Genomic DNA, 72,089 nt, shown 5'->3' with positions numbered 1-72,089 from the left:
TATTCTCCTGCATATCCTCTTATTGCTGCGTAAAGATAATTGCAGGGCTTGGATTGCCCCTGGAAATAAAAGTCCCAGCCCCTATCCATTCATCTGTTCATGTCCCCAAGACTGACAGGAGACCAAAGGACAGTCCACTGCAAGCAGGAAAGAAAATTCGCTGGAGAGTCCTCCTCAGAGCTCCTCATAGCTCTGCCTGAGAGAGTTGGACTTACTGGACATCAAAATGCCATCTGTCCCCTCCTCCCCACGGCTCTCAAATCATAACCGGTCAATCAACTAAATCTGTCAATTTGTGCCTCCCAGGTGGTGCAAAGGGTTGAGACGCAACCAATGAAGCTATCCACAGCCTCTGCAGCATGAGTTCAATCCCCAGCTGGCCAGGGAGCTACCCACATTGTGCAGCAGACCTCTCCTGTCTCACCTGCTGCTCCCCTCAGCAGTGTATTTCAGTCGAGCTGCCTGTTCTGTTCCTGCTCTGTCTCTGGTGAATCCTCTCATCCCCACACCTCTGACCTATACTCCAGTTCTTGTATGCATAAATAAATAAATCTTTAAAAAAAAAATCTGTCAATTTAACAGACTATCTGCTTGTCTATCTTAGTTGAGCCCCTAATATATTTTTCTGTCGACCTTAACAAAGGAAAGTGGGCAGTGAAGATATCTAAGATATCTTTCCTTTTTTGGTGAAAATGTAAGAATATATTCTACAGCTTGGTTAGAAGAAGCAATGTTGGCTCCTAAACACTCTTTTATAACCAGAAAATATTACAGTGGAAGCTCAGAGGTTATGTGCCAGGTTATTCAATAGTTGAGACTACCATTTCTCACATGGCAGACACATGCTTTGTATGCCAAGGGACAGTAGGTATATGGTCAGCATTTTAATGCTTTGGGTGGCTATGTTGCTTCAACGTTTGGAGTAAAGTTTTCCTCAGGGGGAGTACAAGATGAAGCTTAGACATTGTAAAGTACTTTTCAGATAATTTTTTTAAGATGATTTATTTATTTATACAAGCACTGGGTACAGTCAGAAGCGCGGGAGGGTGAGAGAATTCACCAGAGCCAGAGTGGGGAGCAGAGCAGGCAGAAGGACCGAGGTACACTGCTGAGGGGAGCAGCAGGCGCAGCAGGAGAGATCTGCGCACCATGTGGGACCCTCACCCGGCGGGCCAGGGATCAAACCGGCGCTGCAGAGGCTGCGGGCAGCTTCGCAGCCCAGCGCTCAACCGCCTGCGCCACTGGGGAAGCCCTTTTCAGATAATATTTTAAAAGGAGTTTAAATTGAGAGTTTTATTAAAATATAATATATATTGGAAAGAATAGGGTGTGTGCTAATTCAGGTCCAAAGAGACCAACGCTTTACTCTGAGGAACTATCTCCAGTTTAGCATGGCTGCACTGGGAGGCCATGTTCTGGAAAGGCCCTGTACAGGCAACACTCTTATCTGGCTAATCAGTCATCAGCCATGTTCCCCAGAATCCTGGCATTGTCCCCAGGACCCTTCACTAAATCTTCCGTAGAGAAGGGCCTCAGAGCACATTTGTTGAAGAAAATTAAATGTCTCACCTGGCATAGCCAGTATTATCCCAAGATGCTGAAATCCCCAGCCCTGGGGACACTGCCCAAAATCCACTGCACTGACTCCTTTCTTGCCTATTTCATGTTCCAGAGAGAAATATATCCTTAACTGGAGTGGTTGACTCAGAATAGAAATGATGACAATAATCACACAGTAATGACCTAGACTGAGTGTTCACTATGCACCAGAGACGGTCAAGCACTATTATTTTCTGTGATCCTTACAGCAGCTGGAATAATAGCTATTACCATTTCTGTTTTACTATGGAGGAAACTGAGACTTAGAGACAGAATGGCTCAAAGTCATGGCACAGTTAAGAGGTGGAACTAGAGCTCCAAGTTCAGTTCTGTGGTCTGATTCTGAACAGTATGCTGTTAATCATCATTTGGACTCATCAGACTGGATCTTAAGATGCAGAAGGTTCTAGAAAGGAAAAGAGATGTCCCTGGGGCCTAGTGCATCCCGAGCAACCTTAGAGTGGCAAACTTCTCCTTGAGATTGATTCCGTCTTTCCTTTGTTCTTTATTTCCTTTTCCTCACGGCTGTGTTAAGTGGTACCAGGAAGGGACAGAGATGAATAAGGAATATCCTGGCGATTTCCATCCTCTGCCCTTTTCCTGTTTTCCTTCTGGCTCAGTTGAAGGGTCTTAAAACATAGAAGACACCGGCAGACCCAGTTGTCCTAGTGTTTAACTTTTCAAACCTACCTTGTTTTTCATTCCTCAGCTGGATTCTGCAGCCTGATGTCATATTTCACTTCTACATTATTCAAAAAAATATTTTGATCCAAATATGCCCTCAGTATGATGCTTTATTAATGCAATATGACTCACATTAGTAAGTTGCCTACTTATGAACCATATGCCCTAAAAAAGTTCTCAGGTTTCATTGTTTACCCTTAGTTTAAAAAAAATCTGTGTGCTCTGACCTCATGACAGCTAAACCCTGCACAGGCAGTTAAAACAGGAAAACTAGTCATCTGATACCGTGAAAGCAAATCAGTTGGTCGATGCTGTCAAATGTTTCTATTTTTTTCTGGTGTGTGGGCATTGTGGGGAACCATAGATTATTAATCAGGAAGACACAGAGAGAATGTCTTTTTTATGTGTTTGTTAATTTCCAAAATAAACCCGATGCAGAGAGATACAGCCACGGTGCATTTATTTTCCATTGTTAGCACATACCCTCATGTCATCATATAAGAATTGCCCAAAGAAACTAAAAAAAATATTAGCACATGGATTGCTTAATGGCCCTCCTCCCTCTGCCGCTGGTCTGTCGAGTTGTTCTGAAAAGGAAAATACAAGCATTAGTCAGGCCCTGGGGGTGAGGAGCCTGCTCATGAAGAGCGGGGTGCCAGGTTAGCGGGGTGGCTGTGGCGCAGTCTTTGGCAGGCCACCAGAGAGAGGGCATTTCATAACCCAGGACTCACCCCAGAGGATTTCAAACTTGCAAGTCATTAAGGGGAGCCAGCGGCGAGAGTGGAGTGAGGGAATTTATGGCAAAAACTCTGCCTAAAGACTTTCCTTCCTGGTTTTTCTTTATTTTCATTTAGCTGCTGAATGTATCTTCTCTCCGAATTTCACAAAGTATCAACGTGTTCTGTCTGTGGTGCTCTTGCATGAACAATTACATAAATTCATCACCAAAGAATGCACTAAGTGGGGCAGACTTTGGGTTTTGTTAAAAGACACAAAAATAGGGCCTCCCTGGTGGCACAAGGTGATATGCACCGCACTACAAAGCAATCTGCAGCCTCTACAGCACAAGTTTGATCCCTGGCCAGGGAGCTACCCACATGGCGCAGCAGACCTCTCCTGTCTCCCCACTGCTCCCCTCAGCAGTGGATTTCAGTCAGTCTGACTGTTCTGCTCCCCACTCTGTCTCTGGTGACTCCTCTCACCACCCCCACCTCTGGCCTGTGCCCCAGCTCTTGTATGCATAAATAAATAAATCTTAAAAAAAAAAAACCAGAAAAACAGTTAGCATTTAGAAAGCACTGAGCACTTTCTTGTACCGAGAGTTGTGCAAAGACCAGCATGCAGTATCTCAAGTCTTTCTCCACTGGGTGCTTTTACCAAGCCTATGTCCTTTGAGAACACTTAAAAGGTAACTTAAGTGTCTTGCTTGAGGTCACAGCCCAAGCATGTGGCAACAGCAAGTAGCAAACCTGGGTGGGCTGGTCTAAGTCCAGGCCCTGAACAGTGACCTTGTGTTCCTCCAGATGGTGGCAGCTTTTCCCCACGTCTTCCAGGAGCCTTTGGCAGGGCCTGGGTCTTCATCTTTGTTACGTACCTGGTGTGCTTACTAGGTACTTTATTTATTTATTTATTAAAGATTGATTTATTTATGCATATAAGAACTGGGGTACAGGCCAGAGGTGTGGGCGGTGAGAGGACTCACCAGAGACAGAGTGGGGAATAGAACAGGCAGACTGACTGAAATACACTGCTGAGGGAAACAGCAGGGGAGACAGGGGAGGTCTGCCGCGCCATGTGGGTCACCTCCCTGGCCCGCCAGAGATCAAACTCGTGCTGCAGAGGCTGCAGACAGCTTCATAGGTTGCATCTTAACCCCTTGTGCTACCAGGGAGGCCCCTTACTAGGTACTTTAAAATCACCAAAAAATGCACTGGGTTGGAAGACAGTTTGGCAGTTCCTTGTAAGACTAAATAATGCTCTTAGCATATGAACTACCAATCACATTACTTGATATTTATCCAAATGAGTTGAAGATGCATATTCATGCAGAACACCTGCAAAGTGTTTATAGCATCTTTGTTCATTTTTGCCCCAGTTTAGAACTAATCAAGATGGGCCTCCCTGGTGGCACAAGAGGTTAAGCACTGCACTACAAAGCAAACCGCAGCCTCTGCAGCACAAGTTCGATCCCTGGCCGGCCAAGGAGCAACACACATGGTGCAGCAGACCTCTCCTGTCTCGCCCGCTGCTCCCCTCAGCAGTGTACTTTGGTCAATCTGCCTGCTCTGTTCCCCACTCTGTCTCTGGTGAATCCTCTCACCCCTGCACTTCAGGCCTATACCCCAGCTCTTGTATGCATAAATAAATAAAAACAAATCCTTAATACATACATACATACATACATAAACATCTGTATGTTTGTCTCCAGAATTCTACTTTCATTCATCACAAAACATTATTTCCCCTCACCCTCATGACCCTTTCTAGTAACTACCATGTTGTTTTTACAGTCTATGAGTTTTTTGTTTGTTTTGTTCATTCATTGTTTTTTATGTCCACGAGTGAAATCATGCAGGGTTTGCTTTTTCATCTGACTTGTTTCACTAAGCACAGCACCCTCTAATTCCATCCATGTCACAGCTGATGACAAACTTCATCTTTCATATAGTTGAGTGTCTTGCATTCTTGGTGCTGAGGAAGGACCCACTTGATTAGACAGTCTAAGGTCTACTCGGATGGCACTGGCTAGGGGGTTGCTACAGACTTGGTGCCACTTGCTCTGATGTGTCTCCACACCTCTGCCTGTTCCATAAAGGCTTTTCAGGGAACCCACTCTGGTGGTCCAGGGTGCACCTCGGGTTGTTGAAATGGAGCACAGTTGGGGAGAAAGAGGGCAAGGCAAAAAGAGCAAAAGAAAGTGGGGAATGAACAAGGGAGGCGGGAGGAAAGAGGGGGTGATGGGCAACAGTGAATTTGGTCTGACATCCTGAGCAGGGGCTCGTCTTAGAAAGCCATTCTGAAGAAAGAATGTGGATGCCTACATATTTGTCTCACAAAGAATACAGTTAGGAATTTTCCTGATCACTCTCCACTTCAAAGCTTGGAAGGAGCACTAAACCAAAAAGGGGAGCAGCTCACGCCCCCCACCATTTCCTGTGTCCTCACCACTAGGCCTGGTGCAGGCCATTAATCACACACCCCGTCCATCTGTGTGCCTGTCATCTGAGCTGCTCCCTATGGTCAGAAAAGCCGTCGACAGGCAAATGCCAGACACTTGGCTATGTGGGTCTTCAGTGATGACTGGGAGGAGAAGTTACTTTACTTTGCCTACATTTTAATTTTCATGAAATCTAATTTACTCTTACAGAATGAGGCCGTTATGTTCAAAAAGAACGGAGCCAACCCAATTGTATTTGGCCTTCTTGCTGAACTAACACTTTAGAGGTTTTAAATATCACTGGGCAGTTGATACACAGTGAACACACACACACACACACACACACACACATGCATACACATCAAGTCTGATGCAATGCATCAGGAATAGGCTTATCAGAAAAAAACTGATTTTCTACCAAATTATTCAAGGAATACTTGTTTTTATATACAGGATCAGCCAAGACAGTATTTGTATTTACTTGTGTTACATATAAATGACTTAAGACAGGAAATTTCCAGTTCTTATCCACTCATCCTCTGCCACCATCGGAGATTATAGCCACAAAATCCTGATATATAAAAGTGGAATATTATATTTATTTATTTTTAAAAAGATTTATTTATTTATTTATACAAGCACTGGGTACAGTCAGACGTGCTGGAGGGTGAGAGAATCCACCAGAGCCAGAGCGGGGAACAGAACAGGCAGACAGACGAAGTACACTGCTGAGGGGAGCAGCGGGCGGCAGGACAGGTCTGCGCTCTATGTGGGACCCTCGTCCGGCGCCCAGGAATTGAACCGGTTCTGCAGAGGCTGCTTCACAGCCCAGCGCTCAACCGCTGCGCCACCAGGGGAGGCCCTAAAGTGGAATGTTATTTTAAACCTGAAATTTTATTCAGGGTCTATGGTTCTGAAACTCCCGAGAAAATTTACTTATTGGCTCAATTAAAGTTCCTGGAGAACCAGGCCTGATGGCTCCTTTCCAGGCAGAGTGAGTTTCTGAGAACAGCCTGGCATCCTGTAGGCCTGGAGGTGCCTGGCTTCAGGGTTCCTTTGAGTTCTTTCCAGATGAATCTTAGATTGTTCCCATGTCTTATCTTTCCATGCAAACTCCAAAAAGGAGCAATCCCAGTTCTAGAAGTGAATGAATAATGTCAAGAAGTAAATGCTCTATTTCAACCTCCTACATTCTCCTTCGGGTTCCCAGACAGATGTTTGCATCAATGAAACACACTCAGTGTTTTGTTTGCTGGGTTTCTTCAGGGGTGAAGTGGACTTAGGTGTCTACCCTCCCCCAAGCTTGCTGGATTTTCTCACCCCATCCAGTGGGTGGGATTCACGAGAAGGTGGGATATGAGTTATGTACATGGGACAAAGGAAGTTTACTGGGTATTGTTCTCAAGTTTGACTTCATTCGTGCTATTCTATACCAACTAAGCCTCTAGATCCTAACACAAAGAAGTACCAAGAGGAACTCTTGGAAAAGGGATTTCCTTCCCAAAATGATCATTCCACTGACTTCCACTGGCTCTCCAAATAAAGGAACACAAGACCAATATCCACTTACTGAGGGTCTGCTTGGGTTCAGCCACTTGGCCAAATGCTTGACACACTTGATCAAGTACCTTATTGGTATTATTATTTCTGCTCCACAGGTGAAGGTTCTGGCACTTACAGAGGTTACATCATTCTCTTCCTCATTCTCCTTCTCCCTCTTCCGCCCCTTTCCCTTCTCCTTCTGTTTCCTTTTCCTCTTCTTTTTTTTTTTTAAGATTTATTTATTTATACAAGCACTGGGTACAGTCAGAAGCGCGGGAGGATGAGAGAATTCACCAGAGCCAGAGCAGGGAGCAGAACAGACAGACTGACGAAGTACACTGCTGAGGGGAGCAGCGGGCGCTGCAGGAGAGGTCTGCCTCACCATGTGGGACCCTCGCCCGGTGGCCGGGGATTGCACTGGTACTGCAGAGGCTGCAGGCAGCTTTGCAGCCCAGCGCTCAACCGCTGTGCCACCAGGGGAGGCCCTCCTTTTCCTCTTCTTCATCAAAAGTTTAATGGTGCTTTACACTGATTGAGAACTCTTTTCCAGGAACACAGAAAGCATATTATTTCATGAATCCTAAAACAAGTTTGCAAATTAATGACTGTAAGTCCACACGACAGAGGAAGGAACAGAGAATTCACCGATGTGTCAAAGCGACAGAGTGACTCACACAGATGTGTAGGAGTTAGCCTCAGTCCAAATCTCTGATCTTCGTTGCTACAGTTTCTGGCACTGCAGTGGAAGAACAAACTACAAATTAATGTCTGGTTTGTGCAGACATTTCGTTAAGAAGGAAAAAGTTAGGACAAAGGAGACTATAAATTCTTGTGGCTGGCAGCTTAAACATGATCAGTTTTGAAAAGCTGAACATTCTTAATAACCACAGACATCAGGAAAAGTTACATAGTTAGAAAAATCTATTTTTTCCCCTTTCCTTTAAAAATAGTTTCCCAAAATGTAAAATAACTTTAATTTTTATGGAAGTAGAGGTCAGGACGCCAGATCCTGGGGTATAACAATTTTTTCCCAATAAGAATATGACTTATATGTTGCTTTAGAATAACTCTCAGGAGGCAAAAAATCATATTCATGAATAATAAGGTGGAAAAGTAGAATTATGAGCCACAGTATAAGGAGGGGCATATACTTCCACAGATCTGTTTGCTGGTCACCACTTTGGTAAGAGCTGATAGATGGGCTCTTGCTCCCTGAGGACCAGAGAGATGCTTCCTGTGATGGAGCAGGTGTTCCCAGGTGTGTCACCTCCTTCCCACGTTCAGTAAACACAGCCAGTGTTTACTGAGGAAGGAATGGTGATCAGGATCCTTTCTTTCAAAAGATGCAAGAGGAGCCTCCCTGGTGGTGCAAGGGGTTAAGCACAGCACTATGAAGTAATCCACAGCTTCTGCAGCATGGGTTTGATCCCCGGCCGGCCAGGGAGGTACCCACATGGCGCAGCAAACCTCTCCTGTCTCACCCACTGCTCCCTTCAGCAGTGTATTTCGGTCACTCTGCCTGTTCTGTTCCCCACTCTGTCTCTGGTGAATCCTCTCACCCCCCACTTCTCTGGCCTGCACCCCAGCTCTTGTATGCAAAAATAAATAAGTCTTTAAAAATAAAAACAAAAGATGCAAGAGAAGAATGCTTATTTACAAAATGTATGAAACTTTCCACTGAATTGATTATATTTGTTGGGACTAATAAGAGCATTGTAAGGAAATGAAGCACTTTTCATGGACTTTTATTTGCATGCTTGGTAACACACAGATGAGCTACAGGAGATTTATGGTCACATGTGCTGCCACTCGGAGCCTTCAGCCTGCTCAGGTTTTCTGGACCTCATCTTGCGCTAATCTTCCTACCCCCAGCATCCCCATTTTTGCCCCCTCCCACTTGCACAACAGCACTGCCGTCACAGGAGGGAGGGAAGTTTATTCTCCATAAACAATTCGCTCTTTGGCCACTCGTTGAGTGTGCCAACCAGGTTGCCAATTCTGATGTAGACACCTGTCCATTTGGAACAGGAATGAAAACAGCCACTCATTTCCTAGAAACCATCAAACACCCTGTCAGCACAGAACAGCTCTCTGCTAACGGCAATCTGGGCCAGGCATGAACAGGTCACATAGATCGCCAATTACCAATCCTCCAAGCCATTCCTCTTCCTTTTGATGATGGAAGTTTCTGATTCCTTCCATGGGATATAGTTTGAGCAGTTGATCTTTAGTCATGGTGACGATAAGCTACCCAAACTTTGATGCGTGTTATGCAATTGGGCTTTTAAAACAATGTTAATCAGAACTTGCTAATAGGAAGCAAATCCAAGGTTGGTCCATATTTTACGTTGGTTCTTGAATGATATTGTCACTGTTCGAACCACGACAGAAGTGATTTCCAACCACACTACTATTGGATTCTGGAAAATGTGCACACTTGCAAATAAAAGCAAGTATATTGTCCCCTGTATGTGTGTGTGTGTGTGTGTAGACTCTTGTTCTTTACCTTGTTCTTTGTTCTTTGTTTTGTGGGACGCTGACCTGTTTTTTCTGAGTATGACATGCTCTCCAATCTTGGGTGAAAAAGATATTTGAGGTTAGTACTGGCTACGACTTCCAGATGAAATGTCACCATCGAAGTGAACTTTTTGAGAAAACCAGGTCTCGTGTTTTGGAGCTTCTGCCTGCGGATGCTGGAGACTAATGCGGGTTTAATATTGTTACGAGCCAGGCGGCTGAGCGGGGTAACAATACGAGTCTGTTGGACATGTCTTCTGGGTTGTCACGTTCAATTTGCACATGACCTCCTGGCCAAAAAATAGGAAAGAAGCGGTAGAATGTGGGACTGAAAGCTCATATTATTGCTTTGACAGCTTCACTCATCTAGAAGTAATGCAAAATGCAATTTATATTTATACACTCTGACCTTCAGCGCAGAGAGGAAAGGTATCTAATGATGAGCTGGGATAGTGGAGAAAGAAACAGATCTCAATGCAGCTGGAATTTGTCTACATTTTTGCTTTTCAAGCATTCAATTACAGTCAAAAGATAAATGAAACAGGAGCAGCGCACCGGCGAGGTAGTGACACGATTATTTTATAGTGACTGGGTTCTGGCTTTGAGTCTTGGCAAAGGTGGCCGCAACACGGCTTATTTCACTGGAGACAGATAATCTGCCTGCTCCCACCGGACAGAGGCCCTCTGCTCGGAGGTGCGTCATTATGTCCGTCAGAGAGGAAGAAAGACACAGCGAGTCGGTGACACTCTGGATCTGCATGTGGACATTCTTGAGAGGGGCTGACATGTTAATCCTATTAACCAAGATAAATCAAGTCAGGCCTGGTGGTAACTGAGGCATTATTCACTTTTGAGTGGAAATAGACAGTGGGCATTAAGCACCGTTTGCGTGCGTGTATCAGGAAATTGACTGGCTTTTACGTGTCCCCGAAAAGCTTCATTCTGAATGGAGCTTCTGAGCTAACGGGGGAAGCTGGGACTATCATGTCAGGACCCTCAAATTTTCCCTGAGTATCTCTGAACAGTGTTTTAAATGAACACTGTGTCTAGTAGCTACAGCCTCTTCTTCCTCCAGCAGCAGGATACCTGGAGGAAGGATTTGGGTTTTGTCTGGAGATCGAAAGGGACAGTGACTGTCACCTTCCCAAAGGCCGCCGCAGCAGCAGCAGCAGCAACAGCGATGCACCATCCACTTTGAGATGTCCACGTCCAGAGCCTTGCTGGAGAACACAGCTCAACCTGGAGAAATCAAATAAAAAGCGAGATGGAGTTTGCAATAAGCCACGCACACACAGACGCCTAAAATGACTGCTCAGATGCAAGGACATTTGCTGATTCTTCTTCTTTGAGGAATAAAAAGTCTCCGCCACTTAAGTTCTTCTAGATTTATTAACTTCTCCCCACCACCCCTCAGCAGCGCCTTCTGATTCAGAAGACAGAATTGCATTTGTTTTTCTTAACCAGAGTGGACTTCTAGGTGGAGGAGTACCCAGTCACCCTCTGGCTCAAATCAAATCTCTCTCTTTTTTCTCTGTTCTTATCACAGTTTATGACATTCCCCTCCCCCAGGAAACAATCTGCAGGGTTCAGCTGGCCAATTTCTGCAGGTTTCCTTCAGGGAATCGAATGTGGTTTGGGTTTGAAAGTATGGTTTTTACTCGCTTCCCAGGCCACGCAGGAATGAGCAGAGTGTGTGAACTGAGAGAGGGCTGGGCACCAGGAGTCAGGGACTGCAGGCTCGTCCTGTCCTCAGAACCTCCTCTCCTCAGATCCTGAGAGGGCCGGGAGGCAGCCCGGCTGGCTGGGAGGCAGGGAGGCTTCTGCCCCTTCACAGCGGGTGGGAACAACTTCCTACCTCCTGCCCTGTGTGTCTGGTGTTGCGCAGAACACCCTGGGGCCCGGAAGGGGATGCTCTGACATCTTTCTTTAAACAAATAAACCAATGGGCAAAATAAGATGCCAGCGAGGCAACTGCAGGGGTCCTGGTGTGGCTCCCTTTTCCAGTCACAGCCCCCTTACCTGCTTTCCTAACACCTTCTCCAGTCAGCTGGCATCACACGCACCATTCACCTCTAGCCGGGAAGGTGAAGCCGCTTGAAAACTGTCTGGGAGACCCCCAACCCCTCTCAGGGCCCTCAGGGTCTTCTTGAGTGACATTTTCTGGGTAGTTTTAGGTAAGAAGAAATGGGGGTGGGTGATCTTTCTAAAGATGTGAGAAGGTGAAGACTGCCAGCGGATGGCTTCACTTGTCTGTGGAATATAAACCACCCAGATGGACACTTGCAGAGCCCAGCGGAATCCCTGCACCTAGGGAAAATGTAGTCGATAGCAGAGGGGAGGGCAGGGTGGGGAAGGAGAAGCCAGTGTGTGTGTGTGGGGGTGGCACAGGCCAGGCACTTGGTGGAGGGTGCGTGGGCATGGGCACATCTGGAGGGGTGGGCATGTCACCCCAAAGTTATATAGATGCATAAACGTCTGACTAAGAGTAATCAGGCAAATGGGAGAGGGATGTTCCAGAGAACCAGGCACCAAACTCAGGAGGATGGGGAGCCTGAGGTCACAGCAGTGACCACTCACCCGGCCAGGGGGCTGCGGGGCACCCCCACACCCTGCTCTTTGGGGTGGGAGCTGAACCCAACACAGGAAAGCCCTGACCCATGGGGAAATTGAGTCACAGACTTGTGGACTCCTGACACGCACAAAGGGATAGAAAATCTCCAATGAAGCTTCCTGTTTGGGGGCCTCCCTGGTGGCACAAGGGGTTAAGTCTCAGCACTGTGAAGCTATCCACAGCCTTTGCAGCAAGAGTTCTATCCCTGGCCAGGGGGCAACCCACACAGCGCAGCAGACCTCTCCTGTCTCCCCGCTGCTCCCCTCAGCAGTGTATTTCAGTACATCTGCCTGTTCTGTTCCCCACCCTTTCTGGTGAATCCTCTCACCCCCCACTTCTGGCCCGTACCCCAGTTCTTCTATTCATAAATAAATAAATCTTTAAAAAAAAATAGGCTTCCTGGCTGGGGTCCTGGAGGGGTCTGACTAATGACAGAAATGGGGCCAAACCCTGGAAATGCTGCCTGGATGCTGGAGGGGTGCCTGGGGTATCACCTTCTGTTTTTCCCCATCCCGTTCTGTTCCTCCGGCCAAATCTCGCTCCAATTACAAAGAGGAAAACAGAGAGATGTGCAAACAGGCCTCTCTTATTAGAGGACCCAGTCTTCGCAGCATGGAGTGCTCGCCCCAAGTCTGGAACTTTCTCCCGGAGCCACCTGCAGCGATCTCCCAGGGGCCCCCCAGGGGTGCTTTAGGGGGAGGGCGCCCCACCTCCATCTCGGAGGTCCTGGGCGGCCGGGAGGGAGCGGGTGTCCCCGGCCGACCCCGCTGGAGTTAAACCCCCAGGCAGACAAAAGGGGAGGCCGCCCGGCTCCTTTTCTCGGCTGTCAGTTGAAAATAGAAGCGCTGCCCTCTGGACGTTAACTCCCGCCAGAAAGGGCATTTGATTACAGGTTATGACAAGTTGCCGAGAGACGCGCAGAACTCAATAAGAAAGAGCAGCGAGTGGAATCAGAAATGCTCGAGATATTTGGAAGACAGCGAAGATGGCTTCAGATGATAGGTGTGAGCCGGGCAGGAGCCGGGCTCCGCGCAGGGCCGGCCGGGCGGGGGCGCGCGGCGCCGGCCGGGGCACCCGGGGGACCCGGGGGACCCGGGGCGGGGGGGCGGGGGGGGGTGGGAGGCGGCCCCCACCCACCCCCCACCCCCCACCCCCGTCGGCGCGGCCGGGCACCCATTCGCATCACCTTCACCTCCTCCCAGAGGCCAGCGCTGCTGCAGCCCTGCGACCCAGAACTTTCCTGCCCAAATGGGCTGCTTGGTAGCTGCGCCTCTGTGCAGGGGGAATTGAGCGCCCCTGGCTCAGTCCCCGCCTCTGGTTCTTCCCGGCCCTCTGTCAGAACAGGGGTGCTCCTGCTGCAGTCCCCGGCGTGCCCCCCACACGCCCAGTAGACGGATTTTTGTTTCCGCCCTGAATTGGCATCCTCTCACCTGGTGAACACAGGTGAAAAATGAAATCAAACCAGATAGGATTTTTTTTTTTCCCCCCCTGCCAGGAGGACCTGTCTCTTTCGGGGTGGTTGCTAAATCAGCACCTCAGTCTTAGCAGCTGCTCAGATTCCTCTGAGGAGCTGATGTTGCAGGGTGGGAACGCTCTCCTTCTCCCTGGCGGTTTTTCAGATGTTTTTCATCACCCAACGCCAGTGGAAAATAGTTCTGTCTGTGTGAGAGCGCTTAGACCTGCCGAGCCTTGTCCTGCCCTGAACTTGGGGTTGGTGGGAGACCCCCAAGCAACACAAAGCTAGCATCCCAATTACAAGTGGAGCTTGACAGATTTGGGTTGGTCTGAGGGTGTCAAATGAGTTCTAGGAAGGCAGTTGTTTGGGGAAATGGAGGGGGAACATTCCCGAGGAACAGCATGGCATTTTAAAATAAAAGTGATGTGTGGATAGGAATTCCACCCCCATGGCTCAAATCTGGAGAAGACTTGGTTAGTGGTTTCTAAAGCCAGCTCCACAACCGGGTTCCTTTCTTGGAGGGTTAGAGCTCAGCCAAAGGCAGAAACTGGAAACTTTCTATCAGCAGAACTCTGCAAATAAAATGTGGGCTTCCCTGCCTCCCTCCCTCCCTGAAGACCCAGAACTAGTTGAAAGTTCCAAATATGCAGCTGGTGTCAATCAGTCTTTCCTATTCCCTAAAGGGTCGCTGGCTCCTGCCCTGTTGGTGAAAAGTTGCTTCTGTCCTTACACGGCGGTTGAATCAGATAAAATAGAACAGCCAAGAAAAACTTTTTCAGCCTGTTTTCAAGTAGGCAGTTTCTGGAAGTGGGGTTCTTGGACCCACGTGCCCCCCACTTTTCCCTCTGTGCAATAAACCAGAGTGAAGGCAACTTTGTTTTCCCAACCTCAACCCAATCTTTTCCTGAAGTTCCTTCCAGAACTATTTGTTCTCCTCCTGTCAAAGTGAGTCTGACTTTTATAAACCTTAGTTATTTGTTCTCCCTCTGGAACTCTCAGCTAACCTGCCCCTCCCCCCCCCCAATTTATACCCAAGACAGACCCCATCACAAATCTGTGACAGAAGTTGGAGAAGGTTCCTATTAAAACAACTAAACCCCCCAAACAAGCCCTGGGTGCCGGCGTACGTACAGCAGCTGTTGTCAAAACTGACGTCAAGTTTAAAAGCCACCAAACGAAGTGAGTGGAAAAGGCTTTTGGAAAATAGATTTTTTAGCATTGAAGTCACAAAATGAGTGGGATGAGGAGTCCTATTTATTTTTCTGCTATAATGTGGCACCAGTGATAATCATTCCTTGCAGATAAAGCTGTATTTTCCCAGAGATCGATTTACTTGTTATTTTTGTTTTAACACGCTTCAGACCTCAAAAATATAACCGCACCATAGTTCTTCAAATGACTATCCATCAGCAACTAACCAGCTTAAAGGTTTGCAAAATTCTAAGGCTTCTTTCTATTAAATAAGTAACGTACGTAGAGAAAAAAAGTTTTAGCCCCAGGAAGAGACCTTCCTTTAATGTTTTGGTTTAGAAAAGATAGGCAGAGAGAAATTATAAACGAAAGCACTCCCTGGCTTGGTCTGGGTAAAGTGAGATTCCTAAGAGTCGGTGGGGAAACATGAGGAACAGGGAATTGCAAACTGGCTTGGACATAATGTTCATGTCTGCATTTGGGCAAAGTCTTAACAGGTAAGAATCCATCTTTATTTCTCTTGTTCTTCGCTTTTTCTTTCTGGAATCTGGCTATCAACTCATCCTCCAGAATCAAATTCAAATATGCTTAAAACTCCACTGATTGTGCATGTTGTTATTCCTTCTATACACTGGGTCCCTTCTTTCTTTCTGGAAAGTGCAAATTGTTGAGCCTGAAGAAAACGGCATATCTCAAATTCCCCTCCCCCTTTTCCAAAAAGAAAGAGAATAGAAAAACTTAAGCAGAAAGCTATGTGAAGCTGTCACTAGCAACACCATGGGGAAAAAGTTGTTGTAAAAATAAGAAAGGTCACCTGTAAGAAAGTTAAAACAGGAGGCATCATCTGTAAGGGAGATCGCCCTGACAGAGGTGTTCTGCCTTGTGGCAAAAAAAAAAAAAAAAGAAAAAAAAAAAAGAAAAAAAGAACAGAATCAACACTTGGGAGAGAATAAGAATGAAGATACTGGTAAGGGGAAAAGGGCACAAATTTGTAAGGAGAGGAAAATATAAATAGGCAAGAGTCCTCAGGAATGGTTTCTTGCTCCCTTATCTTTACAAATCCTCCAGGCGACTTGGAGAAGAGCTGGAAAGCAAGGCAGGGGAAGAGCAGACCAGGAACTCTGAACAAGAAGCTTGGGGCTGCTTTAGCCTCTTTTATAAGAGTGGGGGGCATGTCTTTTTTCTGGTGGATCTCCCTTCTAAGGCTTGGAATAATAAACTCAAGTGGCCGCCCATGAGCCCCTGTCCATCTTCTTTAGCAAACTTGACATAGTGGAAGAAATATGACACGTGAATTATTAAAGAGGAGCTAGTTGACTTTTAACCCTGATTGCTTTCCTCAGACTCCATTACCTGCAAATTTATCTAGCAATCTACTGCAAGAATTACAGGGCATAGAAGCTAGGTAGAAGAGGGAGAAAGCGAAGCTGGGCTTTTGTGAAAATATCAGGGAACAGCAGCGTGTTTTTCTCTCCCATTTGCTGCACTCAAGGGGATGAGTAATACATTACAGAAAACAAACCACTGCTCTAAGAAGGGGGTCAGTTTCCCTGTCCAAGAAGCAGAGACAGAATTTAAGGGCGCTCCAGCACCACCTCTTACATCTGTGATTCCCACTCCCTGACAGAGCTGCTCAGGATTGTCACTTTCTTTATCTTTAACCCATTTAAATGAATTCTTAAGTTTATGAACAATAACCATACAAAGACCCCATCTCTCCTCCTGCTCCTCCCACCTCCTCCTCCACAGCCCCCTTTTTGCTACAGCTCCTGTTCTCAGTCGGTCGCAAATCCTTTTCAAAAGGGAAGAAAATATTTTCTGTGGATTCAGAGCCAGCCTGGAGACCTTCCCGAAGTTGGACTCTCCCAAAACTTTAGCAAAAACCCAGAGACAACTCAACTTGGACAAGGGATAAGAGTCTAAAAATCAGCACCAACCACTCAGGCATTCAAACAAAAGTTTCTTTGTGCTAATTAAGCAGCCATTATCCCTGTGGGGTGGAGGGACTCAGCAGCTGTGGTTAGACTAAAACAGGAAGGGGTTTTTTGAAGATGGAGGGGTTTCTTCTTGGAAAATGAGCATGAAGAGAGGGGCAGTCAAAATAATAATAATAGGAATCATAACAGCAACAGCAACAGTTCAGTCCTTTGGGCAGATTCAGCTCTGGTGTTGCCAAGGTGAAGGTAATGATTGAATCTATCCCAAATCTGAGTGATGGAGAGTAGTCAGAAATGACTCCCTCTGACAGGGAGCCAGGAGGCAAGTGATGGATACTATTGTCCAAATGTGACCCTCCAATGACACCACCTATCAACATCTGGAGCCTGTCACTGGGTCCCATCCCAGAGCCAAGAGGGCTGCTGGCACATTACAGGCTTCCAAGGCTTTCTGGCTGCGCTCAGCCCACATCAACTAAATGGCTGGGGAGGCTGACCCAGTCCTTGCTCCCTCTCTCTCCTCTCGCCTCCTTAGCCCCTCTCCAGGCCATTTTCAGCAGGTGCTGGCAATTTGCTCCTTATTGCGCCTCTGTTTATGAGGGCTTTTTATTAATAACAAAGGGAGAAATGGTATTAATATTAATTAACACAATAAAATGAAACAGTTTTGGGAATCCACCCAATGAATCATCTCCTCATCTAATTGGAGCTGGAGAGAAAGGGAAAGTGGAGGGGGAGCGAGCGGGAAGGGGAGGAGACGAGAGGGGGACACAGATGACCTACTGGGTGACAGGCACAGGTTGGAAGGGTGACATTTTATTGTAAGCCTCCCAATGAAAGGAAGAAAAGGAAGAGACCAGTCAATTTAATGCAGGGACCAAGAGTGCAAGAGTGTTGCTAAGAGACAGAGATGGTGCTAAAGTTCTATCAGAAGCACTACTCTGACCTTATGCAAATAGAGGCGGCCAACTCTTTGTGAACGGCTGAAAATTCCACCCCGTGTCACCAATACCTGGCATAGAGCCTTTTATTCAAATGTTCTCTAAAAACACACACAGAGGATGTGACAAAGCATGACACATTTAGGGGCTGTAAAGAAAAAAAAAAACAGACAAAATGGGGGGGGAATAATAATAGTAATAGTCATAATTTTAAAACCTGAAAAAAAAATCCACAACCGATCTTGCAATGCAAATGTCATCCCTCTTTACCTTCTAGCACTGTCATTTTTCTGCGGCCGAAAAGTAACCTAAAGATTCAGAATTTGCCTTCTCATGGCAGAAATAGAAGCTTATTAAGACACTGCCTAGTGCTGTCATTAATTCACACCCCAGGCGAGAGGGGAGGGAATGGTGGGTGGGGAGGGGGTGGGTAAGCTGGCACAGTCTAGAAAAATTGCATCACATTCTCTCTTAACTCTCCACTCCAGGACAAGGTTAAGTGCAAAAGGCGACAGGGAGGTTTGGAGACCCTGGGAGCCTCCCCTGAGGTTGAAGTGCTTACAGTTATGTTCAGTGCAAAGGCCTGGTCCAGCTCCCCATGGGTGGGTGATGACCTGGCCCCAGGAGTGCGCTGGCGCTGGCGACTTTCTGAGGCCACCAGCTGGTGGGCACGCCTGCGGGGTGGGGGGCCTTGCTGGGGTGGGGACACTCTCCTGAGAAGGGTGGGTCCTGCCAAGGAAGCCCTGTGTCCGTGCGTCTGGCTGCCACAGGCCAGACCCAGGCTCCCCTGAGGACCCTTGAGAGGTGGCGCAGAAACTACCCCAGGAAGAGAAACGTCTCCGGGTTTGCCGCCCTCTGGACCACTGTTGACAGCAGGACTTAAGGGTGGGGTTTGTGCACTGGCGCTTCCAAAGGTGCAGGCCAAACCCCTCTCTCCCCTCCGCTCCCTTCCCTCCCGCTTTGCACTCCTCTGTGCACTCTCGCTGGCCGCTGTGACCTCCTGGACATGGAATCGCGTTTCCCCGCACAAATCTTTTTTCGTGAATCCTCACCCCCCCCCCGCCCCCATCACAACACACACACACACACACACACACACACACACACCCTTAGGGCGCCACTCCTGAAACAGGTGATTGCCTCAGATCTTGGCGGAGTTTGTTCCCTGAGGCCACCTCCAGGGCTGCAGCTTTGGGACCTTCTGGGGCTTCCTGCTGGGGGTGGCGGGCTGGGAAGATCCCCACCCCCAACACACCCCTGTCAACCCCAGCCCCAGGAGCCTCCCCCTCAGAACTAGCTGCAGCCAGAACCCTACACAACCAGCAAAACCGCTGCCGGCTTCTCGCTCCCCTTCCCTGGAGGACACTTGCTAAGTGCAAGCCCCGGGGCGTCGCCGAGGGAGGGCAGCGCAGCTTCCTGGCGCACAACTTTGCAAACTCAATTTAATCAGCGCGCTTTGTACCCACTCCACTCCCTCCCTCACTTTGGATTTCAATATTGATAACGCCTGTCGGTTCGCATCTTTATGGTAATACTTGCAAATGAATACATTTAGCCGGGGAGGGTGGGGGTTGGGGGGCATCTCCCGCTTTCCGAGGCGGGTAACTTCCCAGCGCAACTTCTCCCAAGGACCTCCGCCCACCCCGCCTCCCCCCTTAATGGCGGGACTTTTCATAATGTGCACAATACTATTAAAATTTCATATTAGCAGTGTGTATGGTGAACTTTGTAATGGGAAATTCAATAGCTGCTGTAAATATTAATGGAATATGAAATGAGCCACAGCCGCGACCAGCCCTGACAGTAAAACGGAGTGAGCATGTGGCGGCCCCGGGGCGAGGGAGGCCCTTCCTCTTGTCGCTCTCGCTTTATTACATTAGCGCGGGCCTCGGCGCGCCAGCGTGGGCTCAGAAGCCGAGGCGCCGGGTCACCCATGACAAATGTCCCCGTGTCTCGCCAACAGGCCCCGCCTGGCCCTGCCACTCCATCTGCCCAACAGGCCCCGGGAGAGTGCTTGCGGGTGTCAGTTGCAGGTAAAGAGCTCTTGAGAGCCCACGTGTCCAAAAAAGGGACGCGGATTCCAGCGCCGCCTCCAGTCCCCGCCGCCCCGGGCGCCGCCACCCCTGGAGGGGTGCGCCCCCCCGGGGAGGGGCGAACCCCGGAGCCAGTTTCTGGGATCGAAGGCGGCATCGGGGCAGGCAGGTCCCCACTGGCCCCTTCCCCGGCTCCAGCGGAGAGGCCCGGCCCCCGAAGTGGACGTGGGGCCGGGGCGCGCGCTGGGGAGCGGACTCGAGGCGCGCGGGCCACGCGGGGTGGCCCCGGCCCCTGGGCTGTCGGGTCGGAATCTGCTCCCGAGCGGCCGCGAGGGGCTGCTGAGGCCGCCCCGGGCGGGAAGGGTGGTTTTCGGGGATCCGCGGTCTCCTGACCTCGGGCCGCGCAGCCTCTCCGCGAGGGTGGGTTTGGCACGGGCTGGCGGAGGGTGGCTCGCTGCGCCTTCCCAGCCCCGATCGCCCCCGGGGAAGGTCTGGAGGCGCGACACGCTGGCACACGTGGCCGTCAACACCTCCGACAGCCCCGGCGAGGTATTTCAACAGGCTGGGAAAGATCGGTATTTTGAGTGGCAGGAGACGCCTTTCCTCGCTCCCGGTATTTATGCTGCACGGGCGGCACTCAGGACAGCTTAGGTTGAGATGGGACATTAATCTGCACTTGTTAAGAGAAGGCTTGTCAGCAGGGACTCGGGGGCTTTCCTGCTCGGTCTCCGAGGCCCTCCCCGACGCTCCCTGGCGCTCCACTCCCCACCCGGCCCTGCAGCCCCGCTAAGCGCAGCGGCCCGAGGAGGCCCCGGGGGCGCAGAGTCTGCGCAGCCTGTGCGAGACCGCGGGGCCCCGCGCAAGGTTCAAGTTAAAACCGGCTAATATTACAGCTCCACCCCGCTCCCCACCCCCCAGCTCCGGAAGGTCTGAGCAGGAACCCCTGTAGCTTCTCCTTGCTCTCAAGTGGGGTGAATGGGGCACTTAATGATAGCAGGGAGCCTTTTCTTGAGCCCGAAAGCCCACGGGCTGTGAACGCAGAGCCATCTGGCCCCTTATTTCCCTCTTTCTGACCCCAAGTTTCACCCAGACGAGCCCCCTCCTCTTAACCACAGCCTTTTCTCTTAAATTCACCGGGGCGCCCCCCTTTCGAATGATTTCGTGCGCAGTTATTCGCGCCCTCGATTCATCCAGCATAGTCCCCTCCACTGCTCCCGACGCACGCAAGCTGCAGAGCTGAAATGGGAACCGAATGGAAATAACCCGGGCGCGCTCTGCACCCCGGCTTCCCTGCAGGGACAGTTTCAACAAGGTATCCGCTTCTGGAGATCCGGTGACAAGCGTCAGGTGGGGTTTGCTTTCCCACTGACCTCCCGGGTCAGTTCCTCCGCCCCCAGCTTGCTGGTATGTGGACCCTCTCCACGCCCCAGTCAAGTCGCTGCGCCTCCGGGTTTCTTGGGAGCCAGAAAATCTTCCTTACCCCGGGATCGTGCAGTATTATACCCTTGGCCTTTAAAAGAGTTACACTTTCCAAGAAGACTTAAAAAAAAAAAATGGACACGAAATGGATATAGGTTTTGTAAGTGTTAAATAACTTTCTCAGCGTGTATTAAAGGAAGATTGTATTTTATCAACAGCTGATTGATGCAGCCGTGTGATCCTGTCGGTGTGTCTATAGTATCATATTTATTTAACCTGCTGGGGACAGTGTTCAGGGCCAGCCTGCTCACGCTGACAAGAGCATGCACATTACACACTACCCCAGGTATTTTGATTGATTGTTCCCACCCCAAAGCCTTTGGTTCATAATTTAGCACAGCAGGTTCTGCATCACAGACTCGGTTTCAAAAAAAAAAAAAAAAAATCTTGTAAGAGATTTCAATGAACAACTACCGCCTAGAAACCTTTCTCCACCTGCAACCCCCAAATATTTTAAATACCTCCTAAGAGGGTTCGTTTGTATAATTACAGGGCTCCTAACCTTTCCGTACCCTCGCCTCCCCAGTGCGATCAGATTCTTCGTTTTTATTTGTGGCTGGACAAGCATTACCTTAAGTGGGGGTGGAACGGAATGGGTGGGGCGGTGCAAAAGTCAAAGAGCGTGAGCTTCTCTGTTCCTCTCCTTTGCTCTCTTTCTAGAACAGGTTTGGGATGTGGCAGCAGCAGAAAGGCAGACAAAACGGTCCTTTTCCACCACAGTCGCCTGAGTTCGCTTTGACTGCAGACCGGATTTTCCCTATTTTTTTACTCGGTCCCCATCTCTGCCCCTGTGGGTAAAGCAAGTTTTATTTTTTACAAGTGACAAGCTGTCCAGTGTGCAGAAGAAACTTGCATAATTTGTGTCTTTTGGAGTAAAAGAATCTGAAGGATCTGAGCACATTGCAGTGGTCCTAAAATCCGTGACCTGAGGTTAATGTTACCTGCTGAACAACCAATAAAGAATTACATCTCTGATTTTTCTATAAAGAATGTGCCTTGTCCTTGACTTTTCTTAACAGCCACAGAGAATACATGTGAATGTGTAGTAACTAATGAATGCTTGATATTTTCACTATCATAAAAATGGGACACATTTCCCTGTGCATCTTCATAGATGACTATTATTCTGATTAGCAATATGTGTGTGTGTGTGTAAAAATGAAGTTTCAAAGGTGTGCTATTTTTTTCAGTTGTACAGATGCTGTTTATTGTGCTTGCTATTTTTACATTGGTCCTTTCGAAATTCCTGAAGCCTGGAAAGACAGTCTTTCAAGGAGACCATTGCATGTCTCTTTTGTCCATCTGTTTTATTTTGTCATGCAAGGTCAGATGGGAAGGTCATTATGAAGATGGCTAATTGGATATGTGTATGATGCAGCACTGGAGGGCAGGCATTCATAGTAGTTTAAAAAAATGTTAAGTTCATCATTGCTCTCCAAGTTGTCAGCACATCAAAAGTATTTTTTCCCCTTCAGCTCTTAGGTGAATATTAGGAGAAACAAGTTTTTGGCTAGCCAGTGATGGCAATGAAGACAATACTTTCAAGTAAAAATTTCCTCCTCACTCATTTATTCATCCTTGTTTTAAAATATGACTCACACAAATACATCTTTTGTCCTGAGTGTGTGCTTTATACTAGTGGTAAAGAAATTAACGCAGGTGATCGACATCCCCTATTCCAGCAAATATTTGCTGTTATCAAATGTCCTTTATATTTGGGTCAGGTGTGCAAGACCTTGTGGTATTTTTTCTTTGCTGATAATATTATACTCAGCAACTTTTTTTAAATCCCTAGATGTTGCTATTTATCCTTAGATGATGTTCCATGACAAAACCTAGAATATTTACCAAATTCCAGGAGATGCATATTTCTGTGGAAAAAAAAAAACAACACAACAAAACCCACGCCATTATCAAAAGTCAGAACAGATATACTATCCAGAGAGAAAGAGAAAGGGCAGGCTGGCAAACAAAATATTTACCTGTGACTCATAGGCAGCCAGGGGGTACTAAGACAGATAAAACAAGGTGAAGGAAAGGCCAGTTTGTTTGTGATGAACAAAAGCTATACATTTTATTCACCTGAGCTGAGGAATTTTGAGTTACTATGTACCTAGCTTTGTAGCCATTTTTCCAAAAATAATTTAGAAATCACTGGTTTGCATTAAAGAAAAGCCCTTTCAAACCATTCCTTATCAGGTTTCTTTAATAGAATACAATATACATTATGCTTAATAATGATACATTATCCTTCATAGTAAAATACTTTCCTATGTTGTTTCCTGGGAAATAAATACATTAGGTGGTTTTTTTTTTTTCCTTTCAAGGGACATTTTTACTATATTTAATACATGCTCACAGGCAGATATCCAGATAAACTTCTTTGAAGTTTGGCCACTTTTGAGCTGTGCGTTGCTGGGTAAGTTACTTCATTCCTCTGTCCTCAATCCCTTCATATAGTGATGTCAGAATAGCTCCTACTTTGGTGGCTGCTGTAAGGAGCAGCTGGAAATTTCTTAAAATATGACCAACCGTCAACTTGATTCTAGAATTGCATCTGCTATCATTCTAGCCCATAGGATGCATATGTGTCTTATTAATATTTTTGTTGTCAATAATGGCTTAAATTATGGTCACTCAGAATGCTGTGATCTCACTCCAAAATTTAAAACTTAAGCTCTAAGTTGAAACAGTTCAAACATGACAGGTGCTCAGATCTGTCCTGCAGAAAAGCACAAAATACCCCACAGGGGCCAAGTGATTACTGTCTTTCTCCCTGTCTTCCGAGGCTTCTACATACCAAGGAGACTTCTGTGTAAATGCCAAGGTAAAATGCAGCCCCAGAAAATGACGTGCATGCTATAGAAACGTAGGTTCAACACATCATGGGGAGACTCCAGGAAGAACCCACAAAAAAGGTAAACAAGCACATGACTTGATCTCCAAGCATATGACTTGTTCTCCTGCCATTCCTCTTGGGCAGTAGATCAGCCTGCTTCTTTCTCATTTTTCTTATATAGCTCAGTCCTTTACAGTTTATTCTAACAGCATCTGGTTTTTAAGGCATGATTTTCACAGGTGCCAGGTCCGCTTGTTCAAAGTTTACATTTCTTTTTAATGGAAACAGACATTTCTTGATAATACATTAGAACATTAATTACTTACAAGGATGGAATAAATTAACAAAATTATCTGATGTTTGATTTTTCCACATGTCCGTTTTTGAAACGAGGACAAAACCATATTTAGTTGGAAACTGTATCAGTGTTACCTGGACTATGGAATACCTCTCCTTAGTTTTTGAGCTGATCTACTTTCACTTCAGTTAGTAATTTGAGGTCAGAGTTAAGGAGAGCCAGCTGAAGTGGGACTTACAGCATGTTTCCCCTCAGTTCTCGGTCACCCTACGCAGATGAAGAATAGACATGCTTTTGTTCCAAGCAGATCACAGAACCTCAGGTAGGAATAGTTCTCAATTTTATGTCACTTCTCCAACCAAATCATGCAAACAAGTATAGACAGGAGCCGGTGTTTTCTTACATGTGCTAACCTTAACCTTGCCACTTTGAAGCACACCTCTCCTCTCTTTAAACAAGCAGACTGTATCCTACTCACTTCTTTTCAAGTTGCTCCATGGCATAAGACAGTCACTTCACACTCGGAAATATGCCCCAAATTTCCAAGAAACTGGGCTTGGCATGAGGGTAAGTTTCTGAAAAACAGACATATGCATTTTGCTCCTAGATATCTGCTGTCATTGCTGCACTTGCTAAGCAAAGTGACTCTCAGGTATTTCAACTCAACTTCAATGTTAGGTAATTTCTCATGTTTTACTTAATTCACTCTTTTAGATCAGGAACATTAACTTTAGTGAAATACACATACCTTCTCAGATAATGTCATTCCACGATTATGTCTTGGACCTGGAACTAACCTTTGAATTTTTCATATCTCGACTAATAATAGCTTCAAAGTTGCCCAAAAGGTACTGAACAAAGATATTAGAATATCCTCAGGTAGGAAAATACACAGAGGTGGTCTGATGTTTCCTGTTTGTGAATGCTAAGATTTAAAGGCTTTTCATGGTTCTCCTTTAACTCACATATAAATTCCTTTTTCAAACCTTGCTCCCTTTGTGTTTTGCAAATAGTTAAACGAGTTTACACAGTTCTTTTTTGCCCCTTGCTTTTAAGTACAGCTCTTAAGTAAGCAGACACTCTACCTCGCTTTCCTATTAGACAGCTTTTTGTTTATTACTTTTTCATAGCACAGCTATCAAAAATAAGATAATGCCCAAAGATCTGGAAACTAATCGGCTTTCTAGCTGACTTTAAAGAGGCTACGGGGTGTTTAAAGGTAGCTCTGGTCATGTGTGCCCATACCAGTGTTTACCCTGCCATATTTTGATAGAGAGAGTAATGTGTTTGCTAGATAAGACGAAAGGAACCAGCCAAAAAAGCCAGGCTCTGTTTGATAAACCCTGACATAGTTAACCATTTTTCACACACATGAAAGGAAGCTTTAAAGCCCCAAGGAAAATAGAGGTGTCCATTCAAGCACATTAATGTTTATCAAGACAAAAAACGGTAAATAAAGAAAATTGACATCTCTTAGTCTATTAAATTAATTAGCTCTAGAGCTTATCATCAAATTGAAAGCTGGATAAAATACAAGACTGTTTCTTCTTGTTGTTTGATGTGAAAGTTAAGTTTGAATTTAAGTCAGGGTACATTGGAAAGACAGTTATTATATTTGACTTGTCTTGCCTCAGTGGGCGATGTCAGCCTTGTATGAAGGAGCCAGTGAATTGGAGTTAAACTTTTATAAAGCAGATCTGCATGGACTTGGTATCAGACTTCAATTTGAAATTAGTGTTAACACACATAATGATAGATTTTGTTGAGTGAACTCTAGCCTAAAAATAGACTGATAAGGTGAAGATAAAAATATGCCACTGGACATCTATTATAATTAGAGGTCAGTCCTCAAGGTTCAATTAAAAGAAGTTCACACATTAAGTGTTTTATGATAAAATAGATTTGCAAATTAGAATGATTTAAAAATGCTGGAGGTGAACAGTTGGTTGCTCTGTAACAATTTCCCTTTTCTGGAAAAAGTAAAGGAAAAAATATTAGAAATTTCACAAAATAGAACTGTCGTTCAAAATATGAATTTAAATGACGTAAGTATAAAGATGACCAGGGGCTCAAATTTTATACTGTGATCAATTTAAGTGTATTCTGAAGGAAATATAGACTCTAAAGCAATATGTTTGTAAAATTTTCTGATGTTTTCTTTAGGAAAGATGCTTTTTTTGATCTATTTTTCTAAATCAAAAGTATTCAATAAGCTGATGGATTGGTCTCAAAAGAATAGTTCATCTACAGAACACTTAAAAATATAATCACTTCAATGTCTAGAAATGTGCTTCTTCTATATATTAATCATTTTAAACATTTCTATGCCTCAGTGTTAATAATCTATATGAGTGTAGATTTTTAGATGAATTTAATGTCAACTAGGGATTAATGTGAATTAATTAAATTGACTGTATCTTCTTTAATGAGAAAAAAAGGATTTAGTTTTAATACTGATGATCTTAATAAAGCTTCTCTCTACTTATCTGTATTTTCTCAACATTAGGAATTATTTTTATTAGAAGGTGAATTAATTTAATAATGGCAGAGTGGCAAAACATTAAATAAATCAAGAGATTGCAAACTGACTTTGTTATTGTTATTGAGGTCGTATAATCAAACCAAGTAACTTTCAATTAAAAAGGAATCAATTTGTATAAGCTGCTTAAACATAAAAACATAAATTAGCGTTTACATTTAATTTACTTTTGAGATAGCCATTCAACAGAATTTGAAATAGTATCCTCCAGGTAAGGTAATTGTTTCAACTCTCCTAACTCCATTCTCTAACCAGTGAAAAAACACATCTTACAAATGCAGTTCTGGTAAAATTATTGCTCCATGGGCCTCCCTGGTGGAGCAAGGGGTTAAGCACCGTACTATGAAGCAATCCACAGCCTCTGCAGCACGAGTTTGATCCCCTGGCTGGCCAGGGAGAAACCCACATGGCAAGGCAGACCTCTCCTGTCTCACCTGCTGCTCCCCTCAGCAGTATATTTCAGTCAGTCTGCCTGTTCTGTTCCCCACTCTGTCTTGGGTGAATCCTCTCAACCCCCACATCTCTGGCCTGTACCCCAGCTCTTGTATGCATAAATAAATAAATCTTTAAAAAAATTATTGCCTCAAAAGATGCCACCATAAAATTAAAGATAATATGTGATCTCTGAAATTAACTCATCACTATTTGACAGAGATACATGAGGTCCCAAGCACATGTATTGATTGTACACAGATTCATGGCACCTCCTGTAGAAGATGAGATGCAAAAAGATGAACATTCATTGAATATGTCAGACCACCTTATAGTTCTTATTCTTAATTTTGGGCTTATTCACTGGAATTATGTACTATAGTTCTTTTTTTAAATTAGAATTTATTTGTTATAATTATTCTTAAATGCAAGGTGGGGGAGAATGTAGGGACAATAGGGACTTGTAAAAATAAAATATCACATTCCATCTTGCCTTAAATAATTTACAAATTCAATGCAATCCCTATCAAACTCCCAATGGCATTTTTCAAAGAAATAGAACAAAGTATTCTAAAATTTATATCAAAGCACAAAAGACCTTGAATATTTAAAGCAATCCTGAGAAAAAATGGAAGGTATCATATGCCCTGATTTCATACTATGCCACAAAACAATACTAATCCAAACAATATGGTATTAGAATAAAAACAGACACAAAGACAAAGGGAATAGAATTGAGATCCCAGAAAAAGCCCACACATATGGACAGTTAATTTATGATAAGGAAATCAAGATCATACAATAGAGAAAGAAAGGCTCTTCAGCAAAGCTTTGGGATATTTGGTTAGCCCTATGGAAAATTATCATTATTTAGATCATTGTTTAACACCATACACCAAAATTAATTCAAAATGGATTAAAGGTTTGGGGATAAACCTTGAAACTGCAGAATACATAGGAAAAAACATAGGTCATGCACTCCAAAACCTTGACCTCAGAAACATTTTGGGGGACTCAACTCCAAAGGCAAGGTAAGGGAAACAAAACAAAAATAAAGAAATGTGACTACAAAGAAATCACTACAAAAACAGAAAGGCAACACACTGAATGGGGAAAGACATTTGCACAGCATACGTTTGATGAAACATTGCTCTCTAAAATCTATAAAGAACTCATACAACTGATCAACAAAACCAAACAAACCAATCAAAATGAGTAGAAGATTTGAATAGAGACTTCTTCAAAGAAGACATTTACATGGCCACTGGGCACATCTAATAATGTTCATCATCACTTATCATTAGGGAAATGCAAATCAAAACCCCATCTGTGAAAAAACAAAAACAAAAAAAACCAAAAAGGAACCAAAAAAAAAAACAAAAAACAAAAACAAACCATCTGTGAGAATCACCTATAATAAAAAGATTGGAAACAGCAAATATTGGCAAGCATGTAGAGAAAAAGCAACAGTTGTTCACTGTTGCTGGGAATGTAAATTGGTGTAGCCTCCATGGACAATAGTATGGTGATTCCTTGAAAAAATTAAAAGCAGACATACCAGGTGACCCAGCAATTCTACTCCTAGGTATTTTTCTGAGGAATATGAAAAATATAATCCAAAAGGATATCTCTATTTCCATATTCACTGAAGAAATAGTCACAGTAGCCAAGACATGGAAACAACCTAAATGTCAATCGGTGGCTAGGTAAAATGTGGCACATAGACTCAGTAGAAGGCTACTCAGCTTTACATCAAGTTGAAATCTTGCCTTTCCTGACAACATGGATGGACTTTGAGGGGATTCAGCTAAGTGAAATAGCCAGAAAGTGAAAGACAACTACCATATGGTCCTACTCATGTGGAATATAAATAAACCAAGCAAATCAACTACCAATACCCAACAAAAATGACTTTTAGACTATGGAAAAATATGGTGGTTACTGGAGGAGAAGGAGAAGACCAACTCAATAATGATGAATTGCACTGAAACTATGGTGGTGGGTGCAACGTGGTAATAAGCACACAAAGGTAAGAAACTGTACTCCCCAAATTTATATAGTGTTGTAAACCAGTGGGAAATCAGTGAAAATATTAGTACGAAAACAACAAAACAAAATCAAAACCAAAATACCAAAACGAACAAGTACCCAATCTCTTTTCATCTTTCTTTTTTTCATCTTCCCACATACAATTCACACATTAATGGTCGAAACTCAAGCTCAGTGTAATGGTCAAAACCCAAGCTCAATGTATGTCTCACAGCCCCTCATGAAAGCACCCTAAAAATGAATGCTGAGCTGTCCTTCCCAGGTCTCCTCCTGTCTTGTGTTCAGGGACCTAACAACCTAATTTCCCAATGCTTTGCATTTCCAAGTGGATGCAAAGGGTTAAGTGTTTGGCTGGTCATACCTGACATCCTCCCAAATTGGTGGATACAACACTCAGATGACACTGGGTCAACTTAAACCTCAAAGTATGGTGTTCTAGACCAGGAAGCTCCCAATTTAGAATAAATTGAGATCTGGTCACCAAATGGTACCAGCCCAGCTTTCCCTACTGCAGTTGGCTTAGTCCCCACTTGTGGATCATCAAATCTACCACTATGGTCTCATAGGAATGTAAGAAAATAGATCTGAAGTTCCCAGCTCTAATCCTGAAGCAGGTAAGTTTTCCAGAAAGGACAAATATCATTATCCTTTGAGGATGGTGACTACAGTGGATCTCAGTTCATAATTTAAAGAGGACTAACCACATATTTATTTATTTTTAAAGATTTATTTATATAGTATACAAGAACTGGGGTATAGGCCAGAGGTGTGGGGGGTAAGAGGATTCACCAGAGGCAGAGTTGGGAACAGAACACGCAGACTGACTGAAATACACTGCTGAGGGGAGCAGCGTGCAAGACAGGAGAGGTCTGCTGCACCACGTGGGTATCTCCTTGGCTGGGGATCGAACTCGTGCTGCAGTGGTTAAGGATAGCTTCATAGGTTGCTCTTAACCCCTTGCATCACCAGGGAGGCCCAATAACCACATATTAAAAGAGCAGTTGAGAGACTATGCCCTCTAAGGGATTTCAAAGGGAAGCAGGTGGAAGACAGGCCTTTCAGGTAACGGATTTCAGCTTAATAGAAGGAAGAACTTTCCAACAACTCATCAGCTTAAAAACATTAAAAAGAAATGATCACGTCATCTGTCAGAGGTGGCAGAGAGGATAATTGGATTATGTCAGGGATGCACAAATCAGTTGCATAAAATGCCACCACTTGGGAACCTAAATATCCATGTTACAAGTGCTTGAGAAACGTCTTCTTGCACAGACACATCTTGCCATTCGCAAGTGTAATTTCTGGTATTTGTTAGAAATGTAACACTTCAGCTATGCAATACCACGACAAGATGCAGTGCATCAGAGAGCAAAATTGTTTGGGTTTTCCTGTTTGTTTATTTTTGTATTGTACCCTGTGAAACTCAGCAAATTGCACTATGTCTCCCTTCTCCAAATAACACTCTGATAGGGGAGGAATCTGATGAAAATGAACATCAAGGACAGTCACAAGGGAAAAGATGCAAAGCAACAGTACAGAAAGTCTCACAAAGCTATGGTCCTGCTTCAAATTGGTTTCCTTTTAGTAAACGTTATTGTACTAGTAGCTATCATATATACATGCATACATCCTGTTCCTAAATTGCTGAATGAATTTACTTAAACTCTCTGACATCGGATTTACCCTTCTGAATGGGGTGTGTGTGTGTGTGTGTGTGTGTGTGTGTAATGAATTGAACTTGATGAGATTAAACCAAATGCTCCTAGGGGCCTGATAGGAACTGTAGGTGGGTAAGATTGACCAGGGGTTATAACTGGGAGCAGTGGGGACTATGGCAAACTGGAGGATCAGACTTGTTCTAGAAAGGGGCATAGCTATGTGACTCTTATTAAATGTGGCCTTGAGGAAATGCTGATTCACATTTACCATTGTTTAATTTTCAAAATAACCTGGAAATATAATTTTCACAATGTAAAAGCAGCCATTATTATTTTGCAGTTCCAAACCGATACCCAGGGACTTGATGTGACCTGTGTGTCACTGACTTCTTCCATCTACACTGGCTGATAGCTAGAGTATTTTCTAGTATTCCTAACAGTGCTTCATAAACATCACCTGCAGTGCTTGTTAAAAAAAAAACTAGGCTCCTGGGGCCTCCCCTAGTGGAGCTGTGGTTGAGTGCTGGGCTGCGAAGCTGCCCGCAGCCTCTGCAGCGCCAGTTCAATCCCTGGCCACCGGGCAAGGGTCCCACATGGCGCGGCAGACCTCTCCTGCTGTGCCTGCTGCTCCCCTCAGTGGTGCATTTCATCAGTCTGCCTGTTCTGTTCCCTGCTCTGTCTCTGGTGAATTCTCTCACCCTCCCGTGCATCTGACTGTACCCAGTGCTTGTATAAATAAATAAATAAATCTTAAAAAAAATCTAGACTCTGATTGACTTTTTTGCAAGTTTCTAGTTGATGGGGAGACTGATGTGGGGCAATGAACACGCAAGTGGGGGCCAGTTATCTGGCCGCATTGACTTGGTCATAATTTGGGATCCACAGGATTAATTCAGGTCTCTCTGCCCTCTCTTCCTCTGCTTCTATTTCCTACCTTCCCTGTGTCATTGTGATGCTTCAGGGTGGTTGTCACTGGCATTCTTGGGAGAGCGAAGCTGTATAGTCTAACATTCTTGGATTCAGCCTTCTTAGTTTGGCACGAAATAGCCAATCATGTTTATTTGATTTTTTTTTAAAGGTTTAATGTGCCTTTTTAAAAAAAAAAATTATTTATTTATTTATACAAGCACTGGGTACAGTCAGAAGCGTGGGCGGGTGAGAGAATTCACCAGAGCCAGAGCGGGGAGCAGAGCAGGCAGAAGGACTGAAGCACACTGCTGAGGGGAGCAGCGGGCGGCAGGAGAGGTCTGAGCACCATGCGGGACCCTCCTCCCATGGCCAGGGAGCAGCTGGGGATCGAACCAGCGCTGCAGAGGTGGCGGGCAACTTCGCAACCCAGTGCTCAACTGCTGCGCCACCGGGGAGGCCCTTATTTGATATTTTTATTGAGATAGAGTTGACATAACATTGTGTAAGTTTAAGTTGTAAAATGGATTGCTTTGATATATTTCTCTGTTGCAATATGATTACCACCACAGCTTTTGCTAACAACTCCATTGCCTCACATAATTACCATTTCTTTTTTTGCGGTGAGAACATTGAAGATCTAGTCTCTTAGCAACTTTGAAGTATAAAATACAGTATTGTTAACTGTAATCACCACACTGCGCATTAGCTCTCCAGAGCTTGTTCATCTTCTAACTGAAATTTTGGCCAACATCTCCCTCACCCCCCACCCCACCCCTGGCAGCCACCTGTTCACCTTCTGTCTCTGTGAATTTGGCTTTTTTCGATGCCACATATCAGTGACATCAAACTATATTTGTTCTTCTCCATTTGATTCATCTTACCTTAGCACAGAGCCCTCAAAGCTCATCTACATTATCACAGGATTTCTTTTCCTTCCTTCCTTCCATTTATGCATATAAGAATTGTGGTACAGGCCAGAGGTTCTTGGGGTGAGGGGATTCACCAGAGACAGAGTGGGGAACAGAACAGGCAGATTGACTGAAATACACTGCTGAGGGGAGCAGCGGGCGAGACAGGAGAGGTCTCCTGTGCTGTGTGGGTTACCTCCTTGGTCAGGGATCCAACTCATGCTGCAGTGGCTGATGATAGCTTCGTAGGCTGCATCTTAACCTCTTGCACCACCAGGGAGGCCCTTCCTTCTTTCTTTAAAATTTTTATTTTTTTTTGCATGGAAGAACTGGGCTGTGCAGGTCAGAGGTTTGGGGTGAAGGGTAGGTGAGAGGATTCACCAGAGACAGAATGGGGGAGCAGAACAGATGGATTGACTGAAATACACTTCTGAGGGGACCAGCGGGCAAGACAGGAGAGGTCTGCTGTGCCACATGTGGGTCAGCTCCCTGCCTGGGGATTGAACTCAGGCTGCAGTAGTGATAGTGCTGAGACTTAACCCCTAGACCACTAGGGAGGCCACAGTGTTTCCTTCCTTCTAAAGGTTGTATAACCTTCATCCATCCCCCCCGACATGGACACTTAAGCTGTTCATATCAAGGACATGGTAAGTTATGACACCACAGACAGGGAATGCAGACATCTCTTTGAGATTCTTTTATTTCCTTTGGAAATAAAATAAATACTTAGCCAGAAATGGAAATGTCGTTGGTTCTATTTTTAATTTTTTGAGGAACCTCCATACTGTTTTCACACTTGATGCATCAATTTACTTTCTCATCAACAGTGCATAAGGGTTTGTGTCTCTCCATACCTCACCACAGTCGTCTCTTGTCTTTCTAATGACATTCTAACAGGTGTGAGGTTATAGCTCATCATGGTTTTGATTTGATTTCCCTAATGATTAGTGATGTTAGGCCTCTTCTCATGTACCTTTAAAATGTTTTCTTTGGACCTCACTGGTGGCTAAGGGGGTTGAGTGCAGCACTGTGAAGCTGTCCACAGCCTCTGCAGCATGGGTTCGGTCCAGGCCAGCCAGGGAGATACCCCTATGGCAAGTGCAGACCTCGCCTGTCTCGCCCACTGTTCCCCCTAGCAGTGTATTTAGGTCAGTCTGCCTGTTCAGAGTCAGAGCAGGGAGCAGAACAGGCAGAAGGACTGAAGTACACTGCTGAGGGGAGCAGCGGGCGGCAGGAGAGGTCTGTGCGCCATGTGGGACCCTCCTCTGGTGGCCGGGGAGCAGCCGGGAATCGAACCGGTGCTTCTCTGCCTATTTTTAAATTTGATTTAGTTTTTTTGTTATTGGTTTGTATGAGTTCCTTATAGATGTTGAATATTTACCCCTCATCAGATATATAGTTTGCAAATAATTTTTTGCCAGTCCACAGGTTATGTTTTCACTTTTTTAAAAAAAAAGATTTGTTTATTTATGCATACAAGAACTGAGGTACAGGCCAGAGGTGTGTGTGTGGGGTGAGAGGATTCACCAGAGACACAGTGGGGAGCAGAACAGGCAGATCTATTGAAATACACTACTGAGGGGAGCAGCGGGTGAGATAGGAGAGGTCTGCTGTGCCATGTGGGTTTTCTCCCTGGGCAGGGATCAAACTTGTGCTGCAGAGGTCGTGATCAGCTTCACAGTGTTGGGCTTAACTCCTTGCACCACCAGAGAGGTCCATGGTTGCTTTAATTTAAATATAAGATCACATCCTTCATAAATGTCAACACTTGAAAGCCTTCTTTGGTCTTTCATTTGTTCTAAGTTTCAATATATTTGGTTGTTGGAAACCTAGGGAGGGCTTTAGGATTGAGAATTTCAGAAGAAGGAACCATAACAGCCATGGGAAAGAAACAAGATAAAAGCAAAATAAGAATTCTTCCTCAAAGACAAGGAAGTTATCTCACACTTGCAAAAATTTCCAGTGAGCCTAGTTTACAATTTTCCTTGCCTGAAAATCTGAAAATGGGAAAGGGTGGGCTGATGTTCTACTACTGATCTCTACAGTCCTTTTGGGCTCTAGCACTTGGAAGATTTTAAGTGTTGGACTGTGGTTTGATGGAATGAGAGACAGGCAAATGAGGAAGGGCATTGTGGTGGGGGATCCTCAGAACAACAGAGCCATGTGTCCACCCTAGATGGTCCAAGCATCTTTCAAAGCAACTGTTCTGCTTGGTATGTTGTGCTCACTCTCAGCCCCAGCACACAGTGCAGGTTGGCTGGCCAGCTCAGAGGACGGTGTTCAACCCAGGCTGAGAGACATTTCCAGGTAACTTAGAACTTCTGCCAACGGAATGACTTGAGTCATCTCGCTCAATATCACATTCCACCGGTCATGCTCATGCGTGTCACTGGCCTTTGATTGAGAGACTGGTCTGGATTTGCATGGGCGTTGATATCTCCCACATCCAGGCATCCCAATTTCTTCTGGGTTTTCAAAAAATATTTAGTAGATTTCATCTCATCACTACTTGCCTTTTACATTAAGTTCTCAATAGGGACTCCCCTATCTGAAAATGTCTTTTCTTACTTTTTATTCAAATTTGTTCGGTTAATGCAAGTCAAGTGCAAACAAGCCAGGAAATAAAGTAGCCTTTGAGGTTTCCTCATTTGGCAGGTGCCGTAGTTTATCCTCACAACCTTGGCTTCAGGCTTTTCTGGCCCAATTCTCCAGCGAACCAGGCTCAAAGGATGTCTGGGGTCACAATGCAGTTCTGTCTTTTTCATATATTTGCTGTGGCTGCCATAGTTTTTCTTTCAGGTTGTCTAAGAAACTTGAGAGATAGAAGCATATTTTAAAGCACATTTTTTTTTTTCCAAATTAGATAGTATCAACCACAATACCAATCAATACTGTGTAATGTCCTGCCTGTTAAGTTTCGGGGCTATGTTGGTGGGGTGTAGATATATGCTGTTTTACCTGCTTTCCATCCTTTCAACTTCTGGTTCTAGTGCCAGCTCTGATTTTTGTGGGGAGCAGCACTTCTCCCCAATCGACCCTTGGGGTTCTGGTGGAGCTGTCTCTATTGTCCTTTCTGGATGCACAACTGGTCCAGGGCTGAGCAAGGTATCCTCAGAGCCAATCAAAATTGTGTCAATTAGGGCTATGTTTGGTTTTCATCAAACAGATCCAAAATGAAAGGGACGTACATAAGATAATATTTTATTTCTACCCCTTAGAAAAGTCCAGAAGTAGCCTGTTTAGGGCTGATATGCTAGCTCTGTTCCAGACTTAAACAAAACAAAAAATTTTGATGTGCTAATTCTAAAATTAATATGAAAATGCCAAGACTATGAAATAGGCAAGAGCTTATTGTAGGAAAGGAATGAAGTTGAAAGTTTGATTTCCAGACTTATTGATTATCTTTAAGAATATGGGTAGACAAATAGTTTTCAGAAAATAAAACCATTTTCTAAAAAAGGTAAAAATTAAATATTAAAAGATAAATGACTGTCAAAATATGAATATCCTATATATCAAGAGACATTAAGAAAGTGAGCAGGAATCGCTTTTGTCTCCATTTTAAGAGACTTGTATTATTCAAACTCTAATACTTAGCAAAATGTATAGTTTTTAAAAACCCTGCTTAGAATAGGTATTGTTTAAACTCCGTTTCCTCCCTAAAACCTCTACTTTCTTTTTCCCTATTAAGCTCACTCTACCTAGCTCTGCCTGTTAACCCCCAGATTTGCTAACTTTAGGGCTATCAGAATATTGCTTGCTTTCCACGTGTTTGAAGATTTAGAGCCAATTCATTCCATCTATGCAATTACCTCTCCATCTATAAAGATCTCCACTGGGATTTCCTTGGAAATATTTCAGTGATAGCTTCATTTTTCAGACAAAGGAAACTGAGAGAATAAAACATTTCCTGGAAATTTGACAGCCTCAGCACGGAAAAGTTTAGCACAGTGAATTTAACAGATGCAAACAAGCTAGGCTTCCAAGTACTAATGCCAGTACCTCTTACCCCACCCCCTTACTTCCACCCAGCTCCCGAATTCCTATTTTGTTGTTGATCCAAAGACAAACCTCATTGAAAAACATTGTCCATTCTTATGTTCTTCTTTGGCAATACCTCAATGCTGCAAATTAAACTTGTGAAAGAACTTATTACTTTCTAATAAAGTCCAAAAATAGGACTTATTATTAAATAATGTTATTATTATTAAATATTACTATTAAATAGTAATATTCATTAATTATAAATAAGTTATTATTACTTTCTAATAAAGTGCAAAAAATAGGGTGCATGTGTGTGCATAGCAGATCCTGAGGATGTGTATATTGTCTCTAAAATTTCTTATAATTCTTCAAGAAATTTTTAAGAGTCCACATTTTCTGCGATGAAAAGATGATATTGTTAATGATCAAGTGTAATAATATCATGTGTAAATTTAGTGTCTTTTCCAATAGACCCCTGATACTAATAGCGCTTTGTGTTCACATGGGTACTGTATTTTGTGAAGGATTTTCACAGACATGGTGTTATCTAGTCCTAAAAATTGTTAGAACTCTGCTAGCTTATAATCGTCTGGTTTTATACACCCTTTTCCCATCTGAGTTCTTCAAAGTTGGGTGATTGCTACAGCACCCAGGTCTGGAAGCTTATACCCCTAATCTCCCCTCTCCTCCCCTCTTGTAACAGTGACACAATTCTATCGAAACTTCCGTGGAATCTTGAATTCCCATGGATTCATCATTTGCTTGACTGTGACCACTGCACGTTCTGAGGTTGTCCAGAGACCACTCATGCTCTCCAAGCTCCCAACCTGTGCAGTGTTCTGGGACTGGTCTCCTGCCAGGCCCAGAAATTTCTTTTCTCTTTTCTCCCCTTGAAGCCAGGTCTGCGCAAGTGTCCTGAGCCTGGTGAACAGATGGAGAATGGGTAAGACTTTATTCTCCCCAGAGATTGCCTCTGGCGGGTGATTCCTAGAGTGAGGATGGTATGGTCCCCTCCTTCCTTCAGAATTGCCTCCCCTCCGACCTGGCTCTATACCCCTCCCCCAAATAGCTGGTGTTCCTAATATCCCTCTGACAGATTTTCTTCCCTTGACATTAGCCAGAGTAATTTTTTTTTTGTTTCCTCTTAAAAGACCCTCCTACATAAATCTTCTTTTGGAAATGTGAGCCCTGGTTGCTGAAATAGTTTGCAAGGGGGACCAAGAAAAACTCTGATTTCTTTGAACAAAAAGAAGTAACTTTTGAGAGGAAAAGAACTCTAGAACTTCTACCAAAAGAATATTCTTCCCTGGCCTCCTTGGTGGTGCAAGGGGTCAAGCACCACACTATGAAGCTATCTGCAGCCTCTGCAGCACAAGTTCCATCCCTGGCCGGCCAGGGAGCAACCCATATGGCTGAGCAGACCTCCCCTGTCTTGCACGTTCCTCCCCTCAGCAGTGTATTTCTGTAGATCCGCATGTTCTGTTCCCCACTCTGTCTCTGGTGAATCCTCTCACCCCCCCATCTCTGGCCTGTACCCCAGCTCTTGTATGCATAAATAATTTTATTTTTAAAAAAGAGTATTCTTCCTGCTTCCATCCTTATAATGTCCCTACCGATCAAAGAGATAAGCTAGGTTATATGAATAGATGATATCACAGAGTTTACTATCAGATGGTGCATGAAGCTGATCATTCTCCTAATGAGCTGTATAGCAATCATTCCTGGGGTTTCCCAGGTTTTAAAGGTTATAGTGAGTATATCCATGTGTTAAGGCATTTAATTCTGACAATAACACAACAAAGTATACACTATCATTATCTTCATTTTACTGATGAAGAAATAAACTTTGAGAGATTAAGTAAGTTGCTGGTATGTGGCAGAGCCAGTACCCAAACGAAGGTACCCATCATACATCATACGCTATGCTATCTACTCTGCTCTAATGTCATAATTATACACTGGATCAGAAGATCTGTTTTCTGATTACACAGGTTGTGGCAATAGATAATTTTTATTCTTAATGTTTATTCCTCGTTCCAACCACATATTTAATTAATAGATTTCATATTTATTTCATTTGTTTATAAATTATACTTTGCTTTTATGATTAAATGACTAAGTGGTAGGGAACTATTACTTAATCACACATTGCTTAATTGGTGTATTAGTTAATTATATGGAATTAATCTTTAAAATTAAGTAATGGTATTTTATAATATGTTGCTATTTTGATGTCAGTCATATTTCTCTGTTAATTTTGAAACTTTGACCCCAGCATTATTGAATTTATAAATAGTTAATACTAAATTAGTAAAGGTTATCTGTAAGATTATGCATACATATATAAAACACACAGCTCAAATCCCTTAAACTCATTCCCTTACAAAAATGCAAAATACATTAAATAGTAAGAAACTCCCCAAGTAACTTCTAAAAATAAGGCTCAATTTTGAGATTACTTTGGAAACTTGTAATTTAATCTTTGCATCCTTTGGTCTTAATATTTTCTCCTATTTCTTAGGTAGAAATGATTCTTTATATTGAAAACCTACTGTGAGAAAATGACTTAACTATGTTTTCACTTCTTCAGGACAGGGTCATTGTTTTATATTCTTCACATGGAATAGCTCCCGGCACAATAAATGTTTGTTGAATTTGAATTTTGAATTTAAGTGAAATGATGCTGAAAATTTTACATTAGCAACAGCCATCCATCTGAACTTAAGCCAGCAGTTTCTGTCTTGCATAGGGAACTCATTAATAATGAGGCTTCGAGTGACAATATTTTGTGGCAGTGCAAAATGAAACAGTTTTTTCCTTTGAGTTTTCTACTTCAATCATTGAGGCTAGTGTCTTTGACTCAACTGAAAATCATAATATTCATTAGCATATCACTATTTTGAGAGATAAGGAATTAATAAATTTAGCTCTATCTCTTACTTTTATAAGGACAAAGACATGTAAGTCCAGAGAGGTTGAGGGATTTGTCACTGCAACACAGTCAGCTGTTGCCAGAAGGGGCTATTGAGTGCAGGGATGCAGGGCATCAGCTCAGGATTCCTCCCACTGTCTCTATCACATAACATCTTTTTTAAGCACTAATAAATGAATTATTACTCATAATAAATGAAATATTACTCACTAGGAGGGAAGCTTAATACTTCCCTCCTAGTTTCCCAACCAGACTCTTATTCTATGTATATGATGCATAATGAAAACAAAATGCTCTAGTGGACTATTTTAGGGTAAGAAATTCCTGTTAAATATTTAAGTGATTGGGGCCTCCTTGGTGGTGCAATGGGTTAAGATGTAGCACTATGAAGCTATCTGCAGCCACTGGGAGTTACCCACATGGCACAGCAGATGTCTCCTGACTTGCCTGCTGCTCCCCTCAGCAGTATATTTCAGTCAATCTTCCTGTTCTGCTCCCTACTGTCTCTGATGAATCCTCTCACCCCCCACACCTCTGACCTGTACCCCAGTTCTTGTATGCATAAATAAATAAATCTTTAAAAAATATATATTTAAGTGATTTCTAATACTTAAGATGGGGAGAGCTTAATTCTGAATATATTTGGTACATCCGTACAGGAGAGCTATCACAATCTTTTAAACATGTGCTTCCCTGTATCTAGCAGTTATATTTCCAGGATGTTATTCAAAGGGAAAAATTGATGAATGCACTGACACACACACTCATCATAACGTTGTTTAAAGCAACATTAATTTCAAAACATCAAATGGGGATTAGTTCTAATACATATTTCACAAAAATGCACAAAGAAAATGCAGCCTTTCTATTTCTTGGCATCTGACAGGATGTTTTCATGAGGTCCTAACTTATTGCAGGGACAAGGATAGTGGTGGACTTAGTGATGTGTCATTTAACTTTCCGTGTGCCCATGTATGGAATTAAAGTCTTATCTCCCTGGACCATCTGGAACACTCTGCCTCTTTTGGACCATTGCAGCCTTTTGGGTTTATTTCTTTCCCTTCTGCAACTTTTCTCTTTTTTTTTTTTTTTTTGTGGGTCCCTCGCTGGCAGCCGGGGAACGAACCGGCACTGCAGAGGCTGCGGGCAGCCTTGCAGCCCAGCGCTCAACCGCTGCTCCACCAGGGGAGGCCCCTTCTGCTCCTTTTCAATGTAATATGTAGTGGCCACTACATAATGGTCACGGATGAGGGAAAATTGACTTTACATGACCTTCTCTGTGTTCTTACTGGTTCTTTGCTCCCATCTGGTATTTTTGGAGTAATATTTTTGTATTTGCTCTTAGTAGAAACAGTTAGACATATGCTCTTTGTCTCTAAATGTGACCAAATCTATTCTACCTTTCTTCATGGGTAAGCATGCTAGACCTGAGGCTGCCCAGCTGGAGACTAGGATTCCCAGTGGTTCTTTAGATACGTTCAAGTGAGTAACAGGGTGGGGTCAGTGTGATGTATGCCTCTTCCGTGCTGGGGTCTTAAAACATAGGACGTTACTCCCCTGAGTCTTTCTTTTTTTAAAGATTTATTTATGCATACAAAAACTGGGGCATAGGCCAGAGGTGCTGGGGGTGAGAGGATTCACCAGAGAGAGTGGGGAGCAGAACAGGCAGACTGACCGAAATACACTGCTGAGGGGAGCAGTGGGCGAGGCAGGAGAGGTCTGCTGCACCATGTGGGTAGCTCCCTGGCCGAGGATCGAACTTGTGCTGCAGAGATTGTGGATTGCTTCACAGTGCGGTGCTTACCCCTTGCATCACCAGGGAGGCCCAGAAAAATCTTCATTTTTAAAGTCACTGCATTTGGGGAGGTATCTTGCTTCTTTGCACCCACATTTTCTTTCTAATTTGTTTCTGACTTCATTTGGTGGTACATGCATTCTGATATTTTTCTTATAAAGAGTGCATGGGAGGAAAATAGAGACATATCTAAAAATATCTTTATTTTAGCTTTTAGTTTTATACTTAGTTTGGCTGGGTATAGATGTATAAGTTAGAAATCATTTGTTATTGAAGTTTTGAAAATTTTAGAGAATAAGCTTCCAGTTCCCCCTAGAGTGAGTCTTCCAAATTTTTTTCTAAACCAAACATTTCTTCATTGTGTGATCTGAGAAACTCTAGAGATTCGACATATTACTTTCTTAACTAAAAAGAACTTTCCTCACCTATTTTTATTGAGCTATAATTGATATGTAACATTGTTCTTGTTTTAAGTGTGCAACCTAATGTTTGGATATATGTGTGTGTCACATAATAGTTACCAGAATAAGTTTAGAATTGACTTATTCTTAGGCAGATTTTTATTCAAGCTTCTCTTGTCTTACTGTCCTAATCTCACTCCTTCCGAATATTACCTTCAGAAATACTTGTTCCCACCCATTTTTGCATCCTTGGGGATCATCCCACATAATTCACATTGGTTCACAGTTTCTTCCATGGTTTTATACAATTATAATTTCATTATAATTCAGTTTTCTGGGATCTGCTAATTCAGTTATGAGTCTTCATGTACTTTCTTGCTTCAAAAATTTTACTCCGTTCTTCCTGTTTCTTGTAGGCTTATGTCTTAAATGTTTTTCTAGCATCTGTGGGTTGGGGAAGTGTATGAAAATATATGTGTAAGTTCGTGTGATAACATTTGTTCAAGAATTTAGAATGATTCCTTATTTTCTTACTGTTAGATTTTGCTGTATTATAATTGTCAATATTTTACCATTTGATGGTTGAATAAAAGCATACTCAGAAACTATTTTTGAAATGAAAAAATCAAAACCACTAGAAAATATGAATTTTCAGGTCATGTTTTATTTTCCTCTTTTACTTTCTGATGAGACCAAAAAACCTGTTGTTATCACTGAGATCGGGGGTCTTGAACATTTTATGAAGAACAATATTTTATTCTGATATTCCTGGAGAGTGGTTTTTGGTCATGTGATGCATTTGAACAGCACACTTCAAATTAGATGACATTGAGGTTGCTACCCTGGATTGTGGCACCAAGTAAAATGAGACTTGGGAGTACTGTAGTGTGATTTCAGAAGAAATTTCAACTTCTTGATAGAACTAGAACGTCAATAACACTCGGCATTTTTCTTTAGGAGCTGATACGTACTGGTGCTTCTCCAGAGATAACACTGTGTTTGGAAAATTATGAGGCACAGATTCTTAGTGGTTTTGCTAGTAGTTGGGATGTTGTTCATCATTCCTCTTTGTGACAAAATACTTTGCGAGATGGTTTAGGGAATCTATAATTTCAGGGTGGAGGAGTGTTTTGAGTGTATCCAAATTAGCTGCCATCAAATGCTGATGTGATACCTACCATATGAATGCAAGGAATTTTATGGGTGGAGATTTATGACTTCCTGTACAAATACATTTCTGAGCACAGTCATGTGGAAGCTGTTTGGAAGCTTTTGTGGAGGCTACAGATTCCCCTATTCCAGGATGTCATCCTCTTTCTGATTTCTGGGTGCCCAACCCAGAGGCACCTGCTCTTTGGGTGTCCATCGAGCCTTGTCCATAAAAGTTAAGTGTGTCAGTTGTGAGTTATATACATTTAAATTAGGGCATTTGGATCTCTGTATCTTCATCTTCTCATCTGTCAAATGGAACCGATCCTGCTTACATTGAAAAGGTGTTTAAAAAGTTATTTTTTTTTAAAGATTTGCTTATTTATACAAGCACTGGGGTACAGGCCAGAGGCGCGGGAGGGTAAGAGAATCTACAAGAGACAGAGCAGGGAGCAGAACAGGCAGAAGGACTGAAATACACTGCTGAGGGTAGCAGCGGGTGAGACAGAAGAGGTCTGCCTTGCCATGTGGGTATCTCCCTTGGCCGGCCGGGAATTGAACTGGCACCACGGAGGCTGCAGACAGCTTCACAGCACTGTGCTCAACCCGCTGCACCACCGGGAGGGCCCTGTTAAAAAAGTTAGAGAAAATAAATAGGAACTGCCTAACAGTGGCTGAAGCTACCGTTAAGAGAGGGAATTTGGGGCAGAGATCTTGCCTGTATTCTCATGAGCGTGCAACACAATGGAATACTGCTCAGCTGTAAACAAGATGATATCTTGCCATTTGTGATAATGTGGATGGACCTAGAAGATATGCTAAGTGACATAAGTCAGATGGAGAAAGACAAACATCTAATGATATCACTCATGTGTGGAAGATGAAGAACCTGAACAAAGGAACAAATAAAACAAAACAAGAGCAAACAGACTATGAGAACAAAGTGGAACTTTCCAGAGGGGAAGGTGTTTGTGGAGTAGGTAGATAAATTGGGTCATAGGTGTCAATTGTATGATGGTGGATAGAAACTGGGCATTTGGTGGGGATCATAATGTGGTATAAACAGATGTTGAGTTAGCAGGCTGTGTAATGTCACACACGAATGCTACTTCAATGAAATTTTAAAAAATAGAGGGGAATTCTCTTTCTTTAACAATGTTTTCTTTCTATTAAATGTAAGTAAATACAAACATGTCCTCACTGGCTGGGTACCGAAGCTTTGGAGACTTGCAGCGTCTCAACCCGTTTGGAAGGAGGTATTTATTTATCATCAGCTTTGAGTGTGGTAGTTCAAAGTCAGTGTTTTTAATTCTAAAAATCAGTTCTTTAATAACCTAAATGCTGTTTCATCCTTTTTTTTTTGGACTTACTCTTCTGCAAGGATCTCTGATTCTATCTTCAAAAGACCTGGGTTTGGGTCCAGTTTCCCCATGTTATCACACCATGGCCTTGTTCAACTTGTTTAACTTCACTGATTACCCCTGATCAAAGGCTAAATAGCCACAGGTATTTCTTTATAAAGCGTTTTATTTTAAATTTGTCATTTTCAGATGGATCTCCCAATTAAACCGAGCAGAGCAAAGTACTATGCTTCCAAAGCAGAAGATTCAAAAGTCTTGCTTCTCTCTCTACCGACTCAGCTGACAGACACCGCACCCTTCTCCTTTTGTTATGAACAGTTAACTCCAGGGTGACATTTACGAGAGGCACAGGTTTCGTGCAAGGATGAACATCTTGAAGAACCAGATGGAAACTCAGTTGGAAAAGCACAGGAACCACCTAAATGAGAGACAGCCGCGTCAGGGCAAGGACACAGGCTGAAAGCTAGACCGTGCTTGTGCCAGGTGCGAGAGGATGGACTCAACTCTCATCATCAACCCGCTTTCTTGGCTTGTGCAGCTGTCAAGTCTGCCTCTGAGGATGGTGCACCAGGGTGCACCAGAGAGTGTGGAGGGAGACTTCCTGTGGCCGTGCTGGCTCCCAGAGCTCACACTGTCCTCATTGGTACAAAGGTATCAGATGCACGATAGGTAGAGCTCACTTGGATGTCAGCAGAAATACTGTGAGTTAATAATGAGTCACGGATGACTTGATTTTCTATTGCTGGAGATATCTATATTATAAAAGGCATTTAGGTTAGATCCAGGAGGGTGGGGGGCGGTGTCTAGAGGGTTTGAAAGAGAAGGCTTTGTATTATCTCCTAAGATAATTCTAGATCAGTGATGAAGTACTCATGAGACTTCTATTAGACCAAGGAGTTATGGTGACAACAGACTTCTATGAGACCAAGGAGTTACAGTGACAAAATTCCAACTGCCTTCATCGTCCATGTTTGCTTAATGACAGACTAAATGTTGAAACAATAGAGTAACCCATATGGACAATTTTTGTATATAAAGACTGAGATTCGGTGGCTCTGAAATATCATGAGAAATAGATAAAATATAAAGCAAATGAAAAACAAATGAATACTGCATCTCAGTTGGCTTTGATGAGTGGGGTTTGGAAGGGCTTCCTCCTTACTACGGTGCTAATATCATTGCAACTGTCCCTGGGTCCAGGTTCTATCTGCCTCCAATCTTTAAAAAGTCCTTGATAGACTGTAGTGAGGAAGCAGGCAAAATAAGGTCAAATAAAAGTCAGAGTAAGGTGAACTGCAATTCTTCTCCTCATGCATTCCAAATTAGAGGGAATGTAAGGGTTAACTATAAAGCGTTCCACCTTGAACCCCCGCTCTCTCTTTATCTAGCACACCATAATAAAAGATCAAGAGTTCCTGCTTATTATCTTATTTTTCCTGCTTGCTCCACCAGGCTAAGGCCCGGTCTGGTTATGGATTAACACGGTGATCAATAGCAAGCCTGCTGTCTCTCTCTCGGCAGGGGAAAATGAACTCAAAATGCAGTCAAACTCTTATTGATCAAGGATATAGGTCTCACTTTCATTACTTCTGTCTCCTGATAACCCACAAATAATGTGATGAGTTGCTAATCTCTCTGATTTTCAATGGACCCTTCACCCCTCCTGTCTGCACGGCATAGCTTTTATTTTCATCTTGATACACACTGTGTAATTCATGGAGCACTAACTCTCACTCTCTTACCGTCAGACCTGGTCAATCAGAGCTAATAATATCACTCTTCACTGGGGCCGGCGGCTCCGGCAGTTTAAAATACAGTCTCCCAACAGGGAGAGGAACTGCATCGTGCAGCCCACTTTTTCTGCAGACATAGAGAAGTGAAGTCTTCTTGGTGAAGCAAAACTCAAATTGGGAGTAACCAACTTAGGGTCTGCCCCTGATGTCACTGACGTAGCTGTTCTAGTCTCTGCAAGGAGTCCACACTTGGCTTCTGCTTCAGGACCTGAATTGGTGTGGAACCCTAGGCGGGTTCCTTACCTCTGTGGATAGTGGCTTCCATGGTAAGTATGGGCTGTGGGGCCAAGAGGAGGGTTCCCTTAACCCTTAGTGTCTAAATGAGCTCTCTTAAGGTCTCCCTGGTGGTGCAGGGGTTAAAGACAGTGGTATTAAGCTATCGCCAGCCACAAGAACATGAGTTTGATCTAGGCCGGCCAGGGAGCTACCCACATGGCACAGCAGACCTCTCTTGTATTGCCCACTGCTCCCCTTAACAGTGTATTTCAGTCAATCCACCTGTTCTGCTCCCCACTCTGTCTCTGGTGAATCCTCTCACCCCCCACACTTCTGGCCTGCACCCCAGCTTTTATATGTATAAATAAATAAATAAATCTTTAAATGAATGCTCTTAAATAGTTGTAGATAAATCATGAAAAACTAGCGAATTTGAAACATGATATTGTGTTGATATTTTAATTAAAGAAATGGTATCGTAAAACAACGATAGAGCAACAATAAACTTTCAGACTCTAAGATGGATTAATGCTTACTAGAAGGGAGAGGGCAGGCAGGAGGGCAAATTTGTGAAAGGGGTCATTTATAGGGTGAGGATAGGATAAGACTTTTAGGGATGAACTTAATGTAGTTTCCACACATGTTCATTTTCAGTGATGCACACCAAGAACTTATAGAATATTACAGTGCAATGTCCCATCAATAAAAATTAAAAAAATAAAATGAATTTTAAAAGAAATGGTATTAGGCCTCCCTGGTGGTGCAGCGGGTTGAACTCAGCGCTGTGAAGCTGTCCACAGCCTCTGCAGAACCAGTTCGATCCCCAGCTAGCCAGGGAGATACCCACATGGCGTGGCAGACCTCTCCTGTCTTTTTTTTTTTTTAAAGATTTTTATTAATTTATACAAGAACCGGGGTACAGGCTAGATGTGTGGGAGTGTGAGAGGATTCACCAGAGAGAGAGCAGGGAACTGAACAGGCAGACTGACGAAATACACTGCTGAGGGGAGCAGCGGGCGAGACAGGAGAGGTCTGCTTGCCATGTGGGTTGCTCTGAGGCCGGCAGGGATCAAACCGGCACTGCAGAGGCTGCGAACAGCTTCACAGCGCTGCGCTCAACAACCTGTGCCACCAGGGAGGCCCCAGACCTCTCCTATCTTGCCCACTGCTCCCCTCAGCAGTGTATTTCAGTCAGTCTGCCTGTTCTGCTCCCTACTCTGTCTCTGGTGAATTCTCTCACCCACCCATGCCTCTGGCCTGTACCCCAGCTCTTGTATAAATAAAGAATAAATCTTTAAAGAAATTTTATTATGGAAACGAGGCTTTGAATCAATAGTTCTCCCTTCTGAATCTTGTATGTCCTATTTACTCAGATAGGGAAATGGTGATGTTGTGCTTGGGGGGTGAGGGCGGAAAGAACCCACATACCTTTGCTTTTGCCTAGAAAATTCTCACTTGCTTTAATTTATGAGATGAAAATGGAAGCATAACAGAGTTTTAGGAAAGTAATTACTTTCAGAAGTGTAGTTACTTTTCACTTTGTTAATAATTTATCATGACTTTATTATCTTCTTCTTTTTTTTTTTTTTGCCTGCAACTTATTTTGTAAACAGCCAAGGAAAAACAGAGAAACCCAATATCCACACTATGACTTGTCCTTAGGCATTCGTGTTTAAAAGATCCTCAAGTACAAAACGGCATCGGATGCAGCTATAAGAAAGGCTGTCCTGAAATTCGTTATTTTCCTCAGTCGGAGTGTTAGAATTGAATTCAAACCAGTGACTGTTGCTTGACCACTTTGATATCAAATTAGGGAGTGCTCACCTCATTGAATCACTTCTGTGAGGAAAGTTGTAATATTCCCTCCTGCCAATCTCATTAAGACAAATCACAATGACGCAAATAAAGTCTTCCTTCGTGGAGAAAAAATAACAGATGACCAAGAGCAATTCAGCTAATAAAATAATCTGCTTCGTTCAGCCCATGGGGCCTGAAGGGTGTTTTCCAGCTCCCGTCCAAACAATTTGTACACCTGTTGAAGAGAAAAGAAAATATGACAGTGGTACAAAGTCCGGGGATTAAAGTGATTTGCACTGAGCTCTTAAAGCTCAGGTAATTGTAGGGTTCATTTTCCTCTTTTGTTCTGCAGAACTGCAATTGAAATTTGACGAGGAAGTCCTCTTCCCTCTTTTTTTTTTTTTTTTTTTTGTAAGACACTAGGTGGAAATTTCTCCAGATTCCCCCTTTACTCTCTGCTGTGTCTCCTTTGTAAACACTCTGCTTTTATTTGGCTTCACAGATAAGATAAAGGGAGAATCATACCAGGGTTGACTTTTACTTGGCAGGTGCTGGGACTACCTGTGGCGGCATGCTCTTTTACCAGTTGTTTTAAATGCTGACATCAGAAATCTGGGAGAAGGCTAAGAGCGAGTGCTTGGTGTAGGCTGGCAAGACAGTGTAAGCTGTTTTGTAAACAGGAAGGAGTGGGCACTCTGTGAGTTCGGGTCCCACTTGGGGTCCATGTGCTCCCATGGAGTGCAGCGTGTATACGTTCAGGCTGATTTGCTATCCTTCTCAGGCTGAGCGTATGCTACTGAATACCTTTGATGTTGCTATAATTGTGTGTGTGTGATCTTCAATCATGGATGTCATCAAATTTTATTAAACTTAATATAGATAAAACCAAGACATTATTGATTAGTTCTGCCACACAAACCTCCCAGGTTCTTCCTACAGTGGATTTCTTCTGGGGAAGCTGTCTTTATCCTTTCAATAATACTCATGCCCTCGGAGCCACTGCGGCTTCTGAGTTTTCTTTTGAAGCCCACATCAATCATATAATTAAGACGTCTTAATACAACTACAGCCATCGCGCCATATTGCGAGGCTCACTCTCTGGTCTGCTGTTGTAATTTTAATTCATGACCCTCTTTCATGTGGGCATAATTACTGCTGTTCTTTGTTTAGGTTTTTTCGTGGCATATTTTCTGTTGATCCTGATTTAACCAGATAGACCCTTATTTGGATTTACATTCTTCTACCTTATTAATAAGATTAATTTGATTCTGACAATGTAAGCCACGTTCTCTTTCCACTGCTAGGCGTCTTCTCCACCGAGCCCTCCATGAAAGATGCCTGGGGTAGCCAGTGGATGCCAGACATTCATCTGGAAAAGGAAGAACTTTGACAATCTTGCGGATGTCCCAGAAGGCCAGATGTTCAGCATCATGTGGACACAGCATCCAGATCATTGACTTTATAAGAAATGATTTTTCATCTGGGTATTTTGGTGTTAGACAAAGCACAGTCCCAACCCCTACCCTGAGTCCCGTTTTATTTCCACAGTGTTATCAATTTTTGAGCTATTTTTGTTTTTATCTCCTTTCTGTTTTCCTGTATTCATTATGCAGTTCTAATGTTGGCATCTAAAGTGAAATCAGGTGATGGAAGGCAGAGAAGAAGGGGCTGGGGGGCACTTTGGGGAGTGAGAACTGAGGAGAGTGGTCTTTCTTGGGGGCATAGCTAATTGGCTCTGTCTCTGTGCTGTCAGAGAACTTTGGGTCTCAAACAGGTATCTGCATTTCTCCAAAAGAACTAGACATATATACAGATGAAAATAGTGGATCTCTCTGAAGAAAGAAGCTTTGGTTTTGTTTAAATAGGGTTGACCTCCTGCTGAACTTGGGGGGGAAAAAAACCCCTCACTCTTAAAATGCCAGCAACAGATTAATAACCTTTTCCTTCCCCATGTCTGGTGTTTAAAGCATAAGGTTCCCAGATTAAATAAGATCATAAACTATCTTCAGGATAGGCTCTTGTTAGAGAATTATATCATGAGTTGTTGGCAATTGAGCATCTGTTAGAGGTTTGTTCAAACATCTCATATTCATCCTGCATGTTAGATTGAAAAAAGAAAATTGCCCTGGCCATTTTGCCCAGCTTCCTTTCCTGGAGTGTGCCTAGCTGGGGGTGCACATTAGTGTGGTGAATGAACCTTGTCACTCATGAAGAACATTTGGACAAAGTGTGTATGCTGCTGCTTTTTTATTTTTAAACTGTCATTGACTTTGGTGACTTTTTTCACACATACACACAAAATCTTGTGAAGACTTTGCTGCTTTCAATTTAGTTTCTAGAAGTTTTGTCACTGAAGGCGGGTGTGTATCCATTCTCCCGGTCGAAAAGGAGACTATTTGCTTAGCACACGTCATGTTTGGCCTCAGCTCATGGGAAAGTGTGTCCGATTTGTCACCAGTGTGTAGCTTCTGGGATCTGAGAACATCTGTTGTCTTTGCACAGGGCTTTTCAACCTGAGCTGCACATTCACATTTTCTGAGTGTCTTAAAAATATATATATAAAGGGGGAAATTCTGATTTAGTAAATTCTGGCTTTATAATTTAATTGCTAAAACATTTTGGCAGTTGGTGAGGGAGACATACACCACAAACAAAGTGTATTAACCTTTTTAAAAAAGATTTATTTATCTATACATACAAGAACTGGGGTGTAGGCCAGAGGTGAGAGGGTGAAAGGATTCACCAGAGACAGAGTGGGGAATGGAACAGGCAGATTGACTGAAATACACTGCTGAGGGGAGTTGTGGGGAGACAGGAGAGGTCTACTGTGCCATGTGGGTCACTCCCTGGTGGGGGATTGAACTCATGCTGCAGTGGCTGGTGATAGCTTGATAGTGCTATCTCTTTAATCCCTGTGCCACCAGGGAGACCCTTAACTCTTGTGTTAAGAATGGGGCAGGATGTACATCAACATACACAGAAAGCAAATAAGCAAGCGAAGAAACTAGCAAAGGTGTCCCAGACAAGCCACTGAACCAACCCATCTGGCTTTGTTTCCTCACTGTAACCGCCGAGGGCCCATCTGTGGCGGGACCTCATGGTGGTCTGGGGTCCCCACAAGCTTCCTCAGTCCATGGCCTCTCATCTTCCAAACTGGCCCAGTCCTCTGTGGCTCAGATATTCTTTTATGCCTGCTGTTTCTATCCTCCCTTTCTCAAGATTCTCAAATGACTTCCTGTTAGCTTCTGGGTCATATTCAAATGCTTGCCTATTGGTTTCAAGACCTTTAGCCAGGCAATCCCTTTTTATGTCACTTTTGATCTCTCCCCTTCCTGTACCTTCGTGACTGTCACAATCATCTTCACCAAATAACCCCACTTCCCCTGAACTTCACTCTTGTATCAGTCGTTTGGGAGAACTTACTGGATTCCATGCACCTGACTTACCCTCCCTTCTCATCATCCTACCATTGAACACTTCCTGCAAACCTCAGCTACCTGCTGGTGGCTGATGAAGTTTTGTTGGCCTGAGGACATCAGAATTTCACTGGGCGTTTGTCCAAGGACTCCTCTAACTCAAACCATGTATAGGTGACTAAACAGAGAAAGCTATTTAAAAAAAAAAAAACAACAAAACACATGGCCTCCCCTGGTGGCACAGCGGTTGAGTGCTGGGTTGCAAGGCTGCCCACAGCCTCTGCAGCTCCAGTTCGGTCCCCGACCACCACCGGCGAGGGTCCCAGAAAAAAAACAAAAACAACAAAACACTGATGGTATAATTAGTATTCTCTGCACAGTGTTTAGGTCACTTGGTGGTTCCCTCAAATCATTAATCAATAAATCAATTGTCCTTTCTCTCCTCTTGCATATGTTTCCTCACCACTACTCAGTGAGTCTTTAAAATGGAAATAGAATCCAATACCCTAGATTTGGGGCTAATGTGATTAATTTCTTGTTGCAAAATATGTCGAAGAAGGCATGTGATGCTAAGTTATCAGCATTGGCAATGACTATACTATATCCCTTAAATGATTAGTCAAAAACTAATTTTTTTATAGAAAAAGTGGTGACTGCCTTCTATTTTGTGATTCCTGGAAATTCAGACACATGTAATATATTTGTAAAAAAAATTATGCCAAAAATAAAATATTAACAATAAAAAAAAAAGAAGGCATGTGAGAATGAAATTGTAATTGTAACGTGAATTCAAATCTCCTGAGATAGAATTTCGAACCTGCAATGCAACGGGCAATGGGTTGTTATGTCTCCTGTCTCCTGTTTTGAGTCTGTTTTGAGTTTATTTTCTAATTGTCCCTTCAATAAAAGAGAAGAAAAAAATTGTGTATCTAAAAGCCACTGGACATCTTTACATATGGTGACACTCAAAGCATATGTATTTTTTGGATGAAGGCCTTTTTAGTTTTTGGATAAATAGTAACAAAGTCACTGGTTAGTGTGTGTGTGTGTGTGTGTGTTTTGTGTGTCCTTGCAGGGAGTGCCTGTCAATGCTGGGAGTCAGGGGACAGGCTTTAGACTTGCTGAACTTTAATAAGGACGTAGGCAATTTTTATGTACATTAATGCTTGAAAACCACTGATTTATGATATTAGTCAGATGTACTGTTATAAATTTTGTCTGCATTCAGAATATATTAACTGAGAAGAAACAAGTATCCAATTAACACCGTTTCTACAACCTACACCCTCTCCTTACACCACATCTGACAACTTGCAGTTACGGACTCTGAGAAGTCAATCTTGACCTAAATCTCCCATTTACATTGTTCTTCAGATTATAGGAAAGAAATCAGAGTCGATTTCAGTGGGGTCCAGCTTGCCAATGGCCAACTTGCTAATGGTAGTACTAACTGACTAACTTGTGCCTTTAATTAAGTCCTGCCATTCCATCCTTGACCAGCAAGTGGAAGAATTAAAACTCATACTGTAACAGGGTGGTCCCCAGGAAAGGGGGAGGTTCCAGATTTCCTGCCCCACCCAAAAAAGGAGGGTAGAGTAGAACAGAGAGAGAAGAAGCTGCAGAGGAGACTGAGGAAGGAAGGAAGCAGGATGGAGCCAGAAGGAGACCTGGAGGAGGCACATGGAGCCGAGAGACACGTGAAGAAACTACACTTGCCTTTTGGTCGTGGACTGGGTGACACAGATGTGGGTGAGACCCGTGGGGAGGTGACAACGGCGGTTTTTGTCTTGATTTTGATTTTGCTCTTTTCCCTGCAGAGTTGTCTGGTTGTTTCTGACCCTTTTCTGTGGGTCCACACTGGAGGATGCTTTAGACTTGGGGCAGGCCTTGGGGCCTTGCTCTGGGCCAATCCTGCTTGGATGGACTTTTACCCATGAGGGGACGGGGAACTTTGGGTACTTGGTTTAGAAACTATACTCTTTGCCTTTTCTGTATTGTTTCCTGATTATATTAAAGTTGCTTCCCATTAAAGTCTCATATGCTTTGTGTTGATGCGGCAGATGGCAGAACCCATTTAGAGTATGCAGTTTTGCAGGGTCTGGGCCTCTGAGGCCACTTGGCCTGCTCTTGTAGAACTCAGAGGTTCTTGTTGCTAGGACTTCGGACCATTTTTCTCTTTGTGATCTCTGCTGTCATTACCATTTCTAAAGGCAATAATGATTCTTCAGTGATATGTTCCTTTGACTTTGACTATTTCCTGCCCTCTGCCTGAGGGGTTTTGCAAGCCAACTGTGGAGCAGTGGTGTTTAAATTAGCAAATGTATGCCTGGGTGTTAAGGAAAGAGTAGCCTTAAGCAGTAACTGGTAATTGCTGGTAGCCTTGATGGATTCTTGGAAATAACGTGAATTTTTGCAAAGTCTGGATCAAAAAATTAAAAAGATTTTGTTTGAGTCTGAAAGGATTTGCTGCTGTGAATTTTGTGTACACAATTTGTTTTGGGCATGTTTGCCATTTGAATTCTGGATTTAATTGCTGGTGTAAGACAAGATTCTAAGTTTCTGCTTCCTTCTGAGGTCTGTTGTGGAAAGCACTCTTCATGGTGCATCATGTAACTGCACCAGGTTTCCATACCTGTGTTGTTGCTGTCCCTCCCTGGTGTGGGGGAGGTGTAATCTGTGCTTTGATGTTGAATCTGCTCTTTCAGCTTCTGTCCCAGAGTGGCGAACAGAAGTAAGGAGATGGCTCCTTTTAACTGAAAGTTAATTGCTGATATTTTGATTTTGCTTTTTCAGGTTCTGTTCCAGGAAACCCAAGGATTGCCTGCTTGGTAGCTAACAAGAGATGACTCCTTTTGCTTAAAAGTTAACTCTTGATTTTGCTCTTTCAGCTGCTGTACAGGATACCCCAGGATTGGTTTCTAATAAAAAGTCTTGAACACTGAAAACCTTAATGTGATAAATAAGGTCATGTAACTCTTGTGATTAATAAAACTTTTTCTTCCTATTTCCAAAGCCTGGAACCTGTGATTTCTGCCATCAATATTGACGGTTTTTTTGGACTTTGACATTTTTTCTGAGTGTATGGAATAAAACTGCAGTTACATAAGATTGCACATGGCATAACTTAAAAAAACTGTCATGCTGGATGTCCACTCATGGGCAATGCTGCTGACTAATTGTTGCTTCTCTTATAAACATTGTAACCCTGAAAAAGAGTGTCTCCTAAGATTACGCCCTGAGATTGTTATAGGACAGGGAGAGGGGCAGCCCAAACCCCGCAAACCTGCCTATTCTAAATGGGTTCTGCCATCTGCCGCATCAACACAAAACATAGGAGACTTTAATGGGAAGGAACTTTAATAAAACTAGGAAACAATACAGGTAAGGCCAAGAGTCTAGTTTCTAAATGAAGCACCCAAAGTCACCCGTCCCCTCATGGGTAAAAGTCCATCCATATGGGATCGGCCCAGAACAAGGCCCCAAAGCCTGCCACAAGTCTAAAGCATCTTCCAGTGGGGACCCACAGAAAAGGGTCAGAAACTACCAGACAAGCCCAGAAGGAAAAGAGCAAAATCAACATCAAGATAAAAGCTGCCATTGTCACCTCCCCACGGGTCTCATCCACGTCTGTGTCACCCCGTCCACAACCAAAGGACAAGCGCAGCTTCTTCACGTGTCTCTAGGCTCCATGCACCTCCTCCAGGTCTCCTGGCTCCATCCTGCTCCTTCCTCAGTCTCTTCTGCAGCTTCTCCTCTTCCTGCTCAGCTCCACCTCCCTTGGGTGGGGCAGGGAACCTCCCCCTTTCCTGGGGACCACCCTGTTACAAGATCTGTGCCACCATAAATATGGTGGAATAAAAATTAAAAGGAGGGATTGTAACAGGGTGGTCCCCAGGAAAGGGGGAGGTTCCAGTTTCCTGCCCCACCCAAAAGGAGGGTGGAGCTGAGCAGGGAGAGAAGCTGCAGAGGAGACTGAGGAAGGAAGGAAGCAGGATGGAGCCAGAAGGAGACCTGGAGGGGCACATGGAGCAGAGAGACGGGAAGAAACTGCGCTTGCCTTTTGGTCGTGGATGGGGTGACACAGATGTGGGTGAGAGACCCGTGGGGAGGTGACAATGGCGGTTTTTGTCTTGATTTTGATTTTGTTCCTTTCCTCCCAGATTTGTCTGGTTGTTTCTGATTCTTTTCTGTGGGTCCCGCCTGGAAGGTGCTTTAGACTTGTGGCAGGCTTTGGGGCCTAACTCAGGGCCAATCCTGCTTGGGTGGACTTTTACCCACGAGGGGACGGGTAAATTTGGGTACCTGATTTAGAAAGTATATTCTTTGCCTTTCCTGTATTGTAGGCAGGTTTGCCAGGTCTGGGCTACCCCTCTCCCTGCCCTGTAACAATACTGTATCAAGTACATTAAACTGTCTACATTCATAGAAATTTTATATTTTAAAAAGTATATAGGTATATGGCAATATATTCAAATTTATATATCACCAACAACTACAATACAATAAGAAATGCATGTTAAGAAGGATAAGAATTGAGATTCTGATTTTCCTCATTAAATGTGCATTTTAACATGATTCCTGGAACTAATCATGGTAAAGCAAAAGTACATTTTATGCCGATAGGGGGCAGTGCTCACACCAATTGCTTCCAGGACTGATTGGCCCATGGGGGTGGGGGAGGGGGTGAAAGATTAAGGGGGGACAGGGAAAGGGGCGATTGCAAAGTACTATTGTGGGGAAACAGTGGGCAAAGGAAAAGGGTCCAGATACATACACGCACATTTAATTTAATTTTTTTTTTAAAGATTATTCCTGCATACAAGAGCTGGGGTGTAGGCCAGAGGTACAAGGGGGTGAGAGGATTCACCAGAGACAGAGTGGGGAAAAGAACAGGTGGATCTATTGAAATACACTGCTAAGGGGAGCAGCAGGCGAGGGTGAGCCAGGAGAGGTCTGCTGTGCATGTGGGTAGCTCCCTGGCCGGGGATCAAACTCGTGCTGCAGAGGCTGCGGATAGCTTCATAGGCTGCATCTTAACCCCTTGCGCCATCAGGGAGGCCCCCCACATTTAATTTTAAAACCAGCTAATGGTTTCCTTAAAATTTTACATTCCTTAGAGAATCTGATAGCCACATCTGAAACAGCAGCCTTGTGCTTGGCTGCCTTGCCTGAGTCCCTGGAGGAAGACAAGGCTGCTGGGAATTACACTGCGTGTTGACCAACCAACAGGAAATGCAGTTTTAATAATGTACTTTAAAAACTCTGTGTGATTAAGTTAATTCAAAGACCTTTAATACTGAAAGAGAAAGGCAGATCCATGCAGAGTTGCTTAAAATAAAAGGATATTTGGTGAATTATGAACTTTTTGAGTGAGGTGTCAAATACACCCTCCCTCTCTCCCTCCCTTCTCTTCAGCCCCCCATTCTGGTGGGTGTGTTTGTGCCCTGACAGGGAGGCCATGCTGGCCACCCAGAGGGTCAGGGCTTTGACCCTGGACCACTCCCAAGGGTGAGTCCCCAACAGTTCTGTTTCTGCAATTGCCCTCACTGTTTCTCTGCTTTAGGCCTTCAACAATTGGTCCCTCAGGCGATCTTGGTTTGAGAGCCATTGTTCCAGGGGCTCATGGGCCTTTTAGCAGATGGTGGAGAGGGAAGGGCATCCTTGTGTTCTAGTTCTTCTGACCAAAGGTGGGACTGATTCCCTTGGGGAGGGGATCAGGCCACCAGAGGGGCAAAACCACCCCCCTCCCCCAACCATGGGCCTGTGTGTAGAAGGACTTTCAATTCCAGTGACTTCTTTATATTCTTCTTTTATTTTTTTTCAATGCATTGCTTTTATTTTTGTCAACAAACTGTGTCATTTACCATAGTAAGAAAACCCCTGTTGTTCCAGGTCTTTATCAGAGTTCCTACAAATCAGGTTAATTGGTGATCAACAGAGCTTTTCTGCCTGTAATGAGGCCTCGTAGCCCAAGGCAAGGCCTACCTCTTGATAAGGGACTTTCTTTTTTCTTATGCTGAACTCTTTGATCACTTGAAAAAAAAAAAACCAACCCAGGAAGAACAACCACAGGGAATGTCATTGTTTTTTAATTGCCTGATTACCAAATGCTGGAGATAAAAGATAGATGTTCTCAATTAATAACATTTACATAGATTAGCATCACTAACAAGCCTCATTAGTAGCTGCTGATTTTTGTTTAGATGGTGTCCCATGTCATTTGCTCCCTCTCTGGTTGTGCAATCGAATGCACCTTTAGTATGACAAAACATTGCCTTCTAATCTATTTCCATTAATCAAACAGTAAGACAGTTTAGATCGCAGCCAGGCTTTTAATTAATTAAAAGTTAATATTACCTGGTATAGATTCAAGGAAAGGTTTCATATGTTAATAAAGTCCAGAAACTGTTTCTAAACTCTGGCTGTATTTCATGGAGCCTCAACACCTTCAGCGGGTTAATCACAACACAAATACATCTACATTCACATCAATGTGCATCACAGAAATACAGTGGGTTCCCTACCCGCCTGCCGAGTGGGCACGCACTGTGTCATTAATTTGCCAACCGGCCAGTGAGGCACTAAACGCAAGCACCGCCGTGTGCACACACAGAGACACAGAGGGGTAGATGAAGTGCTCCAAATCATCTAGCTCTGATTTGTTTTTTTTTTTAAAGATTTATTTATTTATGCATACAAGAGCTGGGGTGCAGGCAAGAGATGCGCAGGGTGAGAGGATTCACCAGAGACAGAGTGGGGAGCAGAACAGGCAAATCAACTGAAATACACTGCTGAGGGGAGCAGCGGGAGAGTCAGGAGAGGTCTGCTGTGCCATGTGGGTAGCTCCCTGGCTGGGGATTGAACTCCTGCTGCAGTGGCTGCGGTTAGCTTCATAGTGCTGAGACTTAACCCCCCCTTGCACCACCAGGGAGGCCCTCTAGCTCTGAGTTTAAAGTCCAAAGTCACTGCATTACGTGTGCATCTAGAGAAAGCATTCACTGATGTTCTCCAAAGATTCTATCTTCAGACTGACCTAGAACTAACCATGAGTTTTACTTTCAAGTGCATCATTCCTTTTTTAATTTATGCAAACAAATGGGCTCTAACCAACTAAATATGTTCTATAAAGAAAGGGATGTCAGATATCTAAATTTATAAAGATTTATGAATATAAAAAGCCAAAAAATCTGAGTTATAAAGATCACAAAATCCATGCAGATGTTATGTTTACTGTGTGGCTCCCTCCAAATAGTTTGATAGAAACATATTATTGTTTTTTACATCCTGTGGGGAAAAAATTTGTTTCTAATCTCATGATAACTATTTCAGGCAGGAAGAAAAAATGTTTTCAAGTATCAGATTAAATTTCTTACAAAAATGAATATGGGAACCACAAAGTGGATTATGAAATCAATAATTGATTAAAATCATGGGAAGGACACTTTTCAAAAGACTGAAGAAGATATCCAAATATAGATCTTGTTTAAAAATGTTGATATTGGTATATTGGTAGTGCAAAGGGATGGAATACAGATTGTCCACCTCTTTTTTGTCTAATGGTTCTCTTGATTTTATTTTATTTTTTTAAAGATTTATTTATACAAAAACTGGGGTACAGGCCAGATGTGTGGGAGGGTGAGAGGATTCACCAGAGCAGAGTGGGGAGCAGAACAGACAGACTGACTGAAATACACTGCTGAGGGGAGCAGCGGGCGAGACAGGAGGGGTCTGCTCACCATGTGGGTTGCTCTGAGGCCTGCTGGGGTCGAACCGGTGCTGCAAAGGCTGCGAACAGCTTCACAGAGCTTTGCTCAACCACCTGTGCCACCAGGGAGGCGCAAATAGACATAGATTTTTTAGAAAATTAGAAGAGGCATTGTTTTTAAAAAGTTAAGGAAAAATCCTATAGTGTTCTTTAAGGTAGGAGTTGTTCATTTCTACTGTTTTAGTGTTCAACTATTCTCAGGACTTTGCTTAGCCCTGGCTCAATATATGTTTACAGAATGAAAGAGTTAAATGAAACATCATTTGTAAAGTATTGTTGATATCCTTATTGTCCTCTAATGATAACATTAAGATATACTGATTATAAAAATTCAAACAGAGCAAACGTTCAACTCAGAGGGTGAAAATACCTGTATGATTGAGTCATGGTGAATACTTTTGCTTCATTTCTTCCATGTTAGCTCCATACCAAGAGTGCATACCCTTTCCAATGGCCTCTGTTGCTGGACAATCATGGCCATTCAGGATCACTAACACCAGTCACCCAGCCTCTTCATCTCCCTCAGAGTCTTTGGGTTGGAGGATGGACCACTTGCCAAAGCAATTAGGAAACTTCTGGTCCACTTGGTTGGCCTGAAGACACAGAGCTCCACCTTCTCACTTATTTTCTTTGACAATACTTTTTCATTCATACAAATAATCTCTTTCTACCAACGAAAATCATACTTTTTCCATCAATGTACTTTTTTAGAAAGAACACAAGGATAAAAAAAGACAATCCAACTGATAGAATCACTTTGATGAATCTTGTATTTTATATTCATACAATAAATTTTCTTTTTACTTTTGTTAAATGAAATAAGTCATCTTTGTGAAAGACATTATACTTACGATCTCTGTATTATGCAAGCTTGAACATATATGTCCAACACCCTGACACTTGAAATTAGCTTGCTTCTTTCATTAGTTATCTAATAAAACAGCAATCCTTATTCTCAGACTATAGTATCAGAGGTGGATGCAGGGAAATCCCCTTTTCTAATTACTATTTTATTGAATGATCAGTTGCTTTAAAAAATAACCTGTTTAAATTGCAGCATATAGAAATGTCTACCTGGAAAATAAAACCACAGAATGTTCTAAAGCCTCAAAGGCTTAAGTGACTTGCCTAAGGTTGTCCACCCAAGATTAGAAACCAGTTCTCCTGGCTTCCAGGCAATTGTACTTTTGACTCCACCGCTGGACTGGTTGCATTGGTAATGATTGATAACCAAACCTCAAAAATTCCTGGATTCATCTTTGGGGTCTCTAGTGTAGGCTGTGGTCTCCAAGCTGAATATCCTTATGAAACCATCTGGGGGAAGAATTAAAATAGCTGGCATGTTCAAAACTATTAAAAAGATATTGCTTTATTAAGTAACTTTTATATATATATATATATATATATTGTGTGTGTGTGTGTCTGTCAATAGGCAACAGATTGGATTACTTTTGTCATCAGTAACTTTAAATTTTTAGTTGGGTAATGAGATGACATCTTTTATAACCCTAGCCTCACCAATTTCCATGTAACCCCCCTATTCAATGATAACCCAATAAGTAGTTTATAAGACTCTGTAATCCAGAATCTTGGACTCAATAACAAAAATTCAAACAAGACAAACAAAAGGATAAAACACAGAATCTTAAAAATAATCCAAAGTTTCAGTTCCACAGGCATTAATGAGATATATGTGACATCTTCATATATATTACTGAGATATATTATGAATGTGTATATATAATGTATTTATGTCTATATATAAAATGTGTGTGTATATATATAAATATACTTGCACACATACATATATGTGATGAGCCTCATTCTGAGCACATTTGCTGTCAGGAGATGTTGAATGACTCTTTGCTATGGTCCGGATCTTTCTTTTATTTATTGTTTATTGGGGAGATAATTTTGTACTTACAAGTCAAATGGACCTGGGTTGGACTGTCCAGATATTTTCCTCTTACTATGTGTGTGATTGAGAGAGTTACTCAGATTCCCGAAGCCTCAATTTCCTCATCTGCAAAGTAAGAGAGTGCTGAAATTCATCTTAGAGAACAATGGTGAAGATTAAGTGAGATATGGTGCAAAAATGCTTAGCTCAGTGCCCTTTCCATATTTCATTCACTCAAACAGTCAGCCACTTATAAGTAACAACGATGATTCTATAGAGCTACTAAATTGTATTAATACATTAAAGAATTAGGATGTATGAGGCGATTCAGACTACAACTTACAGTAGAGACAGTGATGGAAAAAATACTTTCAATTGAACACTGATCCCAAGGACCAACTTCCTGTTCACAGTTACAGTGGAATTTATGTGGTTAGTGGGTTACTGCTGCCCTCTTTAGTAGGGAATACTAAAGCTTTTATTATCTCCCTCTATTTATGGTTTTGAAATTTACAGAAGCTAAAAGATGATTAAAATTAGTTAAAATAATTGGTATTCTTTTCTAGGCATGGCGACCCCCTGCTCTGCTCTGTTTTCAGATCATTAATGCCCCTGACATTCACCAGTGCTTAGGAGGCAATCTTCTACCCACTCGCCTGATAAGGATGTTCAGGGATGACATTGGATTTGGAGATTGAAAGTCTTGCCTCAGGCCTAGAGTTAGGTACATGGAAGTCACTTGAGTATGAAATTCTTTAAAATATTTCAACTCCTTTATTTATTGGTTTTGGATGTTGGTACAAAAAACATTGCTAATTTGGCAACTTTTCTTAGAAATTCAGTCCGCTTACGAGTATGGCTCTGTGTATTCTGCAATTAAAAGAAAACAGAATCACTCAGAATGTTGAGAAATGATCCCAACAAAATACAAAGGTTTAATTTCATCAGGGAATTTCTAATTAATGATGTTTGAGTGGGTTTTAAATTCCCCAACCACATTCCCACCATCCTTACTCACCACTTGGGGAAGGATTAAGCCTTAGGGCATGTTTTAGATGAATACTAGTAGCCACATTTATGCTGGATGGAACAGCACCAGTAATGCAATTATAGCAGAAAAGAAACCTTGCATTCCCAGGATACTTCCTCAAACTCTATCATAGTGTCCTACCCATGTTTCTTTGTTTTATTGTGTTAAAGAATAAAGGCAAATGGCTAACACAAAGTATAAAACAAAGGCTTCACTTAATATTTCCCTTGGACATTCGAAGAGGCGCTCTCGTTTCCCTGTTGGTTCTGTTCATCTTGGACACATGCACAACTACTTTTCTAACCAATGATTTTAACAGCAGAGAAGAAAGGAGGCTGTTTTGTCTGGCCAGCTATATTGGGTTGATCCTTCAGTTGCAAACATGGGTGAGATGCACTCAGTTTTCCTTAGGATTCTATTGTGGGGGTAGGTGAGATTATTTCTGGAAGCCTTCCCCCCACTTCAGGTAGAGTCCCCACAGAATTTCCTTCACCAATGCACCTGTGTACCATCATCACATGGACAGGATACTTTTAAAGCAATCTAAGACTGATTGATTGTGGTGGTATCATGAAAATTGGGTAACAAGCCATCCTCGTATAGAGAGAAGATTGAAATGATAGAATAAAGTTCACAGTCAGTAATTAGAAGTTTCAATGCTACTATGGCTGTGGAAGTGTAAGTATGAATTAAAAATACTGTGAATGAGAAAATACTATTTAGACATATATGCATATACTTGCACACTATGAAAAAATAAGCTCTATCTTTAGAATGTTGATAAGGCAGTTGACATTCTGAGCCTATAAAAGCTCTCACTTACTATTCATCAGATACCATGATTAAAAGATGATTTTTATAATCTGAACATCTCCCAAAGATTACCCAAGGCCTGGAATACTAGAGACATTGTTTTAAAAGCCCATCATAGGCAACACATGTCCCAGGAATCCTGACTCAGTTTATGGGATGAGATTGAGCAACAGGGATTGCTTTTTTTAGAAATGTCTAAAGGGCCTCCCTGGTACGCAGCGGGTTGAGTGCAGCACTGTGAAACTATCCGCAGCCCTGTAGCACTGGTTTGATTCCCAGCCAGTCAGGGAGATACCCACGTGGCATGGCAGACCTCTTCTGCCTCACCCGCTGCTCCCCTCAGCAGTGTCTTCAGTCTGTTTGCCTGTTCTGTTCCCTGCTCTGTCTCTGGTGAATTCTCTTGCCTCCCATGCCTCTGGCCTGTACTCCAGTCCTTGTATAAATAAATTAAAAAAATCTTAAAAAGAAGAAATGTCTAAAAATCATGGGTTCTGATGTGCAGTTGGAGTCAATAATTCTGGATCTTGCCTCTCGCTCTCCAAAGTTAAAAATCAAATCTAAAATGATGCCAACGAGGTGGGAGTGCAAACTGGTCCAACCACTGTGGAAAGCTGTGTGGAGATTTCTGGACCTACTAAACATAGAGCTTCCATATGACCCAGCAATTCCACTCCTAGGTATTTACCCAAAGGACACAGAAACATCAATTCCAAAGAACACCTGCACCCCTATGTTTATAGCAGCACTGTTTACAATAGCTAAGCTTTGGAAACAACCCAAATGCCCAAAAATAGATGACTGGATCAAGAAGATGTGGTACATATATACCATGGAATATTACTCAGCATTCAAAAAAGATAAACACATGCAATTTGCTGCAACATGGATGGCGCTGGAAGGGATCATGCTCAGCGAAATAAGCCAAAAAGAAAAAGAAAAATACCGGATGGTCTCACTCATAGCAGGAATCTAGAAAACTTAAATAAGGGACCAGGAAAATGAATAACTATAAGAAAGTGAAAATCAAAATCAACAAAAAACTATGAACCAGAGACACTTTTAGGGGGGCGGGGGCAGGAGGGGAGGGATTGGGTTCAGAATGGGGGGCTGCAATTGTATGGGGAATATAACAATAAAATTTATTAAAAAAAAAAATAAAATGATGCCAACGAGGTATTTCAATAAGAAAAGTAAGTTGATATGTTTGTTTGATGAAGGATGTTCGGTAGCCTAGGCCATTTACCCAGGAGGTCCTCGGACTGCAGAGCAGTAATCCAGAGACCAGTGAATGTGTGTGTGACAGAACACTAGGTGAAGGACATAATTGACTTGTCTCATCATTTCCATGAGCAGTAAATGCTTGTTTGCTGCTTGGGTATGTCACTGAATTGTTTCCAGTCCAGCTTCTTCATTTGTTGGGAGGATATTGATTTTCTGATACCAACCAACCTGACAATGATTTGAGGAATCTATGACAAAATGTTTTGGAATGACTGAGACAAGGATTTACCTTGGCACGTGTCAGAACAGGAAGAGAGTCAGGTAAAGGTGTATCTATTTTGAAGAGAAGATGCTTAAAAACTACAAGAAAGAAGGCAAGAAAGTAAAAAAGAGCAAGGAGGAAGGGAGAGAGGGAGAAAGGAGGGAAATAAAGGGACGCAGGGAAGAAGAGAAGGAAGGAACGAGACTCTCTAATAGTACTAAGCACTTGTCATAAATTATTATTTAATTTAATGTATTTATTTTGATTTTCTTTTTATTTTTTCTTTTATTTTTTTATTATTTTCTTTTATTTTTTTATAGAGGCATGTTTTATTTATTTATTTATTTGTTTGTTTTGTTTATACATGCACTGGGTACAGTCAGAAGCGTGGGAGGGTGAGAGAATTCACCAGAGCCAGAGCGGGGAGCAGAGCAGGCAGAAGGACCGAAGTACACTGCTGAGGGGAGCAGCGGGTGGCAGGAGAGGTCTGCGCGCCATGTGGGACCCTCCTCCGGTGGCCGGGGAGCAGCCGGGGATGGAACCGGGGCCGCAGAGGCCGCGGGCAGCTTCGCAACCCAGCGCTCTACTGCTGCACCACCGGGGAGGCCCCCTGATTTTCTTTTTAAAAAAGATTTATTTATTTATGCATAGAAGAGCTGGGGTACAGGCCAGATGTGCAGGAGGGTGAGAGGATTCACTAGAGACAGCGTGGGGAGCAGAACAGGCAGACTGACTGAAATACACTGCTAAGGGGAGCAGCAGGTGAGACAGGAGAGGTCTGCTGCACCATGTGGGTAGCTCCCTGGTCTGCTGGGGATCGAACTTGTGCTGCAGAGGCTGCAGAAAGCTTCATAGTCCTCTGCTTAACTCCTTGTGCCACCAGGGAAGCCCATTATTTAATTTTAATCTTCATGCAAACCCAAGAGGTTTGGTAAGTCTATAAAACGAGAAAACGAAGGTGCAGCAAGCTGAAGCCATACCCCTGAGCACACACACTGAGCAGTGGCAAAATGGTAATGCGGAATAGGAATGTTGACTCGCTGCTCTAAACCGCGTTATTTTTTGGCATCAAAAAATACAGACATTGGGCAATGTAGGTTGGATTCAAAGGAAACTACAGACCCTGCCACTGCTCCATTTAGATCATGATATTGCTTATTTTGAAGAAATTTCATAATTATTTATTTATCCATAATTTTCTCCTCTCCCCACCTCCTCTGTAGTAGTTCATTACTGGGGGATGCTAAAGTTTAAAGCACATGCCTTGTGTGAAGCTCACCATCCAGGCTCCAAACATCAGTCAATGGGGCTCCTTGCTGCCACGTGACTTTAATTTTTTTTTTTTCCTGTCTATGACATCTTATTCTGCCAGGTCAGATCGTGGACTAGTTAAAAGTATGAGAAGTTTCTTTTGATAATTATGGTGAAATTACAGTCCAAATGATTGAAGATGTCAAGGTATGGCATAACACAGACATCTCGAAAGAGAAAAAAAATATTATTAATTCGATGGCCACCCTTTCTATTGTTGTCTTATTTTCAAGTTCTGTGGAAATAGGATCCCTGCTGTTTGCAGTTTCTGGCTATCTTTATTCCCCTCATTAGTGATTCCTCTTTACCCCTCTCTCTCTAAGCAACCCCAGTGTCATGTACTTGGAAGTCTGGTTTTATTGCACATTTCATTTTGGATTCCAGGCTGACTAGAAGACCCAGGAGAAGAGTCAGCCAGTTGCCAAGGTCAAGGGTATACCTGTGAGCACCACAGCAGCATCTCACATGCAGTTTATGCAACTCTTCCACTCAGGGTCAGAGTTCACTGAGAATTTCCATAAATCTGATGGGTAATGTGCCAAATGAGATTAGAGAGGGCTGCATGTGATCACGGTCAAATGAAAATATCTTATGTTAATTTCCTAGTACAAGCTTGAGGCAGGTAGTTAATACTTTTTGTGATGAGCTAGAGGCACACACAGGGAGGAAATACAAGCTGTTGTCTAAATAGAAAGATGAAGCATGTGGAGCTTCTAATAGAAATGTGGACGGTGGAATTTGCAGTTTACTGGTAGATATTTTTTCCATATGTGTCTGCATTATCTGTTGACTCTTACCCTAATTGTTACCCCAAAACACATTTTTCACTTAAATCAATTTTATAGGTTGCATTTATATATTTAGATGTCAACACATTCTTCAAGTTATTTTGTTGCAAAATAGAAAACCAAGAAGGATAAAAGAGCATTAGCAAATGGAGGGCTGTGTACAGATTTAATCTCTAACTGCTTATCCATACACGCATTTTTCTTTTAAACCTTGACCTGCATCAACCCAATTCAGAAAAGTGCATTTTAAACCATCCATCTTGGAATTGATACAAAAATATTGGCTCACTTATATTTGAAAATAAAGCCACATTAATATTTTAAAGGAATTGTAAGAGAATGACTTAAGAAAACAGGCCTGTCAGCTATCCCTGGCCTCTGGTCACCCCATGCCATGCAGAACATAAAGTCATATCCTGAGTCTACTCACTGAGAAATGCCCCGATATAAATATAATTCAAAAGAATAAATGCAGGGCCTTGAAATATTGATTATTGATGATCAGGGGCTGCTTGTTAGTATTGTAGAAATTTAATTCAATTAACAGGCATTTATTGAGCGTTTATTCTGTCCCTCACAAGACCTTTGGGATGACTGATGCTGGGGAGACCCTCCAGAAGAATCAGATGGTTTCTGCAGAAAGATGTAAAATCTCAAATAATTAATGAGAAGCATGTAGGAAGAAATACCAGAGACTCATGATTAAATGATGAAACAGCAAAGGCACGCAGGACCCCTAGAATATAAACCCAGGAAGAGTGTTCTTGGGAATTTCTAGCATGATTTTGGAGGAAAGGTATGACTTTGTTAAGAAAAGAAGCCAGGGGGCCTCCCCGGTGCAGCGGTTGAGCGCTGGACTGTGAAGCTACCCGCAGCCTCTGCAGCACCGGTTCGATCCCTGGCCACCGGCGAGGGTCCCACATGGTGCGACAGACCTCTCCTGCCATGCCTGCTGCTCCCCTCAGCAGTGTACTTCGTCATTATGCCTGCTCTGCTCTCCCCTCTGACTCTGGTGAATTCTCTCACCCTCCTGCGCTTCTGACTGTACCTAATGCATGTATAAATAAATAAATCTTTAAAAAAAAAAGAAAAGAAACTCAATAAGGTGGCAAGAAACATATGAGAACAAGTAGGGTGAGGGGTCTATGTATGATTTTGTGAGCTGAGACAGCAGAAAAAAAGGGAGACAGGTCCTGTCCTAGTTCTGACACTTTCATCCTGTAAGATGCTAAAAAAATGTGGTTGACCTGTTTCCTCATTAGTGTCACAAGAGCATTAGATCAGCATCTCCTAACTTCTTCCTAGCTCTAAAACTCAGTGGGCCTTGAGCTTAGCAGGTCAGATTTTGGATCTGGAATCAAAGAGAACTAAGTTCTGGTCCTGGTTTAAACTGTGAGAACTAGTTTCCTAACCACTGGGAATCTCGGCCATTCATCCCTGAGTGAGGAAAATAATAGCAAGGGATGTTCAAAAAAGATAAACATGCTTTGCATATAGTAAATGCTTAGAATATATTCATGAGTTTGCCGATGCTATGAGGAATGGAATTCTTTTCTTTCTTTTTTTTTTTAAGATTTTATTTTATTTATACAAGAACCGGGGCATAGGCCAGATGCATGGGAGGGTGAGAGGATTCACCAGAGACAGCGGGGAACAGAACAGGCAGAATGACTGAAATACACTGCTGAGGGGAGCAGTGGGCGAGACAGGAGAGGTCTACTGGCCATGTGGGTTGTTCTGAGGCCAGCTGGGATCGAACCTGCCCTGCAGAGGCTGCGGACAGCTTCACAGCGCTGCACTCAACCACCTGCGTCACCAGGGAGGCCCTGGAATTCTTTTCTTTCTAACAACAGAGAACCGATGGGAGCAGATTGATTTTAATTTCAAAAAGGACATCGGATTGAGTGGCAAATAGGGATGAGGTACTCAAGTTGATTTCATAATTCCATACACACAGAGATTGTTTCTAGAAGGGTCTTAGTGTCTCCCTTAGCAGGGTGAGCAGGTTTTGTACCTTCAACCTACTCACTGTGGGATTGTATTTCAGTTTTGGCTGCCAGGAATCTGTGCCTTCTGTTGGACTGCTGCATTGGGGGGGAGGGTGTTGGTTAGTATTTACTAATCAATATTGATTAATGATTGATAGATGGTGATTATTTGTAGATTGAGTAAGAGGAAGCTTTTGAAAATTGTGAATAACTTCCTTGTTAGGACTAGGGATTTGGAATTTATCTGATGGGAAATGATGGCTCATAATGGATTAACAGCAGGAGGTATCAAATAGGAAGGGAAGTTTTAGGAATATTAATCCGGAGGCAGGTTACATGGATTTGAGCTGGGGAAATAAAGGGATCGAGGAACTCTAGGTGTATTGGGGCTTCATGGGTAGGATTTTGGTCTTGGAGTTAAAGAGAACTGAGTTCCCACCTCCCTGGGAGGTGAGATAGGGTATTTAACAGCAAGGTTTAGTTAGGAGAGGCACAGCCAAGAGAGAATGCGGTGACTCATAGGTAATGGGGAGAAAACATATACCCCCAATTCTGAACCATGTGAGTCAGGAGAGCAGAGGATTAGGGAGGGAAAAACTATACTGTCTCAGGTAGGATTTGGGGGGAGGCAAAGTTTCATGTGAAGTCATGGCATTTCCGGTGTCAGCAGCATATGATGGTGCTCAGGTAGCTATAAATAAGGAACTAGTGAAAGTCATGACAGCTGGAGAGGGAGGGCAGAAGTCTCCAGATGCAGGTGTTCTGGGTTCAGTGAGAGGGATGAGGAAGCAGAGCACTGAACCCCCAACCTGGGGGCACATGCCAGTCACCTGAGGGGTATTAAACATAGTGACGCCAGCATTTCATCCCCAAGTGATTCTGCTGTTATTGGTCTGGGGATTTTCTTAAACCCTGCAGACATAGAAAATAAAGAGAAAATAACTCAGTACACTCTAAAAAAGTGAGAAGCAGCTGCTGAAAATTCACCTGCCAGCGCCAGGCTACTGGCTGGAAGCTTTACACTGTTATTACCTTGTGAGGAGCCACAGCTGGTCCCTGGGGAGTTTCTAACTCACTCCAGCTTGAGATTTGCCAAGAAGATGGAAGCACAGCAGCCTGCCCGCTCCAGCTCCCCAGTCGTTGCTGTTATGGGAATAAAACTAAAGAACAAAAACTCAGGCTATCAGAACCCCACTGGTCCAGGTCTTGCTGATAGCATTCCCCACTCTCTGAAAGCAAGAGTCTGAATTTAAAGCACAGCAGTCATGCATATTTACATCCTGAATTGATTTAGCTCTTGTTTCATTCACTTTATTCAAAACTTCTCATGGTCTCATTTAGAAATGTAGATGTTTCGGTTTCAAGACAACGCTGACCCATTGAGTAATCTGGCTTACCTGCCCGCAAAATGAAAAACAGCAATTTTGGAAGTGGGGAGCAGATCTGGACAGGCCGGGGGAGAGCCGGCAAGCCTAGAGGAAGGCTGGCAAGTCGAAAGGGACAGGTATTGAGTCCCTGTTCTGGGCCAGGTGCTGGGAGAGTTGCTGAGCTCACATCTCATGGACTCACCAGCAGACCTGCTGTCTGCCCAGGAGAACTACTGTTTGCCCAGGAGACCTACTATCTGCCGAGCAGCCGGGACCTTCTCTGGGGATATCTCTGGAGTGTGGGTTTTGAAGAGGTAGAGCCTGATTTCCACTGAGAACACCGGATACTTTCCACATTTCCCATCATGCAGGTGGCTTCACAAGTGTAGGGAGTGATGTGATGGTGGAGATGTGTTGATGTCCTGGTCCAGGCAGCAGCAATCTGATGGTGGGTGCAGTGGGGGTTCCCCACATCACAGCTGGTTGTTTGGCTCCTGTCTTCTCTGCTGCTCAGTGTCTAGCTTTCCATATTTCCCTTCAGTCCCAGGAGTTATCTGGTATCTTTCCAAATGTTTGTTTTTCGCTTAAATTTGCCAGAGCAGCCTTCTCTTATTGGCAATTGAGAACTGTGATGAGTACAAAAGCTTGCGGCGCCTCTGAGAAGCTTATCTAACTAGATCTCTTCTTGGAGATGAAGAAAAACTCAGAGAGGTTAAGCGACTTGTCCAAGGTCACAGAGCTAGAGTGTGACAGAGTAAGGGTCTCCTAGTAGGTTTCCCCTGCACAGGCCCAAACCCTTCAGAATCCTAAGGGTTCATTGTGTCACTTTTTTTTTTTAAAGATTTATTAATTTATACAAGGATTGGGGTATGGGTCAGAGGCACAGGAGGGTGAGAGAATTCACCAGAGAGAGCAGGGAGAAGAACAGGCAGATGATCAAAGAAACTGCTGAGGGGAGCCGCAGGTGAGGCAGGAGAGGTCTGCCGCACCATGTGGGTATCTCCCCAGCAGGCCAGGAATCGAACCCGCACTGCAGAGGCTGTGGGCAGCTTCACAGAGCAGCGCTCAACCCGCTGCGCCACCAGGGAGGCCCCATTGTGTCACTTTTACAACAAGAAATGAGGCTCCTTTGACCGCCAGAGGTATGTTTAAATAATAGTATGCTGACTTTTAAAATAAGGAAGATTCGGGATATAAACTTAAAATGGCAGATACCAAACCCACTTTAAAGATGTCAAAGGATTTGCATTAGAGGCATGACTTTTTGGAACCCCAAAAGGTAAATTCTTCAGCCATCTGGAAAATTCTCTTATGCAGAGCAGCTTGAAGTGCAACATACTCATCTAACAAATAAAAAGAGAAAGGTGGCTTTCTTGAGATGGGGGCAGTTGGCAGATGGTTTCCTGCGGCCCAGGCCTGTTGAGCCCGAGGGGCGGCAGCTCTGAGAATTGGCCAAGGAGAGCGGTGGGCGCAGCAGTGACCCAGGCGTGGCTCTGTCATCCCGCAAGCCTGCTCTCCCGCAGTGTGTCGCGCTCCTGAAGCCCTCAGATGGTGATTATGGCCGATTACACCGGATGCCACGTTCCCTAATCATATCACTTACATTCCTGAGAACAGCGGTGACAACGGTTAGAAAGGACAAGATCACAGCTGTCTAATAAAAAAAAAAAATCAGATAAAGGAGACAGTGTTGCAGGCAGATCACACACCAGCCTGTGATAGAGGCTTGGCTTGCTGGGGTTCTGCCCTCCGCCTAACCCAGCTTAACCCCCTCCCACTCGCCTGTCTCTGGTACCCCTGGCACCATAAGAATGGGAAGAACCTGGAAGGTGTGAACCAGACACCAGGTCTAGCTGCTTGGTATACTAGCCCCGGCTCCCTGGTCTGTGAAGTGAACATTGTCGCCTGGCTAAATTTGGAGCTTGTCACTGCCAGCATCTAAACATCTCCTGGGAATCAAAGCACCCTGCTGCCACCCCCCCCCCACCTCCCTGCTCCTCTCTGAGTTGCCCTAAGTGGAAGAC

Source organism: Talpa europaea, assembly GCF_964194135.1.
Source record: "Talpa europaea genome assembly, chromosome: 14".
In the NCBI taxonomy this organism is placed as follows: Eukaryota; Metazoa; Chordata; class Mammalia; order Eulipotyphla; family Talpidae; genus Talpa; species Talpa europaea.
The sequence above is the reverse complement of the archived record's forward strand: the minus strand, read 5'-3'. Positions refer to the sequence as shown.